A 72089-nucleotide genomic window follows, 5' to 3' on the forward strand; every position below is an offset into this window, starting at 1 on the left:
AATCAGAAGCAACTGTCATACTTTTAGAGGGCTTAAACAGACAAGATGAATGGCAATGTCAGCATACGAAGGTAAAAACCAGATTTGTAGATAATCCACCTGCAGATTGTTAAAAGTTGACTTTATCTGTATTACCCAAATTATTAAGGAGTTGGGTTAGGATCAAAGAGGTTCCTCTTGCTTGGTTGGATATGAGGGATAGGAGGGTCTTAGTAATCAGTATGTTTTCTTGAGGTGAGGTAGAAACTTTGCCCTGAGATATTGATTTCTCTTGTTAATGGATGGCCCTCCTCCATGGGTGTAGGTAGAATTAGCATCTACTTTTATAATGCTGAAAACCCCAACAACCTAAAATTCTCCTTTACATAGTGCGATAGTTATGTTGCTTGAGATTTCCAGGATTAGTGGACACTTAATAAGGGCAATTTATGAAAGTGTAAATATTTGTACTGAGTCAAGGAATTACTACTCAGTACTAACAAAACACTGCTAGAGTTATAGCCCTTATTAATCCCCTTGCTATCAACTGTCACCCAGTAGACAACTAAGGCCTAGAGGTTACTCACAGCCCAGATCCAATTTGGAGACAAGTGGGGGAAGGGCTAAAACCTTGTGCAGATTGCTGCTGGGGTTGGTGATATAGATGCACAGGTCCCAGCCAAAACCAGTTTGGCTCATTGGATAGAGTGTCGGCCTGGGGACTGAAGGATCCCAGGTTCCATTTCGGTCAAGGGCATGTACCTTGGTTGCAGGCACATCCCTGGTGGGGGTTGTGCAGGAGGCAGATGATTGATGTTTCTCTCTCATTGATGTTTCTAACTCTCTGTTCCTCTCTCTTCCTCTATGTAAAAAATCAATAATAATAATAATAATAATATATATATATATATATATATATATATATACACACACACACACACACACACACACACACACACACACAGGTCCCATCAATTAGAAGGAATAAAAAGGGGATTGCTGTCCTGGAAGTTGGGAAAAAGATCCCCAGTGAAGGGAAGATGGAGGCTATGGTGGTACTGTGCTTCTATAGAAAAATATTGCCTCTGGGAAGTCCTGGCTCTGAATTATGATGAACATTAATATTTTCAGCCTGGAGTTCTTAAATTCTTGGGCTGTTCATCATTTTATTTAGTGTTTCTCAGGCATCCCATTTCTGTAACCAAAACCTGGCTGTTTTGTGGCAGTATTTATTAGCATTTATTAACCACAGTTCTTCATGGATAGTTATTTTTGAGTTCCCTATTTTATAGAAGATAGGTCAAAAACTTGCTCTGCTGTAGGGCATTAGAGATGGATTCATGATGATCATTATAGTCCAGGGAACTGTAAGCTACACAACTTCAGACAATCCATGTAAAAAGGTTGGATATCGGAAAGTTGTGAGGAAACTAAAGCCACTGGAATTTCACAATGGCCCCGAATTTACTCCCTACATTAACGCTGCGAATACTTAGGCAGTGGATGCCTAGTGCCTGTGGGCTCAGGAAGATTGGAGGAATGTAGCAATCATTTTTCAGCTTGCTCAGTTTTAAGGCTCCCCGTAGATCGGCTAATAAATCAAAGCACATATGGGGAATGAAGAGGCAGAGGAAATAGGGAGGGGCCCAAGCTCAGAGATAAAAATTGCCAAGAAAGAGCCTGCCTTTATAGAAGGGAAAACAAGGAGCAGGAAGAGAGAGAAGGGAAATAATAAACAAGAGGAGTCTTCAAGGTGCCCTGGTGTGACACACCACAGGGGCTGGAAAACAGACAACATTTGATATTAGAGAAGAGAAGGCAGGAAACACATTCTGGGAATAACCTTAGCACCTATTGCAAAGGCTTCCCGGCTTAGCTCATAAACAAATGCAAAACAGCTCTCAACAGCCAGTGCCATACAGCCTGCAAGGCCTTCTCACCAGTATCAGTGGGCTAATCATGCTGGAGCAGGCTTTGCACTAGTCCCTTTTATGCAGCCCATCCACTCTGCGTCCTTCTACTTATTATTCCATTAAAATCCTTGTATGTTGACAATTCAACAGGGAGCTTTCATATTTTCCAAGTACACATGTATATAAACATTGGACATAAAATGAGCTATTCTCTTTGAGTTGGCCCAGGTATCCTGATTGCCTTCTGTTGGGCCCATCCAGATTCAGTCTTGGCCTAAGCATTTGGTCAGGTACATTTCAATGGCTGAATTGGATTCCCTTCTATTACACCACCTCCAGTGTTTTGTTTTTGTTTTTTTGTTTTCATGATAGTTTCCTTTGGCAGAAATCTTTTTTTTTTTTAATGAACTTATTGGAGTGACATTGGTTAATAAAATCATACAGGTTTCAAGTGTACAATTCTATAGCACATCGTCTGCATACTGCATCGTGTGATCGCCACCCAAAGTCAAGTTTCTTCCTGCCCCCTATTTTTATCCCCCATTTGCCCTCTTCTACCTCTTCATATCCCCTTTTCCCTCTGGCAGTCACTATAGTGATGTCAGTGTCTGTGATTTTTTGCTTAATCCCTTCATCTTTTTCACTCAGTCCCCTTCCCTCTGACAGCTTGCAACAATTCTTAATCTCATCCAGCTTGTTTTTTTAGTGATACCAGATTCTTTGGCTGGTCAGGCCAAGTAACCAGACTCAGCAAAGTAGAAAGACCGGAAGATATAGAAATGTTTGGAAAGGCATTGGTGCCCTTCATTACCTATAGATCCTTATGTTTCTACTTTTAGACAATCTCCCTTCTCTGAGGTCTCCCCATGTAGCTAAAGTATCCCAGAATTCTTCAAGTTTTGGTATCTGGTTTTCTGTCTCCTTTTTTATACATCTGTGATCAACTATCATCCTGATTGTCTCCACTGGCCACGTGGAGAGATTATTTTTACATTTCAACCCTCTATCCCATCCCTTGAGCCACTCTTTAATAGGATTATACTCAGGACCTTGGCTTGAAACCTTAAATTCCAATAATCCAATTTCTGAACATAATTATTCCTACATTTTTTCCTCCCTTTGTTTTCTATATGCAGGTTTTCTGGATACCTTAAAACTTTCAATTGTTTCACTCCTTTTATTTCTTTAATTCTACATTTTCCTTCCTTTTGTACCCCACCTCTCCACAATGAGACACTTATGTTTCACTCATTTTTTATGTGTTCTTGTAAATCACTATTCATCTATCCATTCCTTCCTAAAAAGTAGGTGTTAAATACCACCCCACCAATATCAATCTGTTACTATAAATTATTGTCTCCAATATCAAATTAGCCATTATTTTAGTTGGAAAGTTATTTTAACACAACTTTAGTTGGCTTGCTTCCTTAATTATATAGATATTCTAAGTTGTTAGCACTCTTCTTATTCTCACCTACTCATTTAACCTTCACTGATGTCACTTGCTGCAGGTGACCTTGTTTTTCTTTATAAAGAAAACGAGAGCCATCAGGCATAAACTCCATCAGTGCCGTACTCACTCTTTGAGTATAAAGCTGAGAGTAGCTTGTTTATTCTCTGTTTTTAAGGAATCATGTAAGTAGATTGAGCCATAACCTTAACTTAATTTCTAAAGTCTCTTGTTATGTAAGATATAGTATTCATAGGAATCAGGGATCAAATTGTGGACATTTTTGAAGGCCATTCTGCCTATCACAGCAAACAGCAAGATTGTGTCTGCATTTAGCAAAACAGGCACAATTCTTGCCTTCATGGAGTTTACAGAGTAGGAAGATGTTTATATCTAAGCCAGAAGCTCAGATCTAAATCAAAGTATTAGATCTAAACCAAAAAATTATATAATAGTATAGTATAATATGCTGAAATCTCTGAAGGAAGACCAGCATGTGAAAGGTATGATGAAGATAAATGCCAACTGCTTTGGCCTGCAGGGATAAGGGAGATTTCACCAAGGGCAAGTTGAATTGAGATTTGGATGATGGATGGGAGCTACTTTCATAAAGAAGGTGGAGGGAAGAGCATTTCTATTCATTCTTAATTCTTGTGATTCTGTCTCGCTAGCACTCTTATATACCTATGTTATCTATCTCACTGCTTTCCAAAATACCTTCTATATTAATGACTTGACCATCTGTATTAGTAATAGTCAAACTATGGCCATGGGCTAAAAGTGCCCACTGCCTGTTTTTATAAATACAGTTTTATTGAAACAAACCCACCTCCATTTGTTTAGGTATTATCTCTGGCAGAGCTGAGTAGTCACAATGGAAACTGTATGGCCTGCAAAGCCTAAAATATTTATTTTCTGGCCCTTTACAGAAAAAGTTTCCCAAATCCTGGTCTAGATGGATAAATATATATTTCAAGAGAAGGATCAAGTTTGGAAGGAAGAACACATTTGTTTTTGGATATGTTGAATTTAAGTGCTTTGAGATATCCAAGCTGAAAAGGCAAATACTTGGTTGGATATTTGAAGTTCAGTTTTTAAAAAATGACTCAATAGTAATTTAATAATTTCCCATACTCCTCTGAAAAGACTTATTGTTTTGTAGCCATGGTAACAAGTTACCGTTACAGCCAGTTTTAAATCAGCTTAATCAATTATAATGCAATCAGAGAACAGGTTTTTGAAATCCAGCCAATGAGCAACAGTGCCCCTCTTTAAAAAGACAGCCAGTTGGCAAGAGCTTTACTCCAGTGAACATACTGGAAAGTCAACGAATTCATAACAGTTTTACCCAAGCAATCATGCTTCTATAATGGATGTCAACCTATTCTCTGAACTGTATACTTCCTAAAAATCCAGGGTAAAATTAGTAGTCAGCTTTGCTTGGAGAGGCTGTGCCTAAAAGTCATAACTCTTCCTTACATAATAATTCAGCTTTGCAATTCAGTTAATAAATGGTGGTTTCTTCCTTCAATTTACCCTTATTTTTAAGTAAATGCCTTAATATATAGATGGTTGTGGTCATGGGAGAAGTGATCATTTAGGAAGAGCTTACTGAGTAAGAAGTCACAAAGGGCTAGGATTGAGTAACACAAACTCCAACATTAATGGTTATGTAGAGGAGGAGATTACAAAAGAGAGAATGGAGGATGGGCCATGGAAATAGGAGAAAAATCAAGAATATAGGGTATCCCAAAAATGTATACACACACTTGGAATAATTATAATGGCAGTGCTTATTAAACTACATTTCATATACATATTTTGTATACATATTTTGGGGACACTCTGTATATGTTGCCATGAACTGGGGCCAAAAGCCATTTTAAGGATTATGGAAGAGTCAAGAGAGTCAAATGTCACTAAGAACCTTCCTAAGATAGAAACTGAAATTGTCTACTGGGTTTGGTGACAGGGAGGTCATTAGGACTTTTGTAAGATCTACTTGTTTGTAGCAATGACACTGAAATTAAGGTTGAATATTGCAATGTGAGTGGGGTGAAGAAATGCGGAAGTATGCATAAAAAATTGATAGAGGTCGAAACCGGTTTGGCTCAGTGGTAGAGTGTTGGTCTGCGGACTGAAAGGTTCGATTCCGGTCAAGGGCATGTACCTTGGTTGCAGGCACATCCCCAGTAGGGGGTGTGCAAGAGGCAGCTGGTGGATGTTTCTCTCTCATCGACGTTTCTAGCTCTCTATCTCTCTCCCTTCCTCTCTGTAAAAAATCAATAAAATATATTTAAAAAAAATTGATAGAGAAAAGATAGTTTGGTGCCATTTTTTTTTTTGTTTTTAAGATGGTAAATTCTTGACCACATTAACATGCTGATGTAGAAACTCACTAAAGAGATTAAATATATGAGAGAAAAAATATAATCAGTATTCTGGTAAATGCTGAGAGAGTGAGAGGGGAAGAGCCCAGAATGGCAGTGAAGGACTTGGGTTTAGATAAGAACATAGGTATCTACACTGAGTGGCTAGATTATTATGATCTATGAATGTATCATAATCTAATCTGGCCACTCAGTGTGTGTGCGTGTGTGTGTGTGTGTGTGTGTGTGTGTGTGTGCATTAGAGGCCCAATGCATGAATTCGTGCATGGGTGGGGTCTAGCCAGCCTGGTCACGGGGAGGGGACATGGCAGTTGGCTGGCCTGCCTGCTGGTCAGACTCCTGATGGAGGAGACAATTTGCATATTAGCCTTTTATTATATAGGATATACACTGAGTGGCCAGGTTATTATGCATTCAGAGATCATAATAATCTGTCCACTCAGTGTATAACAAACAAAACATAACAAAAAGATGGAAGCAAGAATGGATAGAGATCAGACCAGATTATGGAATGTGTAGCCTAAAGATACAGGAGTACCCATTTGGTTGTTTTTTTTATATTGTTGGAGGAAGAAAAACAAAGTTATCTTTTGAATGTAAAAACAAAACAAAATGGAAGAGGCTGGTTAGAGCATGAGGAAAGTATGATTTAGAGCAAAAGAGAGGGAGATCCAAGAGCAGGACACTGATAACATTATAAACTAAGAGGTGGACAATAGGAGAGGAACCAACAACAGATTGAGAATGGCTGAAGAAACAGGAAAGAGAAAAAACTAAGAGAGTTGTTTAACAGTGCCAAACCTGAGAAAGAAGATACCTACCAAGAAGCACTCTTGGCAAATTGGGCTCAATTTAAAAACAGAGCCTAGCAACTATTTCTGTACAGAGCATCTCCTGCAAGCCATGCTTTAGGTAGAAGCCTGCACTGAACTGCCTGCCTGCACTGTGTTCCTACCATCTGAACCAACCCTTAAAAGTTTCTGGAATCATATTTCAACCAATAGGACTGAGACTGTCCCTGCACAATCATAGCTGCACAGCTATGTCTCCATTGGGATATTCTCTGACCAATCAAAGTGGTCCTACTCAAACCAATCAGGATCTGTGAGGATTGGAGTCCTAATTTAGGTGAGCATGGACTAATCAGGGACCAGAGGCAGAGACCTCTCTTTATAAGCAGGTCCCTTCTGGTTCAGGGAGCACATCCAACTCAGACTGAAGAGTGCATTTTCCTGGCTGAGCTGAAATACTGATGTCTCACCTGAGCAGAGTAGACAGAGCAGACAAGAACTGTCCAGCAAGAGCGGGACCTTTGATCCTACGGCCATAAGGAACTGGTTTCTGCCAACAACTTGAATGAGCCTGAAAGAGGCTCCAGATAGTAACACAGCCCTGCTGACTCAGACATGTTTATGTTAGCCTATGAGATCAGTAGCAGAGGAACAAGCCCAACCAACTGAGACCTCTAATGAAGAATAAATGTGTGTTGTTTCAAACTACTAAATTTGAGATAATTTCCTACCACAGAAAAAACTAATATACTCCTCGTGTGTGCCTGACATGTACTAGGTACTCAGTAAATATTTAATGAATGGATAAGCAAATGGGTCATCTCATTTGCTTCTAAGAAACCAGCGGTTGATAGGATGAAGCTGAGTACTTATAGCTACCATCTGTCTCCTGCACTCCAGACCTTGAATGTCCAATTACCTGATAATAGAGAGATATATCTCTATGCCCCATAGACACCTCAAGTTTGACATGTCTAGAAATAAACTAATTTCATTCCTCCATCTATTCTGATCTTCCAATTTGGATCATCTCTCTTCATTCCCCTTACTCAATTCTTTCTTAATTCCTATCATCTATTTCATTGCTTCTTTTAATGTTCATGTTCTAACTAAACCTTGACTATATAAGACTACTTAAGTGTTATATCTATTCTCCATCCTTCTCTCCCTGATAAATAGGGCTATGTGTGTCTATAGGTCTACATACAATATTCAACTGTAGCCTGGGACCACTATGCACAGTGATGCCCTGCTGGTGATTCTCAACTTCCCTGCCAAGATGCAGCCAAAATATCATCTTTTCTTCAAAATTTTTATGTCAACTTATGGCCCCACCCACACATCCAGATAGACTTAAGCTTTGCCTCCTTTGCACCTCAATCTTTTCTGTTCATATTTCTATTTATATCATCCATAACATATTATTAAACTTATGTGCCTGTCTTACTGCCCTGGGCTTTATTCAAGTGTGCATCACAAAGCCTGGCAGAGGGCCTGAGACTTAGCTATATGTTACTAATGCTGAAGAAATGAAGACATGAACCAATCAGTTCTCTCATTGCCTGGCTTCATGTCTGTGAACAAATCTAGACAAGTGTGCTCCTCAGAATAGCAACAGAAGCAGCCTCCAGGGAGCTTGTTAGACATTCATATTCTCATTCTTCCCCCCATTCCCTCATCCCTCATCAACCAGAATCTCTGAGTGGGGTCTGTTTTAACAAGACCTCTAGGTGATTCTGATGCACTCTAGTTTGAGAACCACTGCTCTAGGATGTTCAGCTGGTTTGACTTTTTAAAAAACCAATAAAATGCTTCTAACTCAGCTGAGCTTCCAATTACACCCAACCAGAAACAGTGACTAGAGAAAGGGGGGGCAACAGTTGACACCCCAACCATAGATAGGAAAGCACCGATATACTGTCCACAACTAGGAATCAAATAGACCAAAGTTCAGTATAGCAAAGGTCTGAAGGTAAATTGAGAACCACTTTTACAATCAGAAATTCAAATGGAGGCAGCACATTTTTGTGGCTTTGCTTTTATGTTTAAATGGCACCACTGGAATGTTGCTTTGCCACAAAGCATGTTAGAATAAAAGACAAATGAAGGGAGATTTGTTTGAAGATTCCAGAGAATAGGCTGAAATATCCTGGTGATTGTCCCTCCAACAGTGGATTCTGGCCACAGAGAAAAGTAGGAAACTCCAGAACTAGTTTCTCTTTTTCTCAAAATCTGGCTTTTCCTAGCCAATAATTGGCTTCTGGATCCTGAACTTGTCTTGTGTGGTCCTGGTATTCTTTCAAGAGTAGTTTATCATGACTTAGTATGATTTGAAGCAATGCAAAAACTGATGTGGCTTTGAAGTAGGGAGAAAAGAGAATCCTTAAGCCCCTTCCCCAAAATGTGCCTGTGACAAAACACAGGATCAGATCTAGCCAAGAAAATTACCATGTGCTTCTCACTTAGCTTTTCCTCACACGTATTGATGGTGTGTATGCTCATGTGCATATTTCTCTAGGACCATGTATTTTTGTTTGGCGTTTGCTATAGACAGTAGTGACAGAAGCACATCCTTTTTTTTTTTTATTAAAACCTATAATTTCATAACTAAGTAATCACAAATGGTAAAAATAAAATCTCTAAAAGTTTTCCTGGTTACTGATTTATCTGTTTAATGTCCTTCTTTCTTCTAAGCAGTATTTATATAACACTCTGAAAAGCAATGCTTATAATTGTACCCAAGTGAATCTTTGTAGTTTTCAGCAGTTCCAGGAGGCAATGGAGAAGTATGAAGCCTTTGAAAAAAGACTGGCTCCATATAAGTAATTGCCTTCACTTGGCCCAGTTGAAGCTGCCATGGAAAGAACACTAGCATTCCTCAGACCAAGGCATGATGTTGTTCATTCTTTGGGATTTAAGCATATTTTTTTTCTAGTCAAAATATTAAGATTATATACATACATATATATATATATATATATAGAATATATATATATATATATATATATATATATATATATATATGATGAGTTCTGTTAAGTGGAATTCTTAGGCATTTATTTTCTTTAGAGATTTGTGTATACGTTTTTCAATATAAAGTTAGGGAAAAGCATTAGATGATTCAAGAAAAATAATAATTTCCCAACCACCTAAAATAAGTCCATAAAATTGCCACTTGCATTTAAAATTGTACTAATTATCTTCATGACATTTGATAATTATGCTGGCTGTTGCCTTCAGTTGTCCTATCAATTAACAATATTAATAATTAAACATTCCTTTTACTAACATCTGGATAGCTAATGTATAAGCTTCAGATTCAAGATTACTTTTGTTGTTGTTATTTTGTTGTTAATCCAACCATATTTTTTTCCATTGCTTTTCAGAGAGACTAGAAAGGAGGGTGGGAGGAGGAGATAATGAAACATCAATTGATTGCCTTCAGCACACACCCTGATCAGGGGTGGGGAGTGAACCTGAAACCCAGGTATGTGCCCTTGACCCTCGACCTGGAATCAAACCTGAACCCTTATGTATGCAGTCCAATGCTCTGACACTAAGAAACACTGGCCAGGGCCAATATTACTTTTTGAGGAGATAATTGCCTTTGCTTTCTCTGCAAAAGTCAAGTATATCAGAGAAACATGAGCAGCTTTCCAATGCTTTGTATATTACCAGAAATGAAGAAAAACTTCCTTTGGAATTGTACAGAGTAACCAAATTTATAGGCTTTAGGCTAACATCATGCATGACTCCAAGTTAGATTGGTTCAGTGTGTCATTGTACCCAAGAGAGATGGTTTCTGTTCTACACTCCAGCTAGTCATGGCACATGGAGGAAGACCAGAATGCAGAAGTAATTCTATATAGGAGAAAATTCATTGGCCAAGATAATTTCCCCATTTTTCCCAGTGTGCTCTTGAAGTGATGGGGTTTTTTTTTCTTCTTCTTCTTTTTGTTACTGTTGAGCCAGGGATTTATTTTACTCACTTGGGAAGTTGTGACTATTAGGCCACAATAGAAATAATTTCTCAAGGCAGAATTATCTTAAAACATAAAATGTTTTCCAATTTAAAAAAAAAAAAAAGCTTCAGTGAGGACTGATTCTCAATTCTCAAGATAGCTTTTTATTCACACAAATCACCATATTTGGTTTCTGTTATCACTGCTCATTTTTTCCCCATTAACTTCTTCACTCACTCTTGTTCTCTCTGATGAGTTTCTACAATTGATACTTCCTCCTTTTTTGGTTTCTGTTACCATTCCTCCTGCTGACTCTACCTGATCTCCTTTCTCCTGCACTTATCCACAGCCAAGAAAACTTCCCTGAGTGAAAGCTAGCTTCTGGAGCCCACAACCCCTCCCTTTGGCCTCATTTCTGGATTGGAGAAGTCAGAGAAGCATCCATGCACTTATCCTCCACTAGAGAGCTTCTAGCCAGGGAACAGGATGAATCCATCAAGCACTGAAAGATACAGGATACTATGAATACTGGTGCAAAATATGAAGAATAACTTCCCAATAATGCTCCAAGTTAATTTATTTTTTAAAAAATATATATATATATTTTATTGATTTTTCTTACAGAGAGGAAGGGAGAGAGATAGAGAGCTAGAAATGTCGATGAGAGAGAAACATCGACCAGCTGCCTCTAGCACACCCCCCTACTGGGGATGTGCCCTCAACCAATGTACATGCCCTTGACCGGAATCAAACCTGGGACCTTTCAGTCTGCAGACCGATGCTCTACCACTGAGCCAAACCGGTTTCGGCCAAGTTAACTTCTTATTCCCCAAGGAAATTTCTTAGGATGATCGGAGCATAAGTCAGGTATCCTACACATTCTTGTTTCTGTTTTTCCTGTTTAGGAACAGTCATGCTCATGAGACTCAGTTTAGAAACATGCTAACATTTTAAAGGAGGACCTTCTTGGGGCAATGTGTTAATACAAAGGAACACCCTGGGAGGAAATTCAGGCTCTATGGGAGGCAGCTGGAGAAGGTTATCAGGCAAGGTCTTCAATTTAGCCTATGTAGAGCTCCTTATTTGTTCAGTCTCACATATAATAGGACTTCCTGAGATGAAAACTTACTTCATGTTAAAGATGAAAGTCTGATCCAACAAGGTCACCTTCAGCTTTTCAGACTGCTTGACAACCTTTCATTCAGGCTGCAGCTCTATCTCTCCTTTCCTCTATCTCTCCAGTGGCCTCATTGTGGTCTTCCTATCTCCTAAAGCAGCTTTGCTCCAAGTTATCATCGGAACAAATAGCATGAGGATGATATTTTTTGCACTTAAAATACTTGAACTTCTTACAACACATTACGTCATATACACATAATATTTTGGACTTACCAGTACTTGCTTTTGGGATTTCTTTTTAGGAATGTGAACAATGAAGATATTTATTTATTTATCTTTTCAGTTTGTGAACAAGTCAAATAGATGTGATACACTCAATCTTTGCTACTATAGGTGAAAGATTGTGCTAAATAGATTCCTTTACTTGGTCAATATGTCTAATCATGGAAGAATGCCCATACAGGGAACATTGGGCTATTGTGGCAAATGCTCTCTTATGGCCAGAAACCCCACAGCCATCTTCTTGCTTTGATCAGTTGGATTGTTATCCAGGAATTACAGTTTTTTCACTTATGTTGGAAAGTCAAAGCTTTCCTTGATGGCTCCAAAGGCATCATAAAAAAAGAGGTACAGGCCCAGCCAGTTTGGCTCAGTGGACAGAGCATCCACCTGCAGATGGAAGGATCCCAGGTGATTCTGGTCAAGGGCACATGTCCCGATTGCAGGCTTGATCCCCAGTAGGGGGTGTGCAGGAGGCAGCCAATCAATGATTCCCTCTCATCATTGATGTTTTTATCTCTCCTTTTGAAATCAACTTTAAAAATATAAAAATAAGAAAGAGGTACAGCTCTGACCAACAATAAACAAATGATTCCTTATGAACTTCAACTAGATAATTTTTTCTTTTTTGCTTCCCTAATGAATTGGTTGAGTCTGAGTTTCTTGGTAATTCAAAAGGAATGCTGGAGACTAGTGCTATCTTTTATTGTTGAATTCATTAATTTAAAATATTATTTAAGATATCAAATTGATCAACATAAAATACTGAATGTGCATACTTGTAACCACTGAGGAATTTTGAGAAAAAGTTTTACTCTAAGATTATCTTAAGTTGTTGATATTTGAGTTTTCTGTACAGCTTTATTATTTGAAACAGTTTCTTTTCATCCAACAGATCTTGCAAGAAATATAGTCAAGTTAATTGGACCTGATATTTATGTTTTTTTGTTTGTTTGTTTTTTTTTTTTTTTGCAGGGCTCATGTCATACTTTGATGTTGTGATTTATAAAAATATGTATTTGGTCTTAGTCTCCAATCCTAGAAAGAGCCACTAAAACTCTTGCTATTTTTATGGTGAGAACAATGGAGGTGTCTTTATTTTGTTAAAGATATGACCCTTTGGAAAATGCCTAAGGATAGAAGCTGGTTTCTAACCTTATACTGAGACAGTTGGAATTTTCAGCCCCACCCCCAGTGAGACAAAATGATAAAATTTGAGAATGGTTTCTATTATTAAATTTTATACATCCTAGTAATGTAGGGTTGCCAGATAAAAATACTGGACACCAAGTTAAATTTGAATTTTAGGTACACATTGGATATATTGATTATATAAATATGTTCCAAATATTGTATAAATTATATCTTACAATAAAAGAATAGGACAGAGTAATAATAAATATCCTAGAGTCATAGGATTTATACTTTATGCTTTCCTCAACTGGCTGATGTTTTCATCATCTGTGATGTCTAGATGTCCTAAAGGTTATTTGGCTTATGTGTTTTAGTAGGTACAGTACTAATACAAATATCTAAAGAACCAATTGCTCTTTATCATACCTCTGATATTTGTACTTTAGTCTTCATTAAAAATTTGGGATTAAAAAAAGACAAACAAGTTATTTTACAGTAAAAAAAGGTAAAATATCACCTAGGCATCAGGAATGGTGTATGGAGAGAGCAAGGCTAGGAACAGAAGTGAAGGAGGAAAACTTACAAAATGAACACTACATATTATGAAGGCTTTGGGCTAACTGCTTCTAAGGAGGATGTCTTAGTTTGGCTTCTATAAAGGAATCCCAGATACTGGTGGCTTATAAACAATAGGAACTTATCTCTCACAGTTCTGGAGGCTGGAAGTCTGAGATCAGGTGCCAGTGTAGTTGGGTGCCAGTGAGGGCCTCTTGGTTTCACAATGCCACCTTCTCACTGCTGTATCCTCACTTGGCAGAAAGAGGGTGAACTAGCTCCTTAGGGGCCCTTCTATAAGGACACTAATCCCATTTGTGAGGATTCCACCCTCATGACCTAATCACCTCTTAAGGGCCCCACTTCTAAATGCCATCACATTGGGAGTCAGGAGTTTAATCTTTTGGGGAGGACACAGACATGCAGACCCAAATAGAGGACACATGTTTCAAAAGCCAAAACTGAGCTGATACAGATAAAATGAAATCTGACAAAATATCAATCCAGAGCACATAACATTAATATACATAATTCCTTCTAAGTAGTTATTCAGATACAAAAACAGTTTGCCAAACAGATTTGGTACAAATATATTAGACTTGGGGCAGCAATTTAGGGGAAAAAATGACAATTCCTATAAGTGTCACAGAAGCCATACATACTAATGCTTGAGTGTGGGCATATGCGGGATGATCACAGAAAAGCACATTCCACTGAAAACTAGATAAACTCACAGGGCAGGCCTTGCTGATCTTGCTGCCCTATCTCTGCAAGCTGCAACAGGCCCTAAGGAGCTGGCACATGCCAGTTCACCGTAAGCCTGGGCTGAACTTTCTCAAGTTCATGACGACCTTATAGGGATAGGCTACTGGCAGTTTGCATGAATCCTTGATCTGACAAGGCAAACGCAGTTTTGGAGGAGTATATTTTTTTTCTCTGTTTCAGGATTAGTGTTTTCTGAAGGATGTGTGCTTTTAGCACATTGATTTCCTACAGACTCCTGCTCCACCCGAGAGCAGTAAATCTCTGTTTCCAGGTGATTGTTTTATTAACACTACACTTACACTTGTGGGTTCTGGGTGCTGCCTACCTTTACTCTCCTCTTTTCAACCTCAGATATGATCACCAAGATATAAGATATCAGGAACTGAGGGCAAGTCTCTGATTTCTTAATATTCTATTGGTTGCCCAACAGTCTCTCTCATGACACAAAGCTATACAACAACAAGACCAGCTACTTCAAGAAAAACAAGGCTAAATATAGCAAAAGTGGCTATGCTGAGTTGGAATTAAAAGGGCTTTGTGTGTGTATTTATTTTAAGTAATTACCTACTAGCTGATTTGAAAAATGACTTAATTATCCTATTGATGAGTCACATAGAAACTTTATATGATACTTTTTTCTCTTTCTTAAATCTCTTAAAATTTGTACCTAAAAACAAAACAAATAGAGTTTTGTTTTGTGTATTTGAGGTTTTTGTTTGTTTGTTTTTGCTGGGTCCTTTAGTGGATTCAGCCTCCTGAATCTTATCTGAGGTATGCTCTGGGAAGCATATGACCTTTTGTACTTCTATGGAAACCCTTCATGTATTATTTGAAAAGTCAACTATAAACACTGAACATACCTGGGGAGCACATGCAGGGTTTTCTTTCAAATCAAATTCAGAAAAAAAGCTCATACTAAAGTAAAAAGCTAAGACCATGTATTGGTAACAAAGCTGGGTCTTAAATGGTGACATTGTATTATGATGACATGAGAGAGTGTTGTCTTTGAGCTTGTAAAGACATCAAAAAGCATCCTTGCTTTAGCATTTTAACCAATTTTCTCTTTGCCTATGTCTTTTGTCCTATGTGCCAGGCTCTTTCTTAAAATGTTTTCATCTTTTTACTCTGCATGGTACCACCTTATCTTGATTCTTAGTTTTCTAATTACAATTGTTCTCAAACTTTGGTGTGATTAGAATCACCTGGAGAGTTGTTTATGCTCTGGTGGCCTGAGCCCTCCCTCCTGAGAACTCTCAGTTGGGTAGATGGGGCTGTGCATCTATATACTAACTAGAGGCCGGGTGCATAAATTCATGCACTGATGGGGTCTGGCTAGCCTGCCCCATCAAGCCCAGCTGACTGGGGGAAGGGGTGCAGGCTGTTGACAGGCTGACCCCACCCCCTGGTCGAACTCCTTTTTAAACTCCCTATGGAAGGAACAATTTGCATATTTGCCTTTTATTTTGTAGGATAAGCTTCCCAGGTGATTTCAAATTCTATAGTTTTAGCACTTATTATAAAGGATCAGGTTCAAATTTCTTATCCTAATATTACAGGCCCTGGGATGTGATTTTGTTCTATCCAGGCATGTTCTTACTTCTGATGATCACTCAATTTTTTTACCTCCATGCTTTTCAAAGTGTGTGCTAATCCAGCAATGTCTACTGGGAAGCTGATGAAAATGCAGAATTCCAGGCCACAAGCCAGACCTACTGAGTCACAACCTCCATTTTAACAAAAATTCCAGTTTGCATTAATATTTGATGAAAACTGCCTTCGAATGAAGCTGCCTGGATTCTCTCTCTGCATCCATTGTGCCCAAACTTGACATTTAACTCTGCTATTCTGGTCTGCAATAATTCCTCTCCTCTTGTCCTTCTACCCCCCACCCACCCCTTCCTTTCAAAAAGGCTTACCACCCTTTCTGATCTTGGAGCTTTTCCAAAATAATTCCAACTCATGTTTTGAGATTTCTGGCAGCCCCATTGCAGGTAAGATCCACTAAGTGTCTCCCACAGTGTTCACACATAACTTAGAAAAGCTAACTCAGAGTTGAAAAATAAATTAATTCCTCATGCTTGTTCCTCTCCCTCTAGCCACAAGGCACTTTTATAAGTGGTTTTTGCTACTCAAAACTCTGCCTCTTCACTTAAAAGAAACAACTAACTCACACTTTTTCATCAGAGATCAGCTCAAGACTTGATTCCTCAGAAAACCTTTTTGTGACTTCACTAAGAACACTTTCCCAAATAGAGATTCTTCTAGTACCTTTTTTTTTTTTTTTTTTTTTTTTTTTTTTTTTTTTTTACCATATACAATTTTATACTGCTTAAACAAGGGTAAAAGGTAGCCCTCCCCTGAAGGCAGATACCCATATTAGGGTTGGACTTGAAACAATCAGAACTAAGAGCCAGGAATTAAGCTTGGGGACCTGGAAAGGGGATTGTAATGGCTACCAATGAGAGCACTTTGTCCTTTGAAAGAAGGCATCCTTAATTTAACCTGTAGTTTTCTACAGATCAAGGTTGTTAAGATTAAACAAGGAACCAAATTTCTATGTGAGAGAATCAGTCGAAACAATAAGTTAGATATTTAGATGCCCAAATAATTAAGATATTGAAACTATCTGTTGAAAAACATAGAAAAAGAAAAACAAATTGTATAATGCTTAAATATATAACAGATGGAGTCACTAAGAAAGGAGTAAGCAAAAACATGTATTTAATAGGCCTTGGCCAGTTAGCTCAATTGCTTAGAATGTTGTTCTGATATGCCAAGGTTGCAAGTTAAATCCCTAGCCAGGGCATTTACCAGTCAACCTATCTTCTATATACATAAAAGTCTAATATGCACAGTGTCCCCTCAGAAGTTCAAGAGGGAGACCAGGAGTTCTGAGTTTGATCAATCGCTATGATGTGTGCTGACCACCAGGGGGTGGTGCGGAATGAAGGAAGGCCCTAGCCAGCAGCTGGAAGGCCCTGATATGTCCTGATCACAGGCCAGGCTTCAGAATCCTATCCATGCATGAATTTCATACATTGGGCCTCTAGTGAATGCATAAGTAGATAGAACAGCAAATTGATGTTTTCCTTTCTCTCTCTCTCTCTCTCTCTCTCTCTCTCTCTCTCTCTCTCTCTCTCTTTCTCAAAAAAAAAAAAAAAAAAGTAACCAGAGAGATTTTAAAAATAAATACAAAAATAATTAGAAATAAAAATTATAATTGCTAATTTAAAAGCATGAGTATGTTTTACCTATGATTTGCCAGGAATGAAGAACCTTTTTTCTGCTAAGGGCCATTTGGATATTTATAGCAACTTTCATGGTCCATTCAAATTTATCAGCTTAAAAATTAGCCTTCTATATTTGGTCAAACATTTAATTAACTCACCCCTAATGCCTTGGCAGGGCCAGACCAAATAATTTTTTGGGCCATATATGGCCCTTGGGCTGGACATTCCCCACCTTTGATTTAGACAGTGCTGAATAGAGAATCAGCATGAGAAAGACACAAGATGTGATGAAATGACACAGACTACAACACAGAAAAGAAAGGAGACACAAGAGTAGAAGGAAGTTAAGGGTATGCGTGACAGAAAAACATCAACTGGGTAAATCTAATTTATAATACAATAATATAAATAAATGAAAGAGAGAATAAAATATGAAAAGATATGCCAGGCTGGCATGGTACAGTGGTTGAGCATTGACCTATGAACCAGGAGATCAAGGTGTGATTCCTAATCAGGGCACATGTCTGGGTTGTAGGCTAGATCCCCAGTATGGGGTGTGTAGGAGGTAGCCAATCAATAATTCTCTCACATCATTGATGTTTCTCTTTCTCCCCCTCTTCCTTCCTCTCTGAAAGCAATACAAATATATTAAAAAATAAAAGATATACTGAAACTTCATTAAAAGGCAGTGAGAAAATATGTTTATACTACGGTATAACTATATAATAAAATCTATAAATATATAAATTTTATGTATAAAATATAAATACAGAATAAAATTTATAAATTATATTGGAATATAAAGAGCATATATAAAAACACACATTTTTCTTAAAAAAGTGACCATGTACTAGGTCATAGAATCAGCAAATTTCAAAGGTTTGGCATTATAGAGATCTTCATATTTGATTATGATGCAATTAAAGTAGAAATCAACAATGGACATATAAACAAAAAATTTTGTATATTTGAAATATAAAAATGTACTTTTAAAGATTTATTATGATGAGGGAGGAATACCAACAGAAATCTAAAATATTTAGAATCTACTGAACCCTATTTATAGGTGACAATTTTTACTAAAGCTTTCAAATGCAGCATTTATTTTTGTGACCATTGTAAGTGTTTTATCCATCATCAGTTACTGTTGTGTGCTTAGATGTGATATTCTCCATGATTCGAGTTCCTATATATCTATTTCTATTATGTTACATCTGCTTGCTCAATAAGCCTGTCTCATTCTTTTTTTAGTATTTTTTTTTTAATGATTGACTATTTAAAATACTATTTGCAGGAATATATTAAGGTCTAGAATAAGTACTTCTGGAAGGAAAGAAGGAACAAAGGAAGGGAGGAAGAAAGGAGGAGAGAGGAAGGGAAGGAAGAGGGAGGATGGAAGGAAAGGAAGATAGGCCAGGCAACCTTAATTCATTTAAGGCTTGAGGTCTCCTGGATCATCAGATATAAGGAAATACTCAAGAGAGAATCATTATTCCTGTATTATGCCCATTTGAGGGACTATAGCTCATGTGACTTTCCTCAAGGAGGGGTTTTTCAGGTTTCCCACCGTTGGTGGGGTCTGGCTCTGATTTCTGCCCCTATCCCTGGGGGGCTGTGAAAAGTTCAGCTCAGGTGTATAGCTGGCTGCCTTCTTAGGATCAAAAAAATTGTGCTCAAGACTGCGGAGCTTTGATTATCTGTGCTTATATCTCTGGATTTTATCTTCTCCAAAAATTGAAAGGCAGTTTTTTTGTTTTGTTTTTTTTCTGTCTTCTGAGATCTTTGATGCTTTTTAGTCATTTTTGTTTATATGTTTGTTTTTAGTAATTCAACATTCTTAGTGCTTCTCAGTGGAAAATTGATAAGAATCTGATCTACCATACCACTACTGGGACGTAAAATTTAGCATTCCCTTTCTTTAAATACATAAATAAATATTATATCAAAATATAGTAGTTGAAATAAAAATGCATAAATATATAAAATAGTTGAAATGAAATTGCTCTTTAGAAAACTTGCTTAATTCTCCAGTGGTGAGTTAGATTAGACATTCTTCTTTTTATGGGACACCTCTTGTACCTTCCCTCATATCTTCCTAACCTATATTTTATTCCAGTCATCCTCATGGCTAAATACTTTACACAGGTGTAATGACAGAAAGTCACTTTACACTGTCAGTCTCTTGCTTTCTTTCTTAGTGTCAACAAAAATTCCCAGTCTGAGGTGTGGAAAGAGGAGAGACTATTCTGGTGAAGGGTTTGCAAATCTGGAAACACAGCCTCTGGCGAAAACCAAAAGTGTACTATGCTGATACAAAGGAGCGGCTCCCTTTTGTAGAGAATGTTCCCACCAAGGTTTCTGAAGGTCTACTTTTATGCAAATAAAGAATTCAAATTCATACAACTCTGGCAAAATGCACAGTGCTGATTGGTCAACATGCACTTCAATTGCTCATTATGAAGAAGTTTTGATTGGTCAATAAAAATACAATTGAGGATATATTTACATGATTTCAATTGGATAGGACAGGTCTCAGTGAAAGACAAAACCAGGGATTCCCTTATAAGGGTGGTTCAGACTGCAGGAGTTTGAAAGCTCCATCTGTGGCTTTTCCCTGAAATGCAGCATGCATGAGAGGCCTCCGTCAGGAATGACTGCTAGGTTCTGTCTAAGAATTTGTTCCCAGTTAACCATGAGGAGTCCTTGGTAGATGCATTTCTCCTCCAAGTTCACAGTGGGATGGAAGAGGTTCATATCCCATGAGTCCGGAAATAGAAATCAGTGATTTACATGTTCCTCTCTTTTGTTCCTGAGTTGGACAATTCTGAGGTGCATTCTTCATGGCTCTCAGAATGTTCTGTGGTTGCCAAACCTCAGCTGCCCATTGGCTGTCACCTTTCTGGGTTTTACTCTTCCCAATCCTTATTTTTGTTCTTTGGGATTGCTTGTCAACATAATCTACTTAAATGATGCAGGTAGCAAATTTCTTTAAGGGGTTCTATCATTTTTGTGTGGTTTGTTTTAACAAACACCAAACATATTCTCTGTGAAATTATCCTCAAGGAGGTGAGAGGGATCTCTACTATACATCTACTAGTATGTCTGAAATTTTTCTTCTAAAATGACTGTTAACTGTTTTATCGGATATTAAATTGGAACCTGAGAAAATAAAATTTAAAAATGTTCTAAAATAAAAGGCAGCCCAGTTTGGGTGGGATACTATAAAATACCTGAGCACCAGATAAAGAGGAACTACAGACAACTTCCATTCATGTCTTGTCCACTAATCTCTCAAGTTGTATACCCTAACTTCTCATTCCCATGTATGTCCTAACTAAATCCAGAACACAGGGATTCTGTCCTTTGACCTTTCTACCATGAGCTTATAGTAGGCCGAACAAAAGGTTAATTCATTGAAAAACTGTCTGTTAGGAAAAGAACTATATTTTTAATGAAAATGGCTTAATAATTCACTTGATGGAACAGGGGCTTCATAGAGGCAATAGATTTACAATGAAGGATAGAACATATGTGAGTAAAATCTAAGGACTAAGATGAGTTGCATTTGGGGTCAGGGAGCAGAGAAGAAGGCACAAAAAAAAAAAAAAAAAAAAAAGAAGAAGGTTTGCCCAATAATAGGGCAAATTTCACAGAGGATTTCTTCAGAGAAGGTATCTTTAACATTTAAATTAAGGGTTTTTGTTTCATCAATTCTCTCCTTAAACTTCTGTGTGACTGTAAAATTGTGCAAACCCTAGTTCCAGTGGCTCACAATGGGGGCATGTTAAGATGATTCAAGACCAAGGTAGAAGCAGGAGTTCAGAGTGAGAATATATGCCCCTCGTCTTCCTGGGAGCAATTACAATGGGGCATCTTCTAAGCAAGGAGTGGAAGTTGGATCCACTCTTATTTGTATCTAAAAAGTGGATGCCTTAAGCTGACGGTGGAAGTCTCAGACAACTTTTGAGATCTCAGCACTCAGCCTGGAGCTGGAAATGCAGCAGGTGATTGCTGGTTACTTAATATCACATATAATGATCGACACCATGAAATTTATTCATTGAACAAATATTTATACAGAACATATTATGTGTCACACCCTTGTTCTAGATACTAAGTACATAGCCGTGAGCAAAGCAAATAAAAATCGTCACCCTCACAGCGCTTACAACGTAGTGAGGGAAACAGAAACAATATAAATAAATGAAATTTATAGTATAAGAAGAAAAAATAGAGCTGGGAAAGGGCATAAAAATGCAACTTGTTATTGTTAAAACAGATATGTATTTCCCAGGAGTAGACTAAAATATTTTACCTTATCCTTTTAATACCAAAAGGATTGGTTATGTTGGGCTAAAAGGAGCAAGTGGTTAGTATATGAACTCCTCTTATTTTTGTTCTTTGCCTGACAGTCTTAGATATAGAGGATTTTTTTTTTGAGAGAAGATCCTTAGGAGACATGGAAGAAAAGTGAGATGTTTCTTAGGGTGGATTTTTTCTCAGGAGTTTGGCCTGGGGGGATTTCATACAGCCCCCAAATGAAAAGTCTTCCCTCTACTTCCAGGGAAAAAAAAAAAAAAAAAAAGACATATGGGGAATGAAGGCTCAAGAGATGCTAGAGGTATCATTAGGACTTTCAGGTCATGAGAGGCCAAAAGAAAATAGAAAATCCTAGGATTCCTAGGCAGGCCCTTACATGTGTTCATTGCAAAATCTAATTGCAGCAGAAAGGAAAGATAGCTTGAACACTTCCCAAACCCAGAAGGCTTTAGGAGGAAATAATTGATACATTGACCCTTTCAAGAAAAAGGACAAGGCAGAGTCCAGACTGAATTTTAATCATGTACACACCATACCCATTCATGGAAGGCATGCCTGCTGACATTAACAAAAGGGCCTGCAGGCAAACCTCGCACCATCATTTTACTGGGAGAACCCCAGCCTCATTGACTTTCTGTATCCCAACTGAAATGATATAGGGGCTAAGGGATTCAATGTAGTGATGTATCCATGGTTTTCTCACTTCCAGTTGGGAAAACACCTGGAACACTGGTCTGTTTTTCTTTTACATGGAACACAAAGTAAGGCTGTTTCTTATCCACAAGATATAACTGAAACATTTTTTGCTTAAACTCAAAGTCTTGGCCTGCTATTAGATGATTATCAGTAATGAAACTCTGGCCTCATATCGCTTTTAGCAACCTCCACATTGTCTCCTTATGGTTGCCTGGTTTCCAACACACCAAACACAAAAGGCACCCCAGATTACTGCAATATAGTATGGAATTTTCAATTAGAAACTTACTTTCAGAACTGACCCCATTGCAAAGGATGGGGAAAAAAAAAAAAAAGGCAAGTCTTTTGTATCTTAGTAATTTTAAGAGTTTTCCTTAATCAGGATGCATTGGGTGATTTTTAACTCTTTCTAATACTTTGAACATCAAGATATAATGGGAAGGGAACCTGAGAGAGAAGTATGGTTAAGAAATTATTTGGTCTATATGGAGCCTATTATTGAAGATTGAACTGATATTGGCAGGAAGATGATGCACACTCATCCCCCTGTCTCAAAAGATAGCTCTTCAAGTCTCACAGGTCTAGGGGTACAATGTTCCCAAGAGAGAAGCAAAGAGACCCTCAAAGCCGGTACTAATTAACATTTTGCCACATGTGAAGCTGTGAAAAGGGTTACTTGAGATATTGATCAAGACTTGCCTTCTATGGAGATCAAGGCAGGAATCTTCTTTATGATTTGATTGATATGGTTTAAGATTCAGCTTCTGGTGTAGCCTGCCATGCTACTATTAAAGACTCACCTGGCTTAAAAGCTGTCTCTTCTTAAATGCAGGTCCGGGTGGAGTTATTTAATCCTGTAAGCCAGTTTCAATACTTTCACTGTAATGACTCAGGTTTTTGTTCTTCTGACCTAATCCTCGCTGAACACCAGCTCTTTATAGACCCTGAAATTTTGATCAGAACTAGGGTGGAGGCCAAAGCTAGAAGGAAAGTGTGTGGAAGCCAAAGGCAAATATCAGTCACTTCATGTTCTGCTCCCAGCTTGCCCCATTTCCCATACAACTTCTTAGGGTCTCCTAAAAGGAGACCTGGATTACATTAGGAAACTACACTCCCTCCAAAAAATCTTGGCCCTGGGATGCTGATGCAAATGTGTTTATCCTTTAAAGGGAAAATTTAACAAGCTTCATAGCATGTGTTTTCTTTATACAGTAGAGAACGGGCTTCTCTTTTGTCCTCTTATGCCCATTTCAATCTAACTTTTATACAAAGACACATCAGCAGTCATGTGTTAGGGTCTCCTTGGCCAAGATGTGTCCTCTGTCCAAATGCTCCCAAGTGGCTGGCTGCCCACACACATGTCAAGAGGTGTAAAGGGAATTAACAGGTGGCAATATGAAAACATGACTCTCTAATCCCAGTGTTAAAGTAGTATAAATCCATCCAAGAAGATGGCAGAGCTTACTCTGAATGGTTCTGCAGGATAAAGTTCCAAGACTAACAGCATCAGAACATACAGGCTATCAAGCTGCAGGGCTAGGTACTCAGAGTCTCTGCTACAAAGTGGACCGATGGAAGTGGTGAGTCTGGGCAAAATATAAAGAGGAGATCTTGCTTTCTCACCTGCTTTCACATGGAGCCAAAGAGAAAGAACCTAAAGGAATTTTCTTAGAAATAAACAGAAAGTAAAATCATGCTGAATGACCCGGGTATCTAAAAAAGATACAAGTGCTGGCTACAACAAAGAATTTATGAAGTGTTTTTCCCCTTTTCATCCCAACTGGCAGTCTTCCCTTTAGATTATCAATTGAAACAGAATGGAACTTATTGTCTGGGCAGTGAAGGTAAGAACACAAATGAATTCCTAAAGATTAATATTTGGCTTAAAAAATTCTACTCTTTCCCTCCCCTCCCACACCCTCCCTTCTATTCCTCTCTCATTCTTTGTACTCCCTTTTTCACTCCCCCTACTTCCTTTTATTTTATTTTCTCACTGTTTTTGGTTAGAAAAATATCCAAGAGAAGAAGACCACTTTTCAAAATGACAATGTGATTCAAGGATGGTGGACATTACTTTTTCCCAAAAATCCCCTTAAGGAATCTACATTCTTAGATCTTCTAGAGATGTGTTCCCACCAGTAACACCCTTTTGTACATGGAAGAGCCCTTGGACTAAATTAAGATTAAATAAAGATTTGCAATAAAAATTTGCACATGGAATGCAGAATGTGTTTCCTATTAAGGCATTTTGAAGAGAGCAGAGGAAGAAAGCCTATTGTTTTTGTTCCTCAGAGCTGTCACCAAATGTTGAGGCCTCAACAATGACAGCCCAATTCAGTTCAAGGAGAACAGACCCATTAAAAATAGCTTCTTCATTTTCTTGATCCAAAAAGCTGATAAAAAAGATGGGCAAGAATTAGCTTGGGACAATATTTGGAAAGTGTGTTCTGAAATAATTAGAATAAAAGGTCCTTGTGGTTTACCCCCAGAGTCAAGACTAAGAGCAAAGTAAGGTAACATTAGAATATGCAACCTGGTTAAAAGCAGAAGATGACTAGGGTGATATGATGCTATTTAATCAGTGTGCAAATCCTCCTGAGTATACAGAGCTACCAAGATGCTGCCCTTGTGATTTGCGTTTTCCTTAGCATACATTAAGGAAAACACAGAGGACATTCTGTGCACCAAGGAAGCATCCAAACTCATCTTAATACATTGTTTTGTTGTGAATATTTTTAGGTTACATGAACTATTTTCAATGTCTACTATAAGTAAATCAGGAAAGATATTCTCATCTTCCTTTATCCCCGTACTCTTTTTTTAATTCTTCCTTCTGTTCTTCCTTCTCCTTTCTTTTTCACTCCTGTTCTTCCTTCTCCTTTCTTTTTCACTCTTCTTTTTTTCTTGCTGTTCTCTCTGTATTTCTACAATTAAAATTATGTCGTCTCTAAAACAGGTGCTGTTAATGGGGATCTGCTACCTTAGGTTGAAAGACCCTCAAATTTCTGATCTTATTACAAACGAATGACTGTCTTTTTTTCCTGACTACTAAAAGCAACTCTTGTTTCAGAAATCCCTCAAGCAACTCAGTTTTTCAGTTTTCCATAAAATAACCAACTTCTATTTATTATCTATAAAGATAACCAGTAGGCAGGCAATGCTTTGTCTGATTGTCAAGAGGACAGTGAAAATCCAAAAGAGAAAAATTTAATTAGAAGTCATTTGGTTCACAAAAAGAGAGGGAGAAATATTCTCCCTTCCAGAGACCTGAGGACCCATATAGGCCACCTCTTACTAAGAAAGCAATCTGTCTCTATGACAGGTAAGAGCATAGGTCATTCTGTTAAATTACATCTTTTGGGGCCCTGGTGAAGTGAAAAGGTATTAGGGATGCCAAAGAAACCTACAAGGAACTTCCCATCAGCTAACAGATGCCAGTTCACAATCATCACAGGGCACTGGGATATTGACTGTATCCAATTGCAGTCTTCAATTGCAGCATCTGCTGAAGAATGGGCTTCAGTGTGCAAACAGGCTGATCTTGTATCAGTTGGAAGAAGGTGGATTCACAATTCTTGGAGCTGAAGGTCAAGTCCCAGCTAGGAAGAGCTCTGCACTTCCAGGAATAAGGCTATAATGCTTATGTCTCTATTCATGAGGCCAGTTTAGAGATTAAGGTCATATATGTGCCAAAAGACGGGGCTTAAGGAGACCCAAGAAGCAGGAATGCTGAGCCCACACCACAGACACAGGAAGGGACATTTGTACTCTAGGCCAAAGAATTGTTCCAGGGTTCACAATAAATTATATGAACACTTTACTGGAAAACTGAATCTAAAAGCAATTCACATGAATATGGGACCAGCGAAATGGTTATCTTTTCCAAGTTTTATTAGACTGTTGCAAACCTTGTAATGTTTCCTAAGGGAACAAAGCCTTTAGAAGGTCATGTAACAGGTTTATTAAGCAAAGGAGGGGAAGAAAAGAGCAGAATTTTGTACTGTTACAATGCCAACTCTTCAAACTCAAAGATTTTTAATATTTCACAAATCCTTACAGCCACCATTAGGTTTTTACACAATACCTCAAAGAAAAGACTTTTTTGAAAGGTTAATTTCTTAGGTTAGGGAATTCTCTTAACTCTTGGGTGCATGCAAGGTCCTTGTCCCAGTCCCAGATATGAACACACTGTCTTCAACTGGACTTGAATAGAAAGTGAATTCTCCATGCTTGGAAATTAATTTGATTCAATTACTAAACACAATTTGGTTCAATTCCTAAACTCCAAGACTGGAAATCTTTGGAAGAAACCTCTAGGTGGCATGCTTTAAGGTCAGTCCTTGAAGGTTTCAGAAGGGAAGCAGAGCAGTGTTTTAAATCGTGCCCAGATTAAATGTGGCTATTTTGATTACTGGATCCAAAGGTGTGGCCAGGCCTGAATCGCCAAGTTTTTGAGACTATGTGCTTGCTCCAGATGAAACTATTCCAAGTGGAGCAAATCTAGCATTTTGAGGCTGTGTTTACACAAAAAAAGATAAAGAGGAAAAATATAGTCAGGCAAGCTAATTGGCATCTTTCAGATAAAAACACTCTCCTCCCAAACACAAATGATTAGATTGGGAAAGGTAGTCAAACTGGTTGTATGGGTGTAAATGAGGATTAAGAGAAAACAGATTTTCTCCCATATATCTAAAAGGATGAGGTTTTGGAGCACAGAAATAATGCCTTTTCCTACTTGACCCTAAGAGGTAAATAATAACAAATATTTGTCCTCTCTTTTCTTCCCTCTATTTGCATCTTTATCACTCAGAAACCACACATACACTTGCCCTTGCTTGTTTAAATGTAACCATGTTCCAAGATGGACCTTCAGAAGAGTTAAAATTGCCTGCAAAAACATAAAAAGTGAATCATAAATCCTGGTGAAGGAAAATGCAAAGTTTTTGTCTCTTCATTTGCTTTTATTCTGGACATTTTACATAAATGGAATCATACAATATACACTGAGTGGCCAGATTATTATGATCTTTGAACGCATAATAATCTGGTCACTCAGTGTATAGCCTGTATAATAAAAGGCTAATATGCAAATCGTCCTCTTGACCAGGAGTTCGACCAGCAGTCAGGCCAGCCAACCACCCATGTCACCTCCTGCTGGCCAGGCTGGCCAGACCCCACCCATGCATAAATTCATGCACCGGACCTCTATTACATATACTATATATATACACTAAGTGGCCAGATTACTATGTGTTTAGAGATCATAATAATCTGGCCACTCAGTGTATAGTCTTTTACATCTAGCTTCTTTCTCTTAGAATATGTCTTTGGGACTTATCCATCCTATAGCATGTATCAAAATTTTGTTCCTTTATACTGTTGAATAGTATTTTATTTTATGAATATAGTACATATTCATCCATTAATAGTTATTTGTTTGGATTTTTTCCAGGTTGGGCGTATTAAGAAGTGTCTCATATATTGTGCACATCATCTGTTATGTTTTTGCCCATCATGCTTTATGTTCAACTGTTCTTGATTCTTATCTTTCTTTATATTCACTTTTAATATTTAAAAAAGATAAAAATAGTTTTCTCATTGTAGCCCTTGGTGCACCTACATACACTTTCAAGAATCATTTTGAGAATACTGTACCATTTTCACTTTTTCCAAGAATCATTTTATCTTCTACTTGTTCACTGTTAACTATTTTGCATTAGTTTTGTCATTTACTTTGAAATTTTTTCTTGTAGAGTCATCTTATAGGTCAACTGTTGTTGTTTTTTTATTTGTTTGTTTGTTTTTGTTTTTGTGTCTTCCACCCCTCCTTTTCTTATCTTTCTCTGGCTCATTTCTCCCTGGGGGTTTTACAATTGCCTCCACCTGGATTCCCACAGATTCTCAGTCCGGAAGCAGGACTTATATTGGGTCTCAGAACTCATGGTCCATGGTGATGAGCAAGGTAATGATTCAGTCATTGAGCCAGCCTTAAGTCTCCCCAGATTCTATCCAGGGCTGCTTCATGTCACCCCTTCAACCAGTCAACTTTATAGACATAATTTTAGGCAGGGACTTGAGCTTTCTTCTATCTCCCATCCTGAGCAGGGTACTACCCAGGCCCCTCCAGTTGCACAAACTCTGGTTAGTGAGCCTGATTTTGGTACTCTGCCTATTTTGGAGTGCTTTTAGGTCCCACTTGACCCATAAACTTCAACTCTTCAAAGCCTCCAGATGCTTCTGGTACTGGAGTCTGGCAGTATATGGCCTCTGCTTTATTTAGCAATGTGGACTTAGTTTTACTTTGATTCAAAGAGATTTTTACTTATTTAGAACATGGATATTTTTAAGAAAAATATAAAGAGTAATATAGTCACAGAAAACCATACATAACATAACTAAACAGCTATATGAATTTTCATAAAGTGAGCACACTTTTGTTAAAATCAGAGCATTAAAAACATCCAGAATCTCCCTTCATTTCCTCTTCCAGTCATTCACCACCAAAGGTAACCGATTATTTTCATTTTTACATGCATGGACATGGTTTGGTTCCCATTATAGAGCCATTATTTTTTTAAATATATTTTTATTGATTTTTACAGAGAGGAAGAGAAAGGGATAGAAAACTAGAAACATCGATGAGAGAAACATCGACCAGCTGCCTCCTGCACACCCCCTACCAGGGATGTGCCTGCAACCAAGGTGCATGCCCTTGACTGGAATCAAACCTGGGACCTTTCAGTCCACAGACAGACGCTCTATCCACTGAGCCAAACTGGTTTCGGCTATAGAGCCATTATTAATAGTGCTGCCATACATAGTTTATTACATGTTATTGGAAAACAAATGTGTTCATTTCTTTTTTGTTTTAATATATTTTTATTAATTTCAGAAAGAAAGAGAGAGGAACACAGAAACATCAATGATCAGAGAGAATCATTGATCAGCTATCTCCTACATGTCCCCCACTAGGGATTGAGCCCACAATCTGGGCTAATGTGCCCTGACTGGGAAGATGGTCAATACTCAACCACTGAACCATACCAGCCATGCTATTTTGAGTTTTTTGTTTTTGTTTTTGTTTTAATTTCTCATTGCTTTTTCTAAAGGGAAAGAGAAGTGGTAGCTCTCAACACAATATCCCAGCTCTATCTAGACCTAGTCAGACTAACATATTTTCCAAGAAGGCCTAACCACCAATACAGCCCCCTCCTCTAGTTCAGTTGCCTTTCTCTGACTCCACAGGAACTTTCCTTCCAACAAGAGCAGTCTGTTGGTGGTTTATATTCTTCAAGACAATTGGGTGGAAACAAAGGCTTTTTTTCTCTCTTTAACTTCTGATACCTCCTTTCCAAATTTTAATTTTGACACGCCCTCAAATTGGTTATTCTATTCTACTCCCAGGAAGGTGGTACAATGAAAATAATAGAAAAGGCAGAAGAAACTCCCCTATTCACTGAAGGCTGCATCAGCTGATTTAAAGCTGTCAGTGCACCTTCTGTCTTCCCTATTCAATTGTAGGACTTAGGAGAGAAGGAAATATGTCTCATTCTTAGCTTTTGAGGGAGAGTGATAGTGTTTTGAGGCATGTGTTTTTAAAAAGTTATTAGTTAATCTTTAAAAACACCCCTTGGGGCTGTTCTAAGTGGCTAAATAATGACTAAGTCTTCCTATGATATTTTTAATTTGTAAAATCAAATGTTCACAAGGTGGTAACACACCAAGTGCCATCATTCATTATACCATAGTGAGAACCAGATTGACTCATTTTTATCAAAGCACTATGGTAGATTTTTAGGGAAACATTCTCTATTTCTTCACAATGTGGTATTATAGCTCCTCATATTAAGAAGTGGATTCTATTTGTTACCCTTTTGAATCTAGAGTGTCCTAGTTCCATGCTTTGGCCTCAAGAATCCTTACTTGCTGTCTTGGGAATCTGCCACCACCAAGTTAACAAGCTCAGGCTAGCTGGAGAATTAGAGACCCAAAGGAGGAAAGACAGAGTGTGCCAGCCAACTGCTGACTGACCCAAGCATAGTGGAAATCAGTCAGAGCTGTTCCCAACCTACAACTGATCACAGATAGATAAGTCAGCTCAGCCAAGACCAGATGTGCTCAGATGAACTCTAGATTCCTGAACAACCATACATGTTTATTGTTTTAATCCATTGGCATTAGAGTGTTCCGTTATATGGCAATAGGTAACTGGTACAGACAAATAAAGCACAGGTCAACTAAAGGGAGGGCATGCACCAATGGGAAAAGTATCCATCACAAGCTTCCCTCATGTCACTCTTTCTTTTTCCCTTGGCTGGCTTTTATTTTCTTCTACAAGGTAGATTATTTTACGCCTTCAAAGGGAAATTCTACTTATATGAATACTCCAAAGCTAGAAAAATAGCAAACATGGTGTTTTCTGTGACCCAATTTTAACACAGATTTACATTTGAATTCAATTTACATTTGAATTATTTTAATAATAATTGGCCATTATTATTTGGGGGGGGGGGGAGTATTATATGCTCTCTAAACCTTTTTTCTTCTGAGGAGAATGGAAACAATAACAACATTAATCCATTAATCTTACAGAACCATTCAAGAATGATAGAAGAGGCAGCTGATCAATGACTCTCATCGATGTTTCTAACTCTCTATCTCTCTCCTTTCCTCTCTGTACAAAATCAATAAAATTTATTTTAAAAAATGATAGAGGAGTAGCCAAGAGCCTAACCTTTCAGTTCTGTTCACATAATAGGTCAGTTCTGTTATCTTGGCCAAGTATTTCAGGCTTTTCAGAATCAAATTTTCTCAGCTATGAATTGGTCATAATAAGAATTTCTATTTCATCGTTGATTTGAGATTAAATAAGAGAAGGCATATATAAACCAATGACCCAGCTGATAAATTGTACCCATCATTTTATTGCCCATAATAGTATGTTTCTTTATTCAAGTCCTAGACAATATAAATGCTCTTGCCCTCTGTCCACTCCATCCCAAAACACACCCCTAATTACACTGTCCCTCACTGTTACTTGCTTAGATTTATTCAACATATTAGACATAAAACTAGTTTTGCCTGCACAAAACATTTATGGTAGTTGTCTTTCACTTTTGTCTTCCTTGTTTCTTATTCAAGTTTGAATGTATGTGAGAGGAAGGCACAATATATATGCGAACTATTTTCTACATATCTTTCCAAAAGACAGAAATTATTTCTATATTTATTAGTAAGACAAAGCCCTTTAACAGAATGATAGATTTTTTTTAAGTTTTAATATATTTTTATTGATTTCAGAGAGGGAGAGGGAGAGATAAAAATATCAATGATAAGAGAGAATCATGGACCAGCTGCCTCCTGCACACCCCACATTGGGAATTAAGCCTACAACCCTGAGCATGTGCCCTGACTGAGAATGGTACCAAAACTTCCTGGTTCATAGGTGGATGCTCAACCACTGAGCCACTCTGGCTGGGCAGAATGATAGGTCTTAATTAAGCTATATCCTCACTTGCTAGAAAATGATTAGCACAAAATAGCAACCAGCAACAGAAATGGCATTTTAAAGGGCTATAGCAGGAGAAGAGTAGCCAAATAGAGCTAAACACATTTGGGCTCAATTTTTTAGCTTTTATCAAAGATGCAGCAAATATACAAATTTTGACTTCTGTAGCAGACATTAAGAATGATCATACCACATTTTATTCTAATAGAGCCTTTTTAAGAAATTGGAAGCAGTTATTAAAAGAAAATCTACCAATAGGCTATAACATGTATACATACATAGATCAGGAGTGTTATTTAGTTTTATTTATCTTTCAGAGCCCTCACCACATTCAATGTGGTAGAAAATGTAATTTCCTATTTTATATAAGAGGAAACTGAGGCCCAGGAAACTTGCCCAAGGTTCCTGTTTGTGGTAGATTAAAGATTCAAATAGAAGTGATCTAATTCCAATGCTCATGCTCTTGAGGTTATGGAGCATGTTGCTTGACATATCTGTATTGATAGCATCATAAGTATATTTACATGTTCCTATGCATCCGATACTTAATTGAGATAGGGAAAAATAAGGTCATAAAAATTAAAATTGTGGCTATGATGTAGGAGGCATAGATATTAGCAAAGATACTTTAAATTATATTAGCACATTTAGTTATTGAAACATCCTTAAGAAGTGGATTATAACTTCATTTTACAGTTGGGAGAATCTAAGACTTAAAGGATGGAGCCCAAGGTCTCATAGCAAATGACTGGCAGCATTGAAATTTGGACTACTGTGACTCTAAAATGCACACTTTTTGTACTAAATCGCCTTTTCCATTAATGCATTTTGTCCAGCATGTTAAGGATTTATGTTTCACCTAAATTCCCTTGCTTCATACTGGAGGGTCTACTCTGACTTTGCCTTTTCTTACAAGATATTTTCAGCTTGGTTTTCCCGTTCTTCTGTAAATCTTCCCTAAGCACTTTTTTTTCCTTGCTGAATTCTAATTTGATTGGTTGGGTTTTCTCTCCTCTGGCTAGAGGGTGAGTCAGTAGTTTAAAAAAGAAGTTTTAAGTGCACGCTTGTGCTTTTTCAAGTTTTTGAATGCTTCCAAAAATTCACTGAGCTTCTGAAGCCCAGAGGGGCAGCAGCTATAAATATTTAAAATGGGAGTATATTGTTTTAGTTAAAATTTATGGAGTGATTCACGACTCAAATTTTCATAAATCTACATCATAAGGTCTGGATGGGAAGGCTGCCTTAAAATTATCATGGGGCTCTCTGAAAGACGAGCCATTTAGAAATGCTGTTTGACTTGTGAGCAGTCTATGACTTCATGATCCAGCAGATCCAGGAACTGAACAGCCCCTTCCCTGTGTCATTATCTTCTGATCTCCCAGTGAGCAGCTCTATGGGGCTTCCCGTGGCTCCTCTTCCACCCTGTAATGTACTGAGGCTGGCAAGGCAAAGAGCTTGAGGTGTCTGAGCAAAAATTTTCTTCCACTCTTAGAAAGTCTGGCTTACTTTCCCCAGGACCCTCAGGAAATCCAGGAGAGAATCAGAACTAATTTTAAGATGCTGAATGTTTCCTTTTGTTTGTGAATTTGAGTGCCATCTCCTAGCAATGTTATCACTGAATTGATTCATTGATTTTCATGATCAACTTGGAGGTTTGGTGAAAATATCACTGACAGTTTCTAGGAGTAAATAAATCTAATTAATCCAACTGTAGTCTGTAACAGAACAACTATCAATTAGGTGAAACCTTCCCCAGGGCAGAGACGGTATGTTGTGAGCATTGTGGCTAACGTGGTGCCTGGAGCATAGCAGGGGCCAAATGACCATTAAAAAAAAAATGAATGAGTGCCCCTAAAAAGTTCTCCACATCCAGGAAATCTACGCTTTTGTGTTTTTTCCAGAGGCTCCCTCTGTGAGCTAGAATCTTACCTCCAAGTAGTGCTTCTCAATCTTGGTAGATTTTGTCTTTCAGGGGACAATAGGTAATGTCTGGAGACATTTTCATTTGTTGCAATTGGAGGACGGATGCTACTGGTACCAAAGGATAGAACTAGGATGTTGCTAAGCATCTTACAGTGCACACAGGACAGTCCCCCACAAGAAGGAATTATACAGCCCCACATGTTGAGAAACGGTGCCATCAACTCCAGCTAGACTTAAAATCCTAGGATCTAAAATTTTAGAGATGAGAATATATAGCAATATTTCTTTCCCGTGCTCTGAAATATTACTATTTCAAGAGTTCTGGGGAAAACAGGCATAACTTGGCTTGTCTAGGGAAAATGTGAGCTTTAAGGCCATTTGCTGAACTCAGTAGAAAGAATCCCAAATTTATCTTTCTGTCTCATTCTTTTGGCAATTTGCCTCTTAAGACTTCCTCCTCACTCTAAACTATATCCCCTACATGCATTCTCCAAATGTATCCCATAGCTTGTAAAAGCTGAAAGCTACTGGGGACTCTGTGGGTGAGATGAAAATCACATCTCAAGTATAAGTGAGATGATTTTGCAAATCACTTAGGGAAATACTCAATTAGTCTCTATACTCTTAAAACATACTATGCTTTCCCCCTTCATTCTTTTTTAAAAATACATTTTTATTGATTTTTGAGAGAGAGAGAGAAGAAGGGAGAGGGAGAGAAGATAGAAATATAAATGATGGGAGAGAATCATTGATCAGCTGCCTTCTGCATGTCCCCCACTGGAGATCTAGTCTACCACCTAACCATATGCTCCAACTGGGAATCAAACCAGCAACCTCTTGGTGCATAGGATGGTCAATTCATTGAGCCATGCAGGTCGGGCGTCTCCTTCATTCTTAATAGAAAAATAAAAGATCTGCCTCCTCAGATCACCATTTCCTATTTAAAGTGGGGCTGAGTAGTTATATTGTATTTAAAAATTTAAAAAACATATTTATGCCTTGGCTGCATGGCTTAGGAGCATTAACATATACATCAGAAAGTTGTGGGTTTGATTCCTGATCAAGGGCCCATACCTAGGTTGCAGGTATGATCCCTGGTCAGGATGTGTATGTGAGGAAACTTTCTTGCATTATGTTTCTCTCTCTCTCCCTTCCTTTTTCTCTAAAAATTAATAAAAACATATCTTCAAGTGAGGATATATATATATATATATATATATATATATATATATATTCTCCTAATAAAGTTTAGAAGAAATTATAATATGCTCTTACTTATCAGTCAAATATCAAATGGAGTAATAGGACTGACTATAAGCTACTAGTCAAACAACACAATTAAAGTCATATAATGGGCAAAATTTTGGCATGGAATTTGGGATACTTGGATTCCTCTCTGGCTTTTACATTGACTGTGTGGCTGTGGGAACATTTCATAATCTCTATGGGTTCCAGTTTCTTCATCCACAAAACAAGGATGTTGAGCTACAGGACACAAATCTCTTTGATTCTAATTTTCTCAATGGAATAATTTCCATCTGATACTATGACTAACAGAGGGAAAAAGAAATGAGTTATATTGGTATGCTGATACCTTTCAAAGGATTACTGTGAATACTCATTTAAGAAGATAATCTTCTGGAAATGTGAGAGATTAGAAAGTTATGTGGACACATGCCATGGATTAAAAAATATGGTCTTGGGCCTAGTGTCATTATTCTTAATGTTTGTAGAGGGCTATGAAAAGTTCCCAGGATTTAGAGACATCATTACAATGGAAAATTTTATAATTGCTATAATCAAAGTTGAATGTAAGGAATATAGAACCTGATTAAAAAATATTTTCCAAGAAGCACTGCCAAATTCTTGTGACCTTTTCTCCTACAAGTTAAAGTTTTTTTACTTTTTAGAAATGCTCTTAAGAATATTTAAGGATGTGTATAAGCAGCATGTACTGCTGCAACCTGTGCAGCTGGCTCAGGATGACTTGCAGGAGGCCCTACAGCACAATTAATACACTATACAAGAAATCCGAATTTTGAAGGCATTGGGGGGCCAGGTGGAAACCTCTTTTGTGAAGAGGCCCATGGAGTTTGGGTCCTGCCTGCTTTTATTCACTTTGAATACACATTTGCTCTTTAGCAATGCATTCAGGCAGATCAAAGATAAAGTTTGGTATACAGTGTAAATATTATCAGGTCCAGAAATTGCCTTGACCCATCGCAATCTCAGCAGGAGCAATCTTTTTTTTTTTTTTTTTTTTTAAATATATTTTATTGATTTTTTTACAGAGAGGAAGGGAGAGGGATAGAAAGTTAGAAACATCGATCAGCTGCCTCCTACACATCCCCTACTGGGGATCTGCCTGCAACCAAGGTACATGCCCTTGACCGGAATCGAACCCAGGACCCTTCAGTCCACAGGCTAAAGTGCTATCCACTGAGCCAAACTGGTTTTGGCAGCAGGAGCAATCTTGAGCTGGCAACAACCCTGCTGACCGCCCAAGGTTTATGGCCTTCTAGGTTCCTTACTGCATCTTCATGCCAATACTGTTATGCTTTGGTCTCCTGCAATGTATTTATTCAATCAGGTACACCAACTGGATTTTTGTGGTTGTAAGAAACAGAAATTAACCCTGTGATTAGGATCTGAGATGACCCCAAGTAATCTTTGCCTCCTGATACTCACAGCCATATATATATATACACCCTTGCCACACTGAATCAAGGCTGACAGTGTGACCAATGGGATATGACATAAATAAGAATATGTAAAAAAGAATTTCCACTTCCCTATGGTTTCTTGGATACTTTATCTGGGAGAAGCCTGCTATCATGCCATGAGGACACTCAAGAAAGCCCACAAGGAGTAGAGCTGATGCCTCCTGCCAGCAGCAGCACCAACTTGTCAACCATTTGAGTGAGTCTATGTTCTGGAAGTGGACTCCTCCTTTCTGGTCAGACTCTCAGATGATTGCAGTTTTTGCTGACATCTGACTGCAGCCTCATGAGAGAGACCATGAGCCAAAATCACCCAGCTAAGCCACTCCTGAATCCCTTACCCATATAAACTGTGTGAGATAATGACATATTTACTGTTGTTTTAAGCCACTACATTTTAGGGTACTTTGCTTTGCAGTAATAAGTAGCAAATATATAGCAGTAACATAAAGATGTAAATAAAAAATAATGTATTGAAAGGAAATTTAGAAGTTTAGAAAATTAAAGGAAACACCGGAAATGACTGAGAAACTTATGGGAACTCTGGGAATCTAGGAAGCAGAAAATAATGATTTCAGAGTTCAGCTACCAAAATTAATTGGTAATGACCATTATTATTTCTTCTTACATTCTGTACTTTATTAGAAATTCCAGGTACAGAGGTTCTGGTCAATTTAGATATATTTTTGTTCAACTCTTGACCAAGAATGAATGGAGTACCATGCTTGGCATTCACACTAAGAATGCATACAATGAGAGATCTGTAGATCTTCAAAAGAAAAATTAAGATATTATTACAAATAAAGGAGTTATGGATGCTGATTAGGCAGAGAGATGTAAACCACCAATAGTCTGATAGTTCTGGAAATTGCCAAGTAGCTTGGTAAAATCAGAGTTTATCCAACTCTATGTAGAACAGTCATAGTTTCACATATTTTTTTTTTCAAATAATATGTGTCCTCAAAAGTGTGATGCCAGTAAAAGTGATAAGGGGGGGAAAAAGCATTAAGTAAAAATTTACTGTTTAGTTTAATTTTGGAGATGTTAAGGATAGTCTTAATCTTCAGTGACTTTCACCATTGCCTTCTATATTAATTAGTAACCTAAAACATGATAGATTCTTCTTTCTTGATGAAACAGGAGTTCTAGAAGACTGAATATGGTACCAGGTAGCTCATATTCTTGTAGCAATTCAAGGATCTATGTTAAGAGAGGTTCTGCCATCTTCAACACATAGCTTCCAAGATTTTCCTGTGAAATATTTCATTTTAGCCCAACAAAAGGGGAAAAGATCATGGAGAAACACACATACATTTTTTTTTTTTTTAATAATTGTATTCTTTAAAAGTGGCCTTATTTTCTGCTAACATTTTATTGGCTACAACACAGTCACATGGCTTCATCTAAACTGAAAGGGGTCATTGGGAAATGTAGTCCCTGATTAGGCAGCCATTTTAGTGCACAACTTGATATTAAGGAAAGAATAGCAAGTTTTTCTGTTTGTTTGTTTTTTATCTTTGTGGGTGATCTCCTATCTCCTAGGCATTTCTGCTTCATAGAAATCCCTTGCCACTTCTTGTTTGTCAGCCCAGTATGTATTATACTATCGATACTAGTTTTCTTGAAGAATAATCAGAACATTTGTTCAACACAACATACATACAAATAAAATCCAGGATCACCTTAATGTATAATAACAAAAGCATAATATGCAAATAGACCAAATGACTGAACAGCTGAACGGCCATCCTGATGACCACCACAGAACTGGGGAAAATGGGGTGTGTGGCGGCAGACATGGGCAGTGCCAGGCCAAGGTGGATGTAGGTGAGGGATAGGGTTGTGGGGCCTTGAGGCAGTCATGGTTGTGAGGGCCCTGGTTCCAGGCTGCAAAGGCCTACCCTTGCATAAATTTTGTTCATTGGGCCTCTAGTATATTAATAAATTAATAGTTTCAGGACATGTCTTTGGAAATGCTGCTTAGGGATTATAGTGCTTTGATTCCTTCATCATTTTAAGACTCTTAGAATGATTTTTCAGCCCTGTACAATAAAGCATGTGAGATGAGAGCTTGTCTTCATGGCTTCTGTATTGGAAAAAGTCACAACTAGTTGCCACAGCAGTTCTACCAGCTAATAACAGATTCATTTCCTTCAGCTGCAGGCATGAGACATCTGAACCTAAGGTTATTTCAGTTTTTGGAATCTGTGAAGGTATTTTGGCTCAAGATACAGAATTAAATAAAGATATCTCTATATCTCTATATCTTTGGAGAGAGAGAGAGAGAGAGAGAGAGAGAGAGAGAGAGAGAGAGAGAGAGAGAGAGACTATTTAAAGCCAATTATTGCACACACTGAAATGTAGAATGCATCCTAGGCAAATGCATAAGTTTGGAGGCAGGGAATACCAAAATTTCTTTAAAAGTCACAGGACTGCCGAAACCGGTTTGGCTCAGTGGTAGAGCGTTGGTCTGCGGACTGAAGGGTCCCAGGTTCGATTCCGGTCAAGGGCATGTACATTGGTTACGGGCACATCCCCGGTAGGGGGTGTGCAAGAGGCAGCTGGTCAATGTTTCTCTCTCATCGACATTTCTAGCTCTCTATCCCTTTCTCCTCCTCTCTGTAAAAAATCAATAAAATATATTTAAAAAAAAAAAAGTCACAGGACTAATCAAATAGAGTGATGGGAGAAAGTACACTACATCAAAATTGAACTTATGGACTGACAAATGTGTAGCCTGTGTGTATGTGGTAATAATAGTGGGGAGAGTGGCTGGGACATTTCAAGACCAGCCACATTTACTGCTGTTGCTCTATGCCTGCTCCATTATTTACCCCAGAGAACATACCATCGAGTAAAAAATTTTAAGTCGCCAAAATTAGTATTGTAGGAAAAAGCTAGTAGGGCCTGCCTTAAGATAAAAGGGTTATGGGTATGTTGCATTTCGTGACGTTATGGATATGTTGCATTTTGTGACTATATGTCCTGAGAAGCTTTTCAGAGATTTATTAAATGAATATAATGATTGTGCAACTAATTCATCTAATCAAATTTAGAAGTTAATGATTAAAAGACAATTATATTTCTGAGAAGCTCTAGGACCCTGAAATGCAAATGATTTATTTCTCATATTAAACTCCTGAATCAAATTTTCCCTGTGGTTGTCATAGTTAGGTTGTGAATATCAAAATAACATTTAAAAATATGTATTATACAGAATAGACAGACTCTGATTTCCCCACTGAATCTGCTCTATTCTCCTATATTTCTCTAATCAGTTATAAAACCGTGATCTACACAGTGCCTCAGACCATAAACTCAGAGGTACTTTGCTTCTCCATCTATACCAATGTTCATACATCCTGTTTAGTTCTTGTTTTATATTTGATCTCCCTACTTCCACTATTAATTCCTAACAATCTATTTTCTGGTAGCAAAGAGAGTGATTGTTAAATATGCAAAACCAGATCATGTCACTTCCCTGTGTGAAATCTGCCAAAGTTATACACTGACATTAGAATAAAATAAAAATGTCTTACTATAACTTATAAGACATTAAGTAATGTGGTGTCTGTCTCTTTGATCTCACAGGATACTTCTGTCCCCATTGTTTGCTGTGTTCATTATGCTTTGACTACTTAATTCTTCAAAATCTCCAACTGTGTTCCTGACTCAGAGTCTCTGTGCTTGCTTTTATGCTGCCTGGGACTCCCTTTGCCCAGATATTACTCTGTTTGATTCCTTTGATTCTTTCAGTTCTAGACTTCTTTCAAAAGGCCTTCTCTGACCAACCCGTACTTTGTCCCAGTAATTCTGTATTGCACCACCCCCTTCTCATTGCTTTATTATACTTAGCACTATCTGAAAATATTGCTTTTCATTGTAATTATTTTTAGTTCATCTACCCCTTATAAATCAAAGCTTCATAAGAACAAAGACACTTATTTAGATTAATCTCAGCTAAACAGTATGTCCCCAACAGCTATGGGAAGACTGCCTTGTAGTAGTAGGTGCTTACCTTGGAAAATTGCTTTCCTAGTTCTACTTACAATGTAGAGTTCAGTTTGTGGCCTAGAAATTTCCTAAGGGGCCAAAATCGGTTTGGCTCAGTGGTAGAGCGTCGGTCTGTGGACTGAAAGGTCCCAGGTTCGATTCCGGTCAAGGGCATGTACCTTGGTTGCGGGCACATCCCCAGTAGGGGGTGTGCAAGTGGCAGCTGGTCGATGTTTCTCTCTCATCGACGTTTCTAGCTCTCTATCTCTCTCCCTTCCTCTCTGTAAAAAATCAATAAAATATATTAAAAAAAAAAAAAGAAAAAAAGAAATTTCCTAAGGGGTGGAAATCAGATCAGGGAGAAATCATCAAAAAGACCTCGGAAGGTCATATTCCTATTAGGAATTGCCTTAATGTGGGCTTACAAGCACTTGGTTATATGGTCCCCAATACTAAAAGCAGTCTCCTTTTCATCTCTTCACTACTCTGCATCAAAAGGAAGTAACAGTACTTCCCAATCAAGCTGGGAGTAATTGGATCCATTTATTCTCTTCCATTACTTCTATATCTATAATACATAAACATTTAAGGGAGGTGATGATAAATGGTTTATTGTAGTGATACTGTTATTGTAGTGATACTGCTGTTCTACACTATTGTAGTCAAAGGACCTAATGAAGAAATGTTTTGTAAAGTGATATGCCTCAGATCTCTTGACAACAGTTCTGTCACACTTGGAGGCATCAATGTAAACTTAAAAATAAATAGTAATGCCTCTCTGTCTGACTTGTTTCACTTAACATAATACCCTCTAGGTTTATCCATGCTGTTGCAAATGATAAGATTTCATTCTTTTTTTAATGACCAAGTAATATATGTATATGTACAACTTTTTAATCCACCCGTTTATTGATTGGCACTCTGATTGCTTTCATATCTTGAATATTGTAAATAATACTGCAATGAACACAAAGGTACATATGTTATAGGAAGAAAAATCAACAAACAAAACAAAATAGATAGACTCATAGATGCAAAGAACAGACTGGAGGTTGCCAGAGGGAACTGGGGTTGTTTGGCTGGGTGAAAAAGATGAAGAGATTAAGAACTACAAATTGGTAGTCACAAAACAGTCTGAGGGATATAAGTACAGCATAGGGAACATAGTTAATAATGTAATAACGGTGTATGGTTCCAGGTGGGTACTGGAAGTATCAGGGGACCACTTTATAAAGTATATGATTATCTAATTATATTATACACCAAAATAATATTAATGTAAACTGTAATTTAAAAATAAAATTTAAACAAATAAAAATGGGGAGATAAGTCCCTGATTCCAATATGGATGTTTTAATGGAGACTGATATAAGCTATTTAGATGAGGTATTTTAAACATGTCAAAAACTGGAGCATGATATTTCAAGCAGTATCACATTCATGCTATTTCAATCATATATTCTTACAGTATCTGTGGTTGGCTGGGGGCCAGTGGACCTAGGATGGGTACAGTTGGCAGTTTTGCTTTGAGCTAAAGGTCTGGCATAACTTAGCTTCTTTGTCGGGGCTGGGCTCTGGCCTGCTCTGTGTGTATTCCCCCAGAATCCAGAGCTGAGTGACAGCATTTCCTGGGGGAAGTTTGTCAAGGTACTGACAGAAGTGCTAGAAATCAAGCAGAGTCCCTAAAGATCTAGAGTCAGAATTGTGACCCTGTTATTTCTAACTACATTCCATTGGTTAATAAAGTCACATGTCCAACCTGCCCCAAATCAAGAGTGGAGAAATATACACTCCATCATTTATGAGGTTGCATAAAACATGTGGGTATAGGGAGGGATGAAGAATTAGAGGGAAAAATTCCATGTAACTCAGTGAATAAATAAGCCCATAAAAAGTCTTACTTAGAAGTGGTATATATTTACATGTATGTGTAAATACATACTTTGCAAAAGATATATATCAACATTTAAGACCATCTAGACAAGATAATTGGATCTCCTTCAGAATTGAGTTTCAAGGGTGAGCAACACTGTAAGACTAAATTATGATGGATTTCATGTAATTACTTATAACTGTGGGTGCCAGTGGTAAGACCTCTTTTTGAAGAGTTGGCACATTCCTTGTCCTAAATAAGAATTTTTTCTAACATCTAATTATTCAGATATTAAACAATTTTATATTTAGTTTAGGAGACAGATCTTCAGAACACTGAATATTCTTTTACAAAATGCATTTTCATTCCTTTATTTCTGCCATTCAAAAGGAGGCCTCACGCCGAAACTGGTTTGGCTCAGGGAATAGAGTGTCGGCCTGTGGACTGAAAGGTCCAGGGTTCGATTCCTGTCAAGGTATGTACTTGGTTGCGGGCACATCCCCAGTAGGGGGTGTGCAAGAGGCAGCTGATTGATGATTCTCTCTCATCGATGGTTCTGACTCTCTATCCCTCTCTCTTCCTCTCTATAAAAAAAATCAATAAAATATATTAAAAACAAACAAACAAACAAACAAAAAAAAACAGAGATGGGTGGACCTGCATTACCACCATTTGTCCACCAACCAGATCTGAAATATCATGGCTGGCATGTACACATAAGGAACTATCTGGCATTGAAATTGGGACACAAAAGAACTGTTGGCCCAGAAAGGAACTCACTACAGACTGATTCATTTGCCTCTCAGCATAACCATTATGGCATGTTGCAGTTTAGGTTCTTACAAGGGTATTACTTGGATCACATGATCTCACACATCTAGAGGAAATAATGAACAACACAAACAGACCCAGAGAAAGAGAACCAGCGATCAGACTCTCAAACCTCAGAGGGAAAGTAAGGGAGGATAGGGGTAAGGGGAAGAGATCAACCAAAGGACTTGTGTGCATACATATGGGTCTAGCCAGTGGCCATGGACAACGGGGGTGGGGGTGGGATGGGGGGGTGGGGTTGGAGTGGGGGGGGGGCATATCTAGGGAGGGGTTGGAATGGGAATGGGAGAATAAGGACAATTATGTGAGATAATAATCAATAAAAAAAACACAAACAAAAGGAGGCCTCACACATATAGTGAGGCTCTGTATGAGTTGGCAGATAACAGTCTTTGGAAACATTTGGGAGGGGTGCTTTGGGGTCATTTTACTGGACTTTCCCTAGTATGGGCTACTAGGTTGGGGTCTGGAGCTCTTGCTACCATTCTAGAAGAATTGTGGCTTATTCTCCTCCCTCTGAAAAACTGGACAGTTATTTCTGCTCACTATCGGTCTGTGGTTGAGCAACATGTTCCAAAAATCTCAAAGGAGCCATCCCAAGGATGATGGTGACAGAAGAGACTTGACAGCCTTCACCTCTGCATTTTTGCTCACTTCATGTCTCATTTCATGCTGTGCACTCACCTGTGGAGGCTTGTTTCAGGGCCAGGTGTCAGTCATTTATGCTCAACAGTGAGTCATTTCTTTACTGTATGTTAACTTTCAAGGTTCCTTAAGAAATTATGAAATGTAAAACTTTACCTGCAGCAGTTAGAAGTAACTGAACAACAAACATGTAAACAAAGAAACATGGGTGGATTTCAAATATGTAATGGGGCTAGGCAGTGCAGATGACATATGTGACATATATTAATGCATTTATAAACATAATATAAAATATACAGTTATATTACATTTAAATATATATTTTATAAAATGTAAGTAAAATGCAATATGTAAAATATATTTTTATAAGAATACAAACAAAAAGCTACTAATTCAATACAGCCATGTTGCCTATGGGGATGAATGGAATGAAGATGGAGAATGGAGATAAAATGAGAAATACTAGAAATTAATTAGGGAGGTGGGACAATGATAATAATATAATTGGAAATGAAAAGTATGATTAACTCCATCCTTTGCAGCTGAGTTGGAAAGCAAACAAGAAGCAAGGAAGGAAGGAAGATAGGCAGAAAGGGAAGAGGAAGTTATGCATAACTGTTGTAGCAGTTTTAGGTGGTAGCCTGGCAGGAGGGAAAGTACTATTTTGGGGTTGCCTGGTTGATGGGTCCAAAGGATCCAAATAATTCCAGCACATAGTAAGTACTCAATGAGTACTTGTTGAATTGAACTGCCTTGAACAAAACTGCTTTAGAAGGCTGGTTTCCCTGAATCCTGAATACACAACTTCTAGGTTGACCTCGTTCTTTCTGTGAAGAATGGTCAGTAAATGTTAGAAAGGACCATGAAGTCTTTTGGTTTAACTGCATCCAGTAGAAGACATGTGCTGTTTTTGTTTGGGGAGAACCCATTCCTCTTGATTTCTGGTGATGGCTCTTAAGATTTACTTGGTGTCTGGGGTACCTTACCCAACTCTTATTCTATACTAGAGGACTGGTGCTTAAAATTTGTGCATTTGGGCGTCCCTCAGCCAAGCCTGCACCCTCTCACAGTCTAGAAGTCCTCAGGGGATGTCCAACTGCTAGCTTAATAAGACATCTTTAGTGCTGCCGAGGAGGCTTGAGGCTCCCACCACCGCCACTGTGCTCACCAACTGTGAACCTGGCTTCTGGCTGAGCAGCATGCCCCCTGTGGGAGTGTACTGACCACCAGGGGGCATCTCCTGTGTTGAGCATCTGCCCCCTGGTGGTCAGTCCATGTCATAGTGACCAGTTGTTCCACAGTTCTGTTGATCTGCATGTTAGCCTTTTATTATATAGGATAATTTGGATGAGGTTGAATTTTTCTTACTCATCTCTGGGGATGAATACATGACTCACCATAGAAGTGGGCATTTTTTTTTTTTTTTTTTTTTTTTTAGAAATGGATATACGACCCAATTTGGGACAATGTGGACTCAATTCAAGAACTCTTTTGGGGGAAATATTTGAGGGGAAAAAAAAGGGTTTTTATGGAGATTTCTATAGTACATATAAAGTTTGGGAGCCCAGGGCCACCATACATGAAAAAAAGTTTGAAAATTAACCATCACAGAGAAAAACAGAGATTTAGAGATAAAGAGGGAAGGAGGATAAAGGGAAGGAGGGCTATCTATCTACCTACCTACCTACCTACCTATCTATGTGTCTTGGGTTATTTTTTCCTAAACAGGTTTGAGTTGGACTTTTTTTAAACCACTTAATCTTAGGAATGGTAATTCACACATCACAGAGTGAATACACTCCCTTGGAGATTCATCCTTCAGTTGAGCTTCACTGAACCCTCCACATTTCCAGGCCACCTCACAAATTTCTACAGCTCAGACTATGGGGAAATTTTATTCAACATCTGTCTTCCTCAAATTTTCTGGTGTTAGTGGCCATTTTATACTCTATGGGTGCATAGACCAATTAATGCTTCTTTCAGCTATCATAAACCCCCTACCCCATTCCCAAATTAAATCTCCAGCATCCAAACTAAATGCCTTCAAGAAGTTTTCTCCTACAGTAAATCAGTCTTACATACCCTGTCTTATTTATTCTACCTGCATCAATAATTATTGCTGCATAACAAAACACCAGATTCCAGAGGTGTCTTAAAATTCAATACACATATATTGTTGTTTACAGGATGGTTGATCAGCTGGCTGGTTTTTCTGCCTTGACTATAATTTCTTATGCATTATTGATCAGCTATAGCTTGAGCAGGCAGTTTTGCTGATCTCAAATGGACTATCCTATATAATAAAAGCATAGTAGGCTAAGTATCTGACTGTCCATTCGACTTTTCAACTGGTTGCTATGACATGCACTAAGCACCAGGGAGTAGATGCTTCAACCAGTAGGTTAGCTTGCTGCTGGGGTCCAGCCAATTGAGACTGGATGAGACAGGCCAGACATGCCATGGAGCCCTCCTACAATCCCTCCCAGGCCCTTATCATGCACTGGTGGTGTCTCTCAGCCTAGTTTTCACTCTCTCGCAATCTGGGACCCCTCAGGGGATGTTGGAGAGCCAGTTTTGGTCTGATCCCCATAGGTCAGGCTGAAGGACCCCCTGGTGCACAAATCCATGCACTGGGCCTCTAGATTAATATATTTAGGGGTCAGTTGTCTATACGCTGGTCTATGTTGGTCTTTGTGCTCTTCCACATGGTCTCTCATTTTCCAGAAGGCTATCCCACCTTGCTCAGGAAGTGAAGGAAGTTTTCTGAAAGAGCAAATTATGTGTGACCTGGGGAGGCCTGGGATCAAAGGCCAATTAGTTTGCCACTTTCTATGGGTCAGAGCAAATCACAAGGCAAGTCTAGATTCCAGAGGTGGGAAAATAGATTGCACCTGTTATTGAAGTTGCTTCAATGTCACATTGCAAAGGACATTGATTCAACATGGGTGGAATATTGTGGCCAATTTTACAGTCAGTGTAGCAGAGGCTAAAACAACAAAGAAACATATTTCTTAGGTATTTGATTTCACCGAAGGACATTCTGTTTGAATTTAATCCCCAGGTTTAAATTAGGATCAAGAGTAAATTAAGGACACTTGGCAAATCATAACTTATACCTTATCTCTTTCCTTAGTAACTAAAAAGAAATGTAGAAAAAGAAAAAGCTAATGTATATTTCAAATTCACACTTTTCTTAAACATGTTGTATTGAATCAGGATTGTGTTCAGGGAGCAGAATGATTTTTTTCTCCTGTTAAGATCTGTTGGGTAATTGCTGTCTGTTTATTTCCCAACAAGAGAAAATTATCAAAACTAAACCTTTTGATACAGAAAATTATCAAAATCAAACCTTTGGAGACAGCAGATTAGTAAAAAGTTAAGCAAATTAGTAAATATTGAAGATTTGCTCCAGTGTGCAAAATCTGGCATAAGGTTAAGTCTGCATTGGATGATGGTTTAAAACGTAACAGATTACCTCAACTACAGTCAGTTCTATTATCAGAAAGTGTTGGCTCTTCTATTAAACATTTATTCATTCACCCATCCATTTAATAAACATTTACAAAGTACATCTTATATAAAATAATATCAATAAGCCACAGGATACAATAACTATCAATAGAAGATGGGGTACGTTTTAGCTTTTATTATTTCCTTGAATAAATAATAAGATGTTAATGTGACTTTTGAGTTGGGAAGAACCTGCTTGGTCTTTGATTACTGAATATAAATAGCATGGCAAGGAATCACCTAATATTTCCTGGGGATAAGGGTTTGATGTGACTTTAATATTGCCTGGTATAGTGTTATTTGGGCTGGAGAATGGAGATTGCCTTTAATCCTATAGTCACCTAGCATTTGACTCTAAAATATCTTTAACTTGTAAAATGGTATTCCAAAGCTTAGTGGGAAAGTTCAAAAAACTCTTCATCAGTCTCGGAAATAAGCCAATTGGGAGATGTATCTGCAGCAAACTATTGAAAGCAGTTCCTGAGGAGTCTGTCACAATAAGTGCACAGAGCTAGGCACTCCATAAATTAAGGACTTTTCTTTTGGGGATTTTTGGCTACTAGTGTGGTTTTCCCCTTACATCTTAAGTTTTGAATGATTATGCTTAGTTTAGAAATCCAGGGAGATGGGACCTACTACATTAGGGAATATGTCTAATCCCTCACTGTAATCCTAGATAATTCTGTTAACTTTGGATTTATTTGTCAATAAGTTAAATGAGAATACTGAATAAACTAATCATGAATATTCCTCTTAGATTTGCAAAACTATATATTTATGCTGTTTATGTGGACCCCAGAACCACTCTCCTATTCTAAGAGAGTGGGCATCAGAGCTTCTTTTTACACATGAGAATGCTGAGGTCATAGCCAAGGTGAGATTTATGGCTGGAATCTTACAGAGAACTGTTAAAAAGTCTTCCACAGATTGCATCCCGCTCTTCCACAGATTTCAACAGCGTGTTGCTGTTTAGAGCTAATGTCTCCCAACGAGGCTTTGATCATAGCAAGATATTTAGTCAGGGTACTACCAGCTCAGGGGAATCAGTTCCCTTCTGATGGGCTTTCCAGATGCATGGGCTCTTTCAAGTGTGTGTAAGTGAACTAAACAAAGCTGTTTGGCTTGGTCATTAATACAGTTACCATTTCAGAGGGAGGAAAGCATACAAAACCACAGTCTATAAGACCTTGACCTCCGTAGGTCCTGGTTTCCTTATCTGTAAAATGAGAGGGTCAGACTAGATGACGCCCAAGGTCCCTTCCTGTTCTGAAGTTCTGTGATCTTTTTTTTTCTTCTTCATAATAAGATCAACATTTAAGTCATAAATAACAGTAAATGTATTATATATTTTTTCTTTTCTATCCAAATTCAAATCAAATATTGATAAGAATAAAGAGAGTCATTGGTTACTAGTTCATTTTTCTAATCTTTTAATCAAATATCTATCTATTAAGTATCTATTCTGTGGGAGCCACTAAGACCATACTAACTTTCGCCAACTACTTCAATATGAAATGTGGTCACTCCAGGACCAGTAAACTATATCATTTAAGCTTATTCTAAGGCTTACTAGAGCTAGATTTAAAGGTTCTAGGAATGAAATAAGCCTGACAAAGGCATCTCTGGAAATGTCCCCTCAATAGAAAGGATGGTTATGTTCTTTTGAAACACGTGGTAAATGCTCTTGGCCCACCATCAACTCCTCTTTACTAAATAAATGCACCTATTTTCCAGCTGCTGAGAGTGTTGACTGCTAGGTACTCATGCTTTTCCTGAAGGTTTGCTCTTGACTAAAAGTGCCGACTTCAACAGAAGTTTATTTCTTCAAATTGTGGCATCCTAAGTTAGTATGTAATCGATGGGAATAAACAAAAAGCAGCTTCTTGTCTCCAGGTAAGACCAACTCTGGTACATTCCATAGTCTAGGGATCCCCATGGAATCAGATGGAGGCTAGAGAGCAAGACCACATCCTAGTTCCTTCTTCTTCTCCCTCTGTTACTCTCATTCCCTTTCTCCCCAGAAAACTCTCTCAATGAATCACATACACTCAAATTCTCATCATAAGCTCTGCTTCCAGGGAACTTTACCTCAGACCCCAAGCCACATTGCTCTTTCCTATGATTTTGAGATTGCTTCCTGAAACTATTTCCAGGTTTTAACAAGTTTTATTAACTATTCAATTTTCTATACATTCAGGAGGATTCATGGAGCATAGGGAGGCAGCCACCTGCTGACTCAAGAACATGAGGGCACCTTGGGAAGTGTTCTAGACCTACACAGAAATTCACCTCAGGATACAGTCCAAGGAAATAGGACTTTGATGCTAAGTGGAAACTCTCAAGACCTTGGAGTTCCAGAGCTCTTCCTTAAGGCCAGAAGACTGGTCTGGCCCTTCACTCTGGTCCCCCATTAAACAAAATCATGACTGGAGATGACATCCAGAGTGTAGGAGTATCAGATTGTACAGTGATGGGCCACAAGGCCAGGATATCTAGCTGGGGAATGTACTAGTGGGTGAAATCAAGTCTGAGTCCTTTACCTTCTTTCCCCCAAAACAGTACCTCTGGCAGTAGGGGCTATGGCAGGATGGAAAGCAGAAAGAGCCTTTGACAGAGACAGGGGTTTATATTAAAAAACCAGAGCATCAGAGAGAAGAGATGATTCCTGAAATAGAGCAGAAGCAAATGCTGAAAGAGGTTTGGAAGAAAGGGGCAAAGGCAAAGATGTTGTCCTGTGAGAAATGTAATAGGCAGTTGCAAGGAGGTAGCAAAGCTGGAGAGAGAGAAACAAAAGTGGAGACTAGATTTGGGGGCTGCAAAAGCTTAGATGGTGACTCCTGAGAGACATTCTGTTTGGGCTGATGAATGAAGACCAGCTGACATTCTTTTTCTTGTGTTGCTTGAGGATACCTTAAAGCAAGGACTGTGGAGCTGACAGCCTGGGTTCATTTACTAGTATGAAGACTTATTATCTAGGTGATCTTCAGGAGCTCAATTTTGATACCTCTCCACCTGTCTCCAAGTACAGAATGGAGATAATGGTTCCTACCTTCTAGGGTACTCAGGGTCAATTGCTTTGTCTACACAAACTGTATAGAAAGTGTATGTGAGCTGAAACCAGTTTGGCTCTGTGAATAGAGTGTCGGCCTGCGGACTGAAAGGTCCCAGGTTCGATTCCGGTCAAAGGGCATGTACCTTGATTGCGGGCACATCCCCAGCAGGGGGTATGCAAGAGGCAACTGATCAATGATTCTCTCTCATGGATGTTTCTAACTCTCTATCCCTCTCTCTTCCTCTCTGTAAAAAATCAATAAAATATATGAAAAAAAAGAAAGAAAGTGTATGTGAATTAAGGGTTTTGCATTGTTTAAAATCTCAGAATTCTGGTACTGCCCTGGGCAGGACAGTTTTTTTTACAGCACAGAAAAGGAAGATTTTGGAGACATAATTTAATTAATTAATTAGTTAATTAATGTATTTATTTATTTATTTATTTGCTTATTTGGAGACAGATTTTTAAACAGAATAAAATAAACTTTATTATTGAATCAATTCATACCTACCACAACAATTTTCTACCAAAGGTACATTCATATAAACTGTCTCTGGTTTCAGTATAAATTCATGTCATTTTTATTCTCTAACTTACTACCTTTTATACATTATCTTTGAGCCTGGAAAACGGTTGGAAAGAAGGAGAAGGGAGAGCAAGTGCTTCAGCTTCTCAATAAAAACTCATGTGTTAATTTATTCTAAAATAATGCTGTTTGTAGTCCAGAAAGGAAGCTGTTAACTACAAGGAAATGACAAAGGCAAGTGAGGGAAGCAGGAAACTTAAAGAGGAAATGGTTTATGAGCCCTCAGAAAACATATGGATGGAAGTTGATGAAAAGTGATAGGAGAGAAGGATGCCCTGTGTAATTCTTTTTTCAAAAGTTAAAGTATATCATTTGGCCAGTACTCACTTATCTCTGCTGTTTCACATTTTAAATGTGCTTTTGCAAAAATTTAAAGGGGCAAATCTAATCACTTTAGAATCCTCAAAATCCTACAGTTAGTCAACAAATAAATGATTCAAGTGAATTCTGCAAAGGATAAAATCAACAGAAACTTTGAGAAACATGCAAGGAAAAAAAACTCCAAGGAATTATTAGAGATTTTACAAGCCAAAGCTAGGCTCCATTTTTAGTTTTTCTTTTTCCTTTTGCATGATCACAAGCTGGTCCAGAGCAGGGAGCAAGACCCAAGTTCACACATATATTTGTTTAGTTAGCAAGACATTCCTATTTTTATAGCTCCAAGTTCTTAACTTCCTTGTTAGCAAATGTTAACAAGGTTTAAAATGCATAAAGTGAGCTGTGGCACGTAAAACATTTAGGCCTATTCTGGCTCCTTCTTTTTTTATACCTGCGTTCATTGAAAACATCCTACTGACAGGCAGAATGTCTGGGCAACTTTATAGAGAGTATTCCCACCTCAGGGCCACAAGGTCACAGATTTGTTCCTGATTCTATTTAAAAAACACTCAACAATGGTAAGTTTGTGTGTGCTTTTATGAGAGGGAGCTGTTTTATGTGATCCAAGATCTTAAAGATACTCCAAGGAATCTTGCATGTATGCTGGGTTGTGAGTTGAGAAGGTTGCTGTGGTGCTTGCTGTGAAATTGGGGAGCTTCATTGAATCACAAGCAAAGACTGACTATAATAATTTTCAGACATTGTGTCTAAGCAAGGCCAAAAGCACTTTGTTTTCATCATGGTAATCAAAGCTCTTGAGCAGCATTTCAACCTGCCATTCCAGCATCATTTGGCCAGAGGTCATAAAATGAAACAAGGAGAGGGGAAAAAAGAGAAAAGAAAAAAAGCAGGCATAGACATTTGATCACTATTTAGACACTGCAGGCATAAATATGGCTTCTGAGAAGTCACTTTCAAAAGCCCCGAAAGGCCTTCTAAGAATGGAAGTGAAACAAGCTATCAACACCATAATGAGCAAACACAGGGGCACTCCCAACAGTGTTTAGGAAATAGCCCAGTTGGGTGGTTATCATGATGTTCTGAGGCCTATTGACAAAACAACAAAAACAATCCAAATCTGATTGCTGGGTTCAGTTACTGTGTGATCTTAGAAAATAGATCCTTTCTGAGTCTCTCTGGGTTGTCCCTTCTAAAATGAGGAAGAGGGTAAAGGTTTCTTACAAGTCAAACATTTTTCAATTAAAAAAACTTCAAATGGGATGGATATCTTAAAGTGGGGCAGTTATCCATCTTTCTGAGTAAATACTCACATACTAGTGTCTCTCTCACTGCAGGCCTCCACATGAAGTCTGTGATGTGGATGGTCCTCTGGAATGTGCACCATGGTGGCTCTGCTCCTGCCTCTGACCTAAAATTCACAGCTTTCCCATCCCAGTGGAAGCCTCTAGTCCTGTGACTTGTGAAATCTAGGGATAGTCCACACATATACCAACATATACACGTGATCTCACAACTTCCTTTTCATACATATTGTGTTCTGGATTATAATGTGTGTGTGTTTGTGCATGTGCTTGCACTCACTCACACAGCTAAGAAGCCAATAGCCTTCAATCTATTTATTTTTCAAGTTGCCCCATCAGCCAAATCCCACCCCTCTATGGAAAGCAACCATCTAACCCAATTTCTAGTTCTACACCCCTTCCCCATGACACATATGTAAATTGCCAGCTTTTCTTCCTCTAAAATTCTCTTTTTCAAACATGCCCATATATAACCACTACAAATAATTATTAGCTCATTTTGCCAAATCACCACAAAGCCAAAGTCTTGTGGTAAATATTATACTCCCTGTGGCATGGTAACAGCAAATGGCCCCCAATGTCAGCTCTGAGCTTGTTTCCAGCTCTCCAGCATGATTCCAATACTACAGGAGTATGTATTAAGGGAGAACAATGAGCCAGATTGGGAAAGTCTCATCTAGAGAGACCAGATGAAAGGTAAATGGCTGAAACATGTCAGGAACAGGGTTTACTTTTTGACTATTTTATAGAGTTTTGGGGTAAATAAGAGAAGTAATTAATAGTAACTATTCTTCCCAGTTCTTTAAAGTTCTACAGTTCACAAAGTATTTTATTTACCTCTAAGTTATCTCATTTGATCCTTTGAGATGAGCAGATTATGATGATTCCCATTTTATAGGTGAGGAAACTGAGGCTCCCATAGATCAAGGGACTTGCTCTACATCTCAGAGCTATAATATGCCAGAATTTGTTTAAATTCAGTTCTGATTAGCCTGGCCAGTGTTGCTCAGTGGTTGAGCATCGACCCATGAATCAGAGGGTGATGGTTTGATTCCTGGTCAGGGCACATGCCCAAGTTGCAGGCTTGATCCCCATTAGCAGGCTTGCAGGAGGCAGCTGATCAATGATTCTCATCATTGATGTTTCTTTCTCTCTCTTCTGCTCCCTTTCTCTCTGAAGTCAATATATATATATATATATGAGTTCTGATTATACTGCCATAACAATTTTGCCTTATCAAAGGAATTTGAAGGAATTTGAATAACTCAATCACATTACTAGGGCAGATATTCTTAACTGGGGAAGAGAAGGGGAATAAAGTCATACTAGGATCATCTAAAGAATTGTTTGAAACACAGATGCTTCTCTCCATCTCCCTTTAACTGGAAATGAAAATATATCTCAGGATGAGGATAGTTAAATGATTTTGAAAACATTTCTCAGATAAATTTTAATACACCACCTGGTTCAAAAGTACAGTGTCAGGTTTTTCTCTTCTGAAATGAAGGCATCTGCTTCCTAGATTTTGCTTTGTATGGTACTCTTTAGAATAATATATTCACTATACCTATTATATGATGTACAATAAATTTTATTCACATCTGCCATGAAAGTGAAGAGAATGACAGTATAAATAGAGAAATAGACAATGTCAACTTTGGGGTGACTCATATGAAAAGGTCATAGGTTTAGACTATAAATAAGCATGTAAAAGAGTGTGTGTGTAGTATCCATATCTAAAGCTATTAAACAGAGAGATTGTGTGTGTGGATATAATCTTCACTAGTTGACTTTTTACTTTTCGAGGTGATGGCATTCTGTATCCTACTAGTCATTTCAACTCCCTGGAGAAAAGGCTCTCCTTGTATTCCTTCCCTTTGCAATGTGACTTTGCAGCTCCTCTCATCAGGAGGTATAGAGTCTTTGCCTATTACTTACATCTGAGCTGGCCATTACGAATTCTTTTATCAGCACGCAGAAAAAGCATTGTTGTGCCAGCTTTGAGATTAGACCTCAAGAAGATCTTGCATTTCCACTCATATGAGCAATCCAAGAAAGTCCACTGAAATGTGAAATACCCCATGGAGGCAAAGAGGAATTCCTGGTGGGCCACCCTAGAGCAGCCAGCTCCTAGTTCGTCTGGATGACCAAAACCATGAGGGAGTGAGCCAAGATTCAGAAGATAAGAATTCCAACTCTACCTCCTAATACAATGTTGGAAAGTTACATTGCAAAGGAGCAAAGATACAGGGAGGGGTGTGTTGTGCTTATTTTACACAATCTACCACTTGGCGCTACTATGCATATTAAACAAAACAAATGTAAAGCATTTACAGTATGGTCTGGCACTGAATAAATGCTCAATAAATATGAACTATTATTACTGTTTCTAAAATACATGCTATAATATGTAGATGACCTAATTAATATCACCATGCCCTTTACTCTTAGAAACTGATATTGATAATTCTCATTAACCCATGGTTCAATCTAGCAGCACACACAGGAACTCAAGTGAGGAAAAATGCAGTCAAACCACATTTTTAGTGTTAATACACCCCAAAACATATTTCTTCTTTGAGTGGAAACATCCCCACCCTCCAAAAAACTATAAGTTGCCTTTTCAATTGAGGCTTTGACCAAGTTTCAATGCGAAAGATGACTCAGACCTTAAAGAACTGAAAGAAGTTTTTTATTGCATCTCAATCCATTGTCTTGCTCTCATGAAATTGCTGAATGACCCCAGAGAACAGAAAACCTTGTCAAAGAAATACGCACTGAATGACATGTGGCATGGCTTCCAATTCATCAGGAAAAACACACGTGCCTCTCTGGAGACAGCTCACATCCGGGGCTACCCTTGTTCCCTGAGTCTCATAAAGCTCCTATCTCCAGGGCACAGGTGAGGCCTTCACATTCTTTGAGAACAACAGCATGTTAATTTCCTCAATGGCTATAAATGGACTTTATTGGACTTCAGTATCTAAAGGAAACAGAGCTCTAGGTCAGATGGTGCCTTTAGAGGGTCACTTGCCCCATTTAGAGTCCCAAATCTCAGGAATGTGTGGTTGGGAGATGCTCTTGAACTTTGAAGTTAAGTTAAAGTTCAAAGGAAACTTTCTGGCTTGATCATCATTGTTATTGAGGTCAAAATACATTTATATGTAGTTAAAAAGTGCTTAGAAGATTAAGCTGTACAACATCAGCTATTACTAAGCAAGATTTTCTTATGATTCAGCAACATAGATATTGTATTGCTCCAGCGGGAAAGTCAGTTCAGATATTAAAGAAACCCTTTGCCAATTACAGTGGGATTCAGTATTTGACAAACCCAAGCAGTGGTTGGCTTCAACATCCTTTCCTAGACACACTAACCTCTATGTAAATTTGGGCACTGGAGTCTCAATCTGAAGAGATAAGATATATATGATCAGAGAAGTGCAACTTCTGCTCAAGGTATGATTCAACCCACTGGTTTAATTCTAGGTCTGTTTCCTAAAGTCTAGTCTATGGCACACATGTCTCTAGGTAGCATTTGGTAAGAAATACTTTTCTGTGAGAAGAGGTTGGGAGAAACACTGTATGTTATATTTCACTCTTGTGCATTCATAGTACATGTGGGCACATTAAAGGTTTGGAGAAGTCATGTGGTGTAGAAGCATGCTTAATACCAACCCAATGGTTCCAGAAGTTATATAACCAAGGAATTCCCCCTTTGTTTTCTCTTTCAATTTTGTAACATAAAACATCTTCAGAGATAAACAAGTCTTGGAGAGATCACTGTAGTCTGCCTAAGTCAGATTCCCATAGATACTTCAGAGAAGCATATTTTAGGTACTGAACCCAATTCAGCATCTTTAGAAAACTGTAGGCACAAATGTTAGGTGACTTTTAGCTTCAGACTTTTAAGAATAAATTGTTTTATAATTTGGACCTTCTGTTTGAATCTGAAGGAGTCTGATCAATGCATTGGAAATAAATCTAAGTAAAAAACAACTGAAAGAAATTATCAATAACATTAAAGTACTTTTGGTGTACAACACTGCCAAAATTGAAGATTGATAAACTATGACATTGGAGCCACCAATAGTTCTAGAAATATCTATGAAGGATAGGGAATTATTTCTCATGATCTTCCTTATCCCTTACTATATTTGCTCTGTTTGCTACTTTTCTGGACTCTGCTATTTCAACCATCTACTTTGTCATTCTTCAACATGGATATACACAGTCAATCTGAATGGATACAAGGTTAGCTTTCAAAGGCCTTTGCTGATTGATTCCTTATACTATTTCTTCCTGGTAGTTGTCTTGCATTTTTGAAGTTGACAAGACAGATGTTGCCTTTCCTAAGCTCTTCAATATTTAAAAGAAACAACAACAACAAAAACCCTGAAGGGAATGATACATTTGTCTGTGATGTGGTTAAAGACATGTCAATTGGTTTCTTTGCTTTGGGCTGGAATTTTATCACCTCATCTCATTTTGATTACAAGCCCTGCTTGAAATTTATATTTTTTGAATAAAAAAAGGTAATAGAAAAATGTTTTTTTAAAAAACATGGGATCCATTTCGATGACAGAGGTTTGGAAATAATAAATAGTCTTTGGAGGTTTATGGGTTAGAAATCAACATTCCCTCTGCTTTTTTTAAAATCTCCTCCTTCTCTCTGTAGCTCATTTACCCCCTTGTCCTAGAGTATAAAAAGCCATTTCATTTTATTTGTTGCTTTCTAAAAACACAGTTGACTTAAATTTTATTTCACATGACTCTGACATTATTTGAAACATAAGGCAGGCCATGCATCTACCGTGTTTCCCCAAAAATAAGACATCCTCTGAAAATAAGACCTAGTGCATGGAAAGATAAGACATCCCCTGAAAATAAGACCTAGCGCAACTTTAGGAGAAAAAATTAATATAAGACACTGTCTTATTTTTGGGGAAACAGGGTAGTTACTACTATATCATTGTGTAAACAGTAAGAACAACACAACATTGGAAGCAAATGCTGTTTTTCAATAGCTGGCATTCCTATTTTTCATTTCTAAAGATGATTAATAAAAATATCCCCTGAAATTCAGGACCAGACTCCAACTGGTTTCTGCTCTGCCCACTAAGATGACAAGCAAAGAACTATCATCAATCACATGTGCATATCTCATCTTCTGTGGGTTAGTTCAATTGAGGCCTTTCTTGTGCTGTAGAAATTGGCAAGACTCATATATAACATGTATTTTCTTTTAAGTGAAAAAAATTAAGAGCAGTAGTTAGAGGAGTAGTCTTATTCATATATCTTAAATTTTATCTGCAACAAGTTGTAAACCGAGAATCAACACTGCCATGTTTCTTGGGAAGTCTAACAAGTTTTACCAGCAATTTTTTTTAAAAGGGCTTTGCATGAGTTGTTTTTCTATTTTGTGTATGTGCAATTTCATGTGCCTTTATTGCTCAGCAAGTACTTCCAATGTGGAATGCTTTTTCTCTCCTTTAAATAATCCACTCTTAATGACTCAGAGATAAGCACTCCAATCCACTGCTGTCTCTTACTCGGTGAGAAACTCTTTCATTCCACTGCTGGATCCACTTACTGTGAAGATTAGCTTTACAACTCAGGGCAGGTGTGGGGTAGAGAAGGGCATGCATCTGCTCATCTTGTTTGGGAGTGTAAGATAAAGCTCAAGCTGACTGAACTCTTGGGTATGAGTGTGTGTGTCTGAGAGAGATGAGAGAGAGAGGGTGGGGGGAGATTTCATTTGTGTGATTTGCTTTTTAACTGAAACTGTTTGAAGTAACAAATTTAGGGTCAAACTTGCAGTCTGCAGTGTCATCTGTCATAGACCCCATGGTTCCTCAAACTTAACTATTCATCACAAAACATGCAATTTTCCTGAAGAAATTTTCAGGGAAGTTGGGAGTGAAGGAGAAATTTTAAAAATACTGAAAATCCTTGAGAATAATGTAAAATAACTGAGTGTCCACCACAAGAATTGATAATTAGTGTCTCAGATGGTTCAGCAAGTATTTACTGAAAACTGCTATGTGGCTAACTCAATTCTAGACAGCAGTGAAATAAGACAAAACTCCACCCCTCTGGAAGCTGATACCCTAGTAGAGGAGGTGGAAAAATATAGGTAGCTGATATGATAACATGATAATAATAATAGAATACATAATAAATAACAATAATATCATACACTGTATTGTTTGAATTGGATTGCATCTTGTTTTTTTCATTCACCTTTAGGTTTTCTGTATCTATCAGTGTGGATCTACATTGCTAGAGTTCACTCTTGTTCACTGATATATAGTATTCTATGGAATGACAACATCACAGTTCATTGGCCCTCTAAGGTGTTTTCATTTTTCACTATTACAAGCAATATTTCAACATGCTTCCTCGAGCCTGTTTCTGTGTACATTTGGAAGATTTTTCCTGAGTATATATTTAGAAGTAGAATTACTAGGTTATGGGGAAGGGTATTTTTTTTAATGCAGACTTCCAAATATTATCCCAGATTTCTTGAATCACAATATCTGAGAGCAAGACTTGGACACCTATGTGTTTTTTTTATTTTTATTTTTTTGTTTGTTTTGTTTTTAAAGCTCTTTGGAAGATTGAGATGCAACTTTCCAAGAAACCAATGTTTTGGAGCCTATTGCTCTAGGCCATGTGAATTTATCCCACACAGGGTTTAGTGAAAGAATGACAGATGAATAGGCACTTCCTGGCAATGAGAATATATTTTGGCTGTCACTCCATCAGGCCCCTGGAGTGGATACTGTTGTGCCCTCCCAGATTCCATTTCCTGGCTTGCACACCAGTTTGCCAAATGCTGTGAGTGTTGGCTGCTAAAGGCTCACAGCTGCCGCATCTCCAGAGAACTGCCCTCAGCAGGGATCATCAGCCTGGAGGTTACAGCCCCTTTTGCTCCCTTCCAGTATGAGGTATAAAGAGCCTGTCCTCCTATCTTAAGGGGAGACCAATTCTGTGGTTCAATTCATGCTGCAGCGCTCCCAGTGGGATCTGGCTGAGGTTAGACTCAATCTCAGCCCACAACAGCACCTCTTTCTGCTTCCATCCCTCCCCCTTCTCTGGGGGCCCTGCCTCCATAGATCACACCTACTGCACTGTTTTAAGCCATGCCTCTAGGGAGCCTCAACCAAGACATTCCTTTGGTTGTTTTTGTTTGTTTGTTTGTTTGTTTCTATTTTATCTTTTATTCTACTTTTATCTTTTATTCTTTTTTTAAATGTTTCTATTCTATTGCTTTTGTTTGCCCTCTTTCTTTTTTGTTGCTCATTAGCTCCTAATCTCACCTGTGAAGAAAACAGAAGATGACGCAATGATTTCCATTTTCACTTACCTTTAAGAAATGCACTGAGCTCATGCTGCCACAAGGACTTCTCACCCTCTGATACCCCTGAGCTCTTGATTTGATTAATAGTAACATCAGGTTCCCTTCCTGAGCTCCTTGCAGCTTCCTCTGAGCCCTCTGAATCACAAATTTGTTCTGCATTCTCAGAGTGTGTCAACATGGCAGAGGCATGCGGCCCGTGACCATTTCCTACCAAACAAATGCACCGCCCACCACAAGTATGGAAATGCCACTGGCCCTCACGTGTCCAAGAGGTGTTTTTCTGCAGGGATGGAATCAGCCCCAGTTGGGCTTGGAGCCCTGTGGTAAAGCACCCCCAACCCCTCCTGTGCAAGCATAGCCAGCATAGCCTTCTGCTATATCCACAAGCCAGTGAGTTTGCTATCATGGGACAGTTACTAGTATAAACACATGGCCAGCTTGCTCTTATTTTATACTACCACTACTACTACTACTACTAGTAATAATAATAATACACATGTAGCCGGGATCGGTTTGGCTCAGTGGATAGAGAGTCGGCCTGCGGACTAAAAGGTCCCGGGTTCGATTCTGGTCAAGGGCCTGTACCTTGGTTGTGGGCACATCCCCAGTGGGGGGTGTGCAAGAGGTAGCTGGTCGATGTTTCTCTCTCATCGATGTTTCTAACTCTTTCCCTCTCAATTCCTCTCTGTGTAAAATCAATAAAATATATTTTGAAATAATAATAATAATAATAATAATACACATGTAGGCATTGGAGCTCTAAGTCAAGAGTTCATTTAAGCTTTGAAGTCAGAGCCAGGAAGTAACTCCTGAGGCCCTTCCCATCCAGCCCCATTTCAAAGGGAGTGGCAGAAGCCCTTGAAAGAGGAGCCTGTTCCTCTCCAGGAGGCTACGCTGGGGTGTGTGGACCTATTCACAGACCAAATCTTTTCCCCAAACAACAAAAATTCGTAATAACTTCCAAGGACATGGGCTGGTGAGAGAGAAGCTGGGAAACCATAGGTTCGGTTATGCCCCAGAGAGCTTTTTGTCCAATAGGAAAGTGGCTCCTGAGCCTGAAGCTGTTAGAGAGTTACTAGCCTGCCTGCAACTCCGATTTAATCCTCCCATGGCCCTATCCCCACAGTTGCAGCCTGGCAACCACTCCAAATTGACAGGCACAGATGTGCTTTCACAGGTTGCAAGGGATTATCTCAGTCATACAGCCTTTGTTCATATCTTCACTCAAAATTTTCCACTGCACAGAATTTGACAGAAAATTAGTTGCAATCCTGCCTCCAAGTTCCTACCTCTACTGAGGGGAGGATTTATCTCAAGCCCCCAAGGTCTTTCCACTACGGTAAACTCCAGGGGCCCCTTGCAAGGAAAATCAGATGGTTCATCTTCCACACCAGAATCCAATTTGTTTGTGCTCCCAAGTGTAGATTGTCTGAATCTGTGGTCTTTTGGAATCTGGATTCGTAACTGCCGAGCCAATTTTGAAAACGTTTATTCTTACTTGCCAAATTTTAGCTCCCTGCATGTCATATTTGCTTTTATGACCTTTCAGTATTTGCTGGAATTCTTAATACTTTGACTTCTACTTATAAGCCTCTGGATCAAACTTGCTCTCTAGCCACAAAACTATCAGTATAACATATTTAAATTTTATATTTTCTGCTATCTTACTTAGACTTTGAAATGGAAATGTATTAGCATCCCTAAGAGAAGATTTGGTGTCAAATTCCAGTTTTACTAAAGCATGCTATTGTTGAATAAAATAGCCATGAGTTTCTATCAAGCCAACCAAGTCCTCACTCTTTCCAGGCGGTGTCTCTCCAGACTCAGTGTCCTGTTCTTTCCCTACTGACTACGTATGCTCCCTTTCAGACAAGCAGCAGTAATTAGCCATTCCCAACTGATAGTGGATTTAAGTCATTGCGTAATTTAACCCAGGGGCTCAGGGCTTACTGTGGAATAAAGGGCACTTTTGGGGATTTTTATTAGGCATCAAGAAAGAGATATAAATATATATAGGATGTCCCCAAAATTGTATACACACACTTTGAATAATTATAAAGGGAGTGTTTATTAAAATATATTTCATTTTTAAAATTGAGCTATCAGCTGTTAAAGTGTGTATTTGCTTTTTAACTGAAACTGTTTGAAGTAACAAATTTAGGGTCAAACTTGCAGTTTGCAGTGTCATCTGTCATATACCCCATGGTTCCTCAAACTTAACTGTTCATCACAAAACATGCAATTTTTCTGAAGAAATTTTCAGGAAAGTTGGGAGTGAAGGAGAAATTTTAAAAATACAGAAAATCCTTGAGAATAATGTAAAATAACTGAGTGTCCATCACAAGAATTAATAATTAGCTTTTAGGATACACTATCTATGAAGTGGGGTGATATAAGGGGCCTTTTTGAGATGAAATGAATTTATCTGGATACTAGAAGCCTGGTGCATAAAATTCGTGCACTCAGAAGGTGTTCCTTAGCCCAGCCCACACCCTTTCGCAGTCCCAGAGCCCTTGGGGGATGTTGACTGCTGGCTCCCCATGGAAAGTGGGCTTAAGCTGGCAGTCGAACATCCTTAGCACTGCTGCAGAGGCGGGAGAGGCTCTTGCCACTGCCACTGCGCTTGCCAGCTGTGAGCCCAGCTTCTGGCTGAGCAGCACTCCCCCTGTGGGAGTACACTGACCATGAGGGAGCATCTCCTGTGTTGAGCAGGATCAGGCCGAAACTGGCTCTCTGAGATCCCCTGAGGGATTCCAGATTTTGAGAGGGTGCAGGCCAGGCCGAGTTACTCCACCAGTGCATGATCTGGGACAAGAGAGGTTAGCCAGCTGGGGAGGGACTGTGGGAGAAGTTCAGGGTGTGTCTAACCTGTCTAGCTCAGTCCCCATCAGCTGGACCCCAGCAGCAAGCTAACCTACTGGTTGGAGTGTCTGCCCCCTGGTGGTCAGTGCATGTCATAGTGAGCTGTTGAGCTGCCTTAGCATATCATTAACATATTATGCTTTGACTGGTTGAATGGACGACCAGACAAACCAGACACTTAGCATATTAGGCTTTCATTATATAGGATATATCAGATTGACTTGTGACCATGGAAATAAGTGGAAGATCTCTGAAGCAGGTAAAAATTAGAAGTGCCAATCCACCTTTGTCCCGTTATTACTCATTTAGGTCCCTTCAAAATATTTATGATAAGGTCATATCATTACCTCACATTAAGAAAACTGTCATTTGTCAAATAACAACAATATCATAATGCGGTCGCACAATAGAATAGTTTCTTGGCCTTCCAAACCCTTCTTATATATTTATTTTTATTGATTTCAGGGAGAAAGGGAGAGGAAGAGATAGAAACATCAGTGATGAGAGACATTCATAGATTGGCTGGCTCTTGCACACCCCTTATTGGATATCCAAGTCCACAACCTAGGCATGTGCCTGGATGGGGAATTGAACTCTGACCTCCTGGTTCATAGGTCGATGCTCAACCACTGAGCCATCTTTGCCAGGTGCCCAAGCACTTTTTATATTAATCATCATGCTAACCCTCTGATATACACAGACACAAATTTCACATTCTTACCTTTTATATCACAACATTGATGTTCAGAAATCAGAGCAGCATATTGCACAGCTGAGACAGAAACTTCTGTCTCCAGATTCACAGTTCAGTGCTCTCTCTATCAGACAGATCCCATTTAAGCTAATCTTTTAACATCAAATTTTATTTAGGAAAGGACAATAAAATGCTCCCTTTCCCAAGAAACCTGCACTATACCATAAGAAGCATTGACAATAAGAAGAACTGAATTTATGATCTGCCTATGACTTTACATGGTCCTTTTTCTAATACTACATTCACTCAGGTAACTGCCTAGCATGGCCAAATGGGCTTATCTTCAGTCCTATCCTTCCTAGGCCACTCTTCAAACTGACCAATGAGAGCAGAGTGCATAAGAATAAGCTATACGGTTTCTTATAGGCCATCATGAGAATTCTGGGGAAATAATGGAGGATTTAAATAAAATTACTCTAATTGTAGTGATGGTTGGTTCATCAAACATAATTTCATTTGTCTGAGCTATTTCTCTCTCAAGATTATCTCAGTCTTAACATGTAGGCAAATCCACATATGAGCAAAACACATTCCTATGGGGTGAACTTAATTTTTCCCTAGGTTGGCTTGTTAGGAACTATAACTCTTATCAATGTCAATGCCATATATGCTGCCCTTATAGAGTTTAATCCTGTCATATCTTAATGTGTCTTAGTTTTGGCCAGAATCAGTTGAAGAAGATGGAAGACATGATTTTTATTTAAACAACCTGGAGTATATTTTTATTTAAACAATGCTGCCATAATTTAATGTAATTCTTCATTAAACTCACATCTTTGGTGCAATGGTCAGAGCCCCACTTATCCTGATAAAATGTTCACATGTTTCCTTGAATTATTCCAGAGTCCTAATTCCCCGTTGTTTTCTGACCATGCTGTGAACATGTGGGGTTTGCCTCCTCTGGGTCCGTGTGGCTTCACTTTTCCCAGAAATCATTGTGTCATTTTCTTTTACTTTTGTGTGGTTTCTACAAGGAAAGTAGTATTTATCTGTTTTTGAAATGCTGACAAATGTTGAAAGAGCTGTATGTTTTATGTAGATGTCATTTTGGAAGCCAGGGATGAGATAAAGGAATGAAGCAAATATTTTAGCTATTAAGTGGGTCCTGGCTTCAGAGAAACAAGCTGGTCAGCTGGCACAGCATGGCATGCCCCAGGGCAAAGGTTTGAAAGTGTGATTATTTGATTGAAGAAGCAGTAGGAGAAACATTTGCCAAAAAGGAACTTCAGAAGCTCTGCTTGAACACGAATTTGAGGAAGTAGAAATACTTTAGATGGGATTTCTGTTACCATAGCTGACAATGAGCTGGCTAGCTCCCTGCTGGCAGATGGTGCCAGTGTGTGCTGATTGAAGAAATAGACTGGGACAGCTGTGAACCATTCATGAAGCTCCACTGTTGTTGAAAAGATGGCAAATAGTAGGGAACGAAGTAAAAGTTCCTTTTAGACTAGAAGATTAAGCCATCCCTAGCAAAAATGGGTGATCAGACTGAAGACTTTGGTGGAGTTTTAGTAATTTATTTTTTGCTTTACAAATGACACTCAAAATAGCAACTTAAAACAATGTTTATTATCTCAGTTTCTGTGTGGTAAAAATCCAGGTACTACTTAGCTGGGTGTTTCTGGCTCAGCCTCTCTCAGGCTGCAATGAAAGTGTTCTCTGGGCCTGCTGTCAGGATCTGCTTCTAAGATCCTTCCAGGTTGCTGGCTAGTCAGAGGTTCCTGCTACCTGTTGCTGGACTTATCAGCTCATTGACAAGTTGGCTTCTCCATAGAGCCACTCTCAAATTGAGAGAGAGAGAGAGAGAGAGAGAGAGAGAGAGAGAGAGAGAGAGAGAGAGAGAGAGAGAGGAGAGAGAGAGAGTCTTCTGAGAGAGAATCTTCTGTAACAGAACCTTAGTACTGATATCTTATTGATTCTCCTGTATTACTCTCAGAAGTGAGTAAAGGGATTTATGGACACCAGGAGAATTGGTGCCTATCTCAGATAGTGACTATATTTTTCATTTAAATGGATGCCAAAATTCTTTCCCTCCCTTCAAGACTACGAAGGTTATTGACATGAGGTGAAATGTTTGTTAAAATAACACAACTCTGGCTGACCATGTGGATTACAGTGTTCACTCCATCTATCATCTTGGTTAGTATTAATGAGCTGGCTAGTGTGGAGGCAATGGGAGGATGTTATTAGTCAAAGTGTGTGAGCTGGAATCCTTAGCTCTAACTTATGCTTGTGTGAGACTGAATGGAGTTCTCTCACTTTACTCATCTGTAGAATGGGCTTGGCTATGAGAAATTTGTGGTGTAATTTTTAGCTAAATAGGGAGTGTCAGGATAGAGTGGAGTTGCCTTTATTTTTTATTTATTTATTTTCCTTATTCCCCCATTCCCATCCCAAACCCCTCCGTAGATATGCCTCTCCCCCCCCCCCCCCCAACCCTCGTTGTCCATGGCCACTGGCTAGGCCCATATGTATGCACACAAGTCCTTTGGTTGATCTCTTCCCCTTACCCCCAACCTCCCTTACTTTCCCTCTGAGGTTTGAGAGTCTGATCGCTGGTTCTCTTTCTCTGGAGTTGCCTTTAGAATGATCTTATAGCACAGCTACTTTGCATGCTCTTCACATGATAGTGAAAAATGTACTCTTTGTATGAGTATTTATATTGACTTTTGATAGAAATATTTAGTTTCATGAGTCATCTATAATCTTGTTGAACTGAGACTTCCTTTGGAAAATTGGCAAGAGTTTAGAGCAAAAGCATATGTTTTTCCTAACATATTAGTTTCCTGACGACATTTTACCAGAAAATTAAATTTGAAAAGAGGGCTCTGCCCATGTAGAATTTGTATTAAAGTACATGATAGAACATTAGAGTTGATAAGGACTTTTGTGATCAGTTTTCTAAACTTCTTCATGCTATGGAGGAGACAGGTCAGAGCTGAGAATAAACCAGAACCATTAAGCCACTGCTTAACCTACTATAGACTGCTGCCCCCACCAGCGTTATAAAAATTAGAAAGGAATAGGGAGAAAAAATAACCTTACGTTTTTTTGTTATAGTATGAAAAAAAATTAGTAGAGGTTGGGAACTCTTTTTCAAATAATACTTTTATGCTAACTTCTATAGGGTTTATATTTATATTTCCAAGAACTAGTCCAACACAAGAGGTGTGCATAAAGGGGTGTTGATCTTAATGGTATCTAACCACCCCAGTGAACTGCACACAGCAGGTGTTCAGTGGAAACTTGCTAATTATAATATAATAGCTTCCAGATATTGGTGAGTTGCATATTCAGCTATTGTCATTCTGGTTTGGAAATTCCTTACAGGGGCTAGATTGACTTTTGTAGTCACTATTATGTGGTCTAGTTGGCAGGATGGTGGTTTCGAGGTAATTGGATTGTGGAAGTTGGAGGCAATATTCAAGGATAGCATGGACAAATTGAACTAGAAGCAAAGAGGTTAAAGTTCTGAATCCAGTTTTATTTCAGAGGTCTAGTTTGGAAATTAAAAAAACAAAACTCAGGTTTTAGTTCTGTACCTTTCATAAGCAGTGGTTTAATCTTGGGCAAGTTACTAACTTTGGGCCATTTTTTAAATCTATAAAATTAGAAAAATTGAATTTTATCAATGTTTCACAATCAGCATTGATGGTATATAATTTTGAAGGAAGGGTGTATAATATATCAGAATTTCTTAGATGTAGTAGAAAAAATCATGTAAATAGAAAGAAAACAATCCTGAATTCTAGTAGTCAGAAGAACCAACCTTTCTCTAGGGAGATAGGGCATCCTGGCATCTGTGGATAGTAATGCATGTTTATTAAAAGGGCTCAACTAGAAATACAATGGGATACTCTGGCTAGATGATTTTCAGTCCTAAAGTTTGAAGAGTCAATAAATAGAGGCACAAGATCATTCAAGGAAGCAAAGTCAGAACAGAGAAAGTACAGAGGAAGGAAAAACCTGGCCTCCAGCTAAGAGTGATCTGTAATGTCAAGCTTGGACACTGGCAAGCAGAAACAAAATCTTCAAACAATGAACACTGAGACTGTAGGCTTCCATCTACCTGAGTTCAAACAAAATCAAAATCCCAACTCCAACTACCTTATGCAGCAGGTCTACTCTTGTCCAGTGGTGTATTTCCAGGACTAAATGGAACTTGTTAAACTCCAAAGTTTATAGCCCAAAGGAGCTTAATCTTAGGAGAATGGCCCAAGAATGTATTGGTCTCCAATATAAAGCCAAACTGAATTGTTATTGGCCTCAATGTCTAATGACAAAAAAATATCAATGCAGTTATTAAATCTGTTCCTTTAATTAATTATATCAGCACACCTGTGCATTTTGAATGGTGAACAAATTGAACATTTTGAAATATTTTAAAATGACTTCCAGCTTATTTGGGTTAATATAATTTATTATAGACCCATTAACCTTTTATAAAAATTTAAAATAATTGTATTTATATATTTATCTATTTATAGTTTATCTATTCTAAGCTGAAATCTAAATTCTGGAGAGATCTATCAAATATGTTGTAAGTCTGGCTTAAGGATAGAAGGATAACTTATTCAATTAAATATACATCATGAGAAGGTTTTTACATTATTTAAAAAACTTGATTTAAATTTATATTAAATATGAGTTTATGAGCTTATATTTATAAGTTTATCAATGAGTTCATTATAATATATGTGTTATATATATGTATGAATGATTTAATCAATATGTTCTTCTTAGGTTGTTTCCAATTCTCTACAAAATGAGTACTAGTAACATTCCAGTGACTATCTTTTCAACTAAATTTATGTGGATGGTCCAATATGGACAGAGAGAAATAGGAATAAGATATGTGTGGGTCTGGGTGTACATATCTAATGTTAAATACTTTCATTTCCCCCCCCCCACAATTGAATCTTTAAATTATGAGTATATAAGTCACTTCTTGTTGGATTCAGAGAACAGTTGGGCCAATAATTTGATTTGTTTTGATAGAATTAGGAGGGCTTTCCCTGAATAGAGCCATGCTTTTTGGCCAGAAGATAAATTCCTCTGGAGAAAAAAAGGACATAGTAGAAAAGGAGAAGAGATCCAGAAACCTTCTATTGTAAGAGCCCTGTAACACTGATAACCTTACAACTAACCCTTAGTAAAGGAATTTAAAAAGTAATCACCCCCAATAAGTCTAGTACTCACCTGACATATACGAAGTTATTACAATATTATATTAAAGGATGGTTAGAGACTCAGAGAAAACTCCAGATAGAATTAATACATTTCCTGTTTTACCAAATAGAAAGATGTGATCATTTTTCTGGCTTTACTTGTTTGTAACTCTTTGCCCTGAACTTCATGGTCTGGTTTAAATTACCTACTTATGATTATCCCTCTCTCACTCTCATGCCACACCTTTGTCATGTTGTCTGGCCTGCTCTTATTCTTCCTCAATCAATTGTACATAACCTTTAAGAATTACCTGAAACTCATTTTTTTAAAAAATCCATCCCTCACCTTTCTTATTAAATAGTAAGTTACATTCATCTGGTTTCCCACAACACCCTGTGTCTGCTTCTGTTGCTTTACCTACCACATGATGATGAATTTGAGTATTTACGTCTTTCTCTTTGAATTTATCTTCTTGAAGGAGAGATTTAGCCTAGTTCATCTTTGCAATTCTAATGTTGAGGATAATATTTAGAGACTCATTTGTTTAGCTGGGCATATGGGAATAAATAACAACATAATTGTGTAATAACTGAGTCAATTTCATGTATTTAAATAAATCAACTCCCATACAGTAAATGAGTGAAGACTTCCAGGTCAAGTATGCTTGATGATGTTGACCTCAGCATATTGATGTCCAATAGAACATATTGGCTTGAATAGTTAACTTGACATTGCATTAAATGAATATCAAGAATAATATAGAACTGACAGAGCTTGCCCAGAACCCTGTAAAGTGCAGTTCAATGCAAAATAAGGCTTCATGTAATGGCTAAAGTACCAGTCCACCTTCCCAAATAAAGCAAATTTTTAATCCCTGAAGACAGAATTCAAGATGTTCTATTTCATTTTCCCTATACCATTGACTACTTTAAACCTTTAATGACTCTCAACTACTTTTTTCATTTGACAAGTGAGTTGATGTTTACCATAATGAATGAAGGTTAAAAAAAAGGAGGTAAGTGTATATAGAGAGATAAGATAAATGGACAGGATGCCATTGGTGTTGTTCCTGAATGACATTTCAAACAGAATTTGAGGGTCAATAGTCAAAGAGTCTTGTGAAAATTATTATTAGAATTGCTGCACAGTAGTAATTATTTTAATAGCATAGTAAAATGGGCATTTCCAATAAACATATTCTCATGTCATTAGAGAGATGAGGAAAATATCTATGGTTCTGGTAACATTTTAACTGCACTGCATGTAAAATTTCCAAGGAACCATTGCTCTTTAATTTGAAACATTAGAAAATTCAGTTCAGAAATCTGAAGCTCCACTTAATTGCCTTCTACATTTGTGTTTTAATCACTATTATTAAGATCTTGGCTATTTTGCATTAAGATCTTGGTGAATATTTTAAATTATATAATTGAAGAAATGTATTAAATAAAATAAATGGAAATCTCTAGGAAGGTTCAATTTTGCAACAATTGTTACTCTTTCATTAACAGACATTGCCAATAAAATTAACTGCATGGACATGATCTAAACACCATACCGTTATAAATTGCTTTCTTTGTTCTCAAGCCTAAAGACTATTCAAGATCCTCTTAAGAAATTAAAGCCACATGACCTTTTTAAATAAAAGTGTGCAGACACTTATAGTATGTTCACCAAAGCATGCAAAATGTCACTAACTTGAACTAATTTTTATTAAACAATTTTTCTAAATATAGCTGAGATATCCTTTCTATCAATATTTGCCTTTTATATATTACACTGTGCTAATTTTTTAAAGCTCCTAGACAAAATCTAACTTGTTTAACAAATCCTGGAGAAGGTACTCTCCCTTTGCTTTGTGGAACTTTTGGGCTGTTATCACATTAAACTCCAAAGGCAGAGGTGTTGGATCCTACTGTCATTTTTCTTTGCAGCCCATCACCTCCAGGGCCCTCAGTCCCTGTCAGACCACATTGCCTAGTTTTCTCTGTGGCATAACAGCCTGAAAGTTTGCCTTTACCATAAGATTGAAATATTCTTTTCTCCTCAGTATCCACATTTCATAATCTCCATAGAGTCACCAATATAGTGTGGCAAATGTGGAACTTCAAAAAAGTGCTTCTTGGGTTTCTCTTGCTGTACTTTTGTGAGCATGCAGGCCTGGTTTTTCCTCCTCTTAGACTCTTAAATCCAGTATGCTCTCAAGTCTGCCATAGTGTTTTATGAAGTCTGAGAAGACCATTGCTGTATCTCTTTGTCCAGATTCAACAAAGTCCTTTAACATAATATGACAAAACATGACATGACATATAATCCTTGATGACCTCAAAAAATGGACCCACATTTCTCAATAGGCTGCTTCTGTAAAATGGACAGAAAATATTGTATTCAAAATTACAAATAATCTAGGAATATAGGAAATTTCACTTAGTTGATGGTATGAATATTTTAAGGGTAATGAAGAACTCAAGATTAAGTGATGTGTACAGTGTTTTTAAGTTTTATTCTAGAATAAAATATAGGAGTAAGCTTCCTGATATTGGTCTTGGCAATGATACTGAATTTGAAATCAAACACAAAGGCAACAAAAGCAAAAATAAACAAGCAGACATCAAACAAAAAAGCTTCTGCTTAGCAAAATAAACTATAAACAAAGTAAAAATGCAACCTATGGAATGAGAGAAAATATTTGCAAGCCATATATATGATAAAGTATTAATCTGATAAAAATTCAAGGAACTCTCCGAAACCGGTTTGGCTTAGTGGATAGAGCATCGGCCTGCGGGCTGAAGGGTCCAGATTCGATTCCGGTCAAGGGCATGTACCTTGGTTGTGGGCACATCCCCAATAGGGGATGTGCAAGAGGCAGCTAATCGATGTTTCTCTCTCATCGATATTTCTAACTCTGTCCCTTTCTCTTCCTCTCTGTAAAAAATCAATAAAATATATTTTTTAAAAAAGTTTAAGGAACTCATACAAATAATTAGAAAAAAACACACAAAACAAACAAACAAACAAAAAAAAAAAAACAGCCCAATTAAAAAATGGACATAGAGAGTGATTAGACATTTTCTCCCAAA

The sequence above is a fragment of the Pipistrellus hanaki genome (genome assembly GCF_964339955.1).
Source record: "Pipistrellus hanaki genome assembly, chromosome: 6".
Lineage (NCBI taxonomy): Eukaryota > Metazoa > Chordata > Mammalia > Chiroptera > Vespertilionidae > Pipistrellus > Pipistrellus hanaki.